Here is a 61,195-nt window from a genome sequence, read left to right as displayed (position 1 = left end):
TAATCCATCTCACTTCGTCCAAACTCCAACCCTCCATCGGTTTGACGTGCCAAAGACCCCAAGTTCACAATGTGATGCACCTAAAGGCTCAGCGCCCTAAAACACATCTGCTATCTTACTTTTTTTGTACTTAAATAGCTATAATGCACTATTCTATTAAAATAATCACAAAGCAAACAAAGTAAATAAAGTTAACTAGAATTTTTTTTTCAAACGATAAAATCCAAGTATTACTCATAAGTTGATAATTAATAAACTGTTACAGGCTAATCTATTACTAGCTAACTTACAGTTGCTAAGTCACCATGCGCGGGTGATTTCGGTTGGTTGCCAAGGTGATTTCGGTTGGTTGCTAAGTCGGTCTTGAAATCAGGTTTCAGGAGCTGGGATGTCCACGATGGAAACACCTTTTTTTTCACAAGGAGATAGAAAAAAGGAGTAACATGAAAAATAATCATGATATTATTGCATTACATTTTTTTAATTAATTAATTTATTAATTCTTTTGCTCAATCATCTTGTGACCCCCCCCCCCCAAAAATTATCTCATGACCTACTACTACCACTACTACTACTACTATTACTTCTACTACTACTACTACTACTTTAGTTTGTTTTAATAATATGATTTTAACTGTCTGCATTTGAATCTAAATGTTTTTAACTGACTATTTTTTTAATTGTGCATGCTTTTTCTATTCTGCTGCCAACTTTTTTTTTACATTGCCCTTTTATTTTTTGCTTTACAATGTGTTCCTTTACATTTCCCTCTTTTAACCTTTCACAACATGTTCTACATTTTAAGTTAAGTGTAATGTCGGCAGCATTGTAAATGAAGCTTCTCCAGAGAATTAAATAAAAGATTGATGATGATGATGATGATGATGATGATTGTTGAGAGAGTTACTCAGATCACTTTTATGTTTATTGGTCTTGGTAATAGCTGATTTATGAGAACAATGGATCACTTAGTGGTAGTTAAAATAAATAAATAACACATTTAGTCATTAGATAACCTCCTTTCTACTTTATTGTGCACACAGTTGTCATTTAATTATAATTTTGCCAGTGTGTTACTTTATGAAAAATGGAAAAATTGCAGATCATCAAAATTAAAATTCATTTTGTTGAAAGAGGGAAATTGGTAGCTTGTAGTTTAAATTCTAAAACTAGCAGGGTGATTTAATTGCCATGCCACCCAAAGCCCACAGTTATGGTTTAAAAGATTTAGGGGGGAAAACAAATATTTATTTTGTTTCGTTTAATTAATTAAAGTCTGGAACTGGTTCTTAAACTGATAACCCTTGATGATCAAAATGACATTTTTCAAGAATATCTGCTTTTCAGTAAACTGATGAAAAAGGAAAGTGCAGGACTTCACCACTGCACCTCAAAACCAACCTCTGGAGGACACAGGGAGCAGCAGCTTCACTGTGTCTCCTGCCAGTGTTTCTTGAGGTGTTACAACCACCCGTCCTCACCTACATGGCTGATGGGATGAGCCACGGATGGTTTCTATTGCCTTGTGGGTCGTGCAGTTTTACTGGTATTACAGAGGAGCTTGTTTCCTGCAACCCAGAGTATGTTCCGTGTGCTTCTCTGCTTCAGTGGATGAATGATAAATAAGAAATGTGGCAGTGTGTTCGACATGGAGGTCCTCTTGTGGTTTGCACGGAGGAAACTGGAAGCTGAGTGCTCTGGTCTGTCAGAGCACATTTTAGCTGTTTGATGCTTCATCAGCGGCTGCCAAATATTTGGAGCAGCTGTGAGATTTCTGAGGCAAATGCAGCGGCAGTCAGTCTACCCACTTCACCATGGTAGGGAAATGGGAGCGACTCATTGCTGCTGTGTTATCTCAATCTGTAAAACATGGTGCATTTGATAGCTTTAAATAGACTGCTAATAATTGCTACACCCACGCCTCTTTCAGAATAAAAGGCACAGCCTCACACTGCTCTGGAATTGTTTACAACAGTAAAATGTAATATTTGCAATTCCAAACACAGAAAATAGGCCAATTATGCCTGATCACTGAAATTCACTTTTTTTTTTTTTTTTTTTTTTTTTTAAATGGAACCGCTACATTCATGCTGTCAGACTGGTGGACTCTATGAAACTAAGCACTCAAGGACAAATACAGAGGATATAAAATCTATCACAAAATAAGGAAGCACCAACTTTAATAAAACCTTTTATTGTGTTTGCCAAAGTCTGGTTGCCAGACAAAACATACAAAAGTTACCGTCATTCAGTTTCTACTGCACATTTATGCATTTTTGTGCAATTCTGCGAATGTTAACATGGATAATCCTGTCACCTACTGTCCAGTAAAGTAAATGACATCCGGGTCAGAGTAACAGAAGTCAACAACATAAATATCTGACTTGGTAAGGGCTAAATATTTCAATTATATACAACAGCTTAACTCACAAAAAATATACAATACATCAGCAAGGCAAAAACCAACCGTTGCCATATGAATTCTCCAAGTCAGTCAGAAGTCCAGTTGTTATGCAGGGAAATATTTACAGGTGTTTTGAGGGTGTTCCAATCCACAATATATGAATTCCTAAGACAATTAAACAAGTCAAAGAATCATTAATTTCCTACAAAAAAAAAAAAAAAAAAAAAAAAAAAAGTTCCATTTTTTAATAGTTCAGCTAGAATTAGAGCTGATGACGTTTGTGCACTGAGGTTCACAGAAGGACCCAAATCGCCCATAGATGTCTTTGGCTCGGACAGCAAAGTGGTAAGTGGAGCCAGACTGGAACTGGGTGAGGGTACAGGCCATAGGCAGAGGCAGAGCCTTCACCTCGCCAATCTTTTTCCAGTGTTGCTGTGCCGCGTTGTTGTTTGAGTTGTCTTGGTGGAAGGCATAAAGGTGATAACTGTCCACGGCTGCACAGGTCCGATCAGTTTCTGCCACACACCAGGACAGTACAATACCAGTCTGGCTTGGCACCAGCTTCAGCTGGGGCTGTTGAGGGAGTGAGGTCTGGGCAGCCTCTGGAGGTAGGCGGCCAGGGGGTGGGGGTGCAGATGGGAGAGGAGGCAAAGCCATGGTGGAGGCCCGGGTTGATGTAGTAGTGGTTACAGAACGGGACTTCATTGGGGAGTCCTGTGAAGGAGAAAACAATTACTATAAATTGTTGCTCTAGCAAAAGGAGGTATGAAAAACCACTGTGTCCTGCTTGCACAGAAACTGCTACTGGAAAACAGCAGAACAGCATTTCATGTTCTTGAAAGTTGTGATTCTCCAATTCTAAAGTTCCAAACACCTGGCCTTTGTCTATACTTGTGTATGAAATAGATGTTTACATTGGACAAAAAGGAGCAATTGCAGTGTGTCTATTTTACATTTGGTTTGTGTAAAACATAAAATGCAGTTCTCCATCCTTACCAGTGGGGGGCGGTGGTGGACTGTAACTTGAGGATTGCCTGAAGAGTTCTGATTGCTTTGTGGGGATGACCTTGCTCCAGCGCCTTAAGACAGAGGACAAAAAGCAGAAATTTATATTTATATATATACATATGTGGTGAAACTACAGTATATGTGTCAGAGGTCCTCCTTTTATTTTTGTTTTACTTCTCTGAAGAAAGTAAATATCACAGGTCCTCATTTTATTTTTCTGTTTTACTTTTTTGAAGAAAGTAAGGATTGACATCTCATTCAGCTACAACAGCATGCACAAAGCATGATGATGGAAGGGGCCTTACTATTGGGAATGCTGACAACCGGGAGTGGACGCTGAGATGTTGGAGGAGCTGAAACAGTGGCATTCTTTACTCCGGTCACTGTGGACAATGCAGATGATCATCAAAATGCTATACTGCTTTTCAATATATTGTGCTTTCAGGAACAAAAATAACCAACATCTATTTTAGGATAGGATAACAAGTTGCACCTTATCCTTACCTTGCACATCATCATCATCCTCAGTGAGATCTATGACTGAGCCTTTAGGACGTGCCCCTGGAGCAGCTGTTTTGGTTGATGATGCAGAACTTGTTGCTTGGTTGTCTGAAGGAGAGAGAGGAATAACAGTATTTTACTATTGTTTAGCCAAAACAATCACAATGGAGAAAACCCAGTTTTTTTCTCAATATGATCGTGCCTCAAAGCAGTAAAACTAAAAATGTGTGGGGAAAAAAATACAAGCATATAATGTGAGATAAGGTGCAATCTATGTGGCTGTGTGAAACCAAATATGAAACCAAAATTGGCAAACTGCAGGATTACAACCTTGGACCTACACATGAAAGGCTGCTGCCCTATCGAGTCAGCAGAAGCACCAGTGTGGCTGCCTGAGGGCTGTAGCATAATAGAAATTAAATTGAAGTAGCACGGGAGTCAAACTGCTGTTGAATGCTGCGCTGCAAGCAAATGTCTGTATGGTGGTTGCAACATGAGGTCTGCTCATTAAAGGATATTCCACACCAGATGGAGGAACTTGCAAATCACAAGCTTTTCTATGAAATAAGAGGAAACAAAATGAATCCAGAAACTGGAACTAAGTCACTTAGCAGCAGTGGCTGCCAAAGTTATCACAAAGCCATGCTGTCTTGCACAAACTGGGATAGATGGCCCTCTGATTTCTCTCCAGGAGTTATTCACCTCTGTCTTTTCGGTCCCTGCTGGCACAGTGTCGCAAGTGCACATATGCTATCTCACAGCATCAGGCAGTCTTTACAATCAGCAAAAGAAAGATGGGCATGATGAAAACAAAGGGATAAAAACACAACCATGTGGCCCAAAGCACTTGTAAATAAATGCAACCACTATTGTGACAATGCTGACTAATTTCATGTGATGGTATATTTGGGGTCAGTGAACAAACTTGTGTCAATATTTTGACTATCTCGGCTGGCCAGCCTGTCAACACTATGGTAATCACCTAAATTTGATACTGTTTTGGTGCTAACACTGCAAACTGGTTTTGTTTTTACTATACTGCCACTTGGAGAAACATACTTTTTCTCTATTTTATTTTATTTAGCTAGTTTGCTTCCCTTATTTACCTGGGGTGGTTTGGCTGGACTATTCTTTTTCAGCAACACCCTGCCTCATAGCTTCACAAATTCACAATACAACCACAGACTGACTCTGCTGGAAATGGAGCTGCTTCCCTGGAGCAGCTGGGGTGAAGTGCCTTGCTCATGGAAGTTTAAGCCCTTGAGGTACAGAGGAGGGGAAGCTCACCATTTATTCATTCACCCCCCCACCCCCACCCTGACTTTTCCTACTCAAACCAAGAACCTTCCAGTCACAAGTCTGTTTCTCTAACCTTTAAGCCACAGCTGCCACATGGCAGCATGGTACACTAGACTTGTATTCTTTCCTTAGGAACGACAATTTAAGATATCTAGAAATCACCTACACTAAGTAAGAATGCTTTGGAGATTTTTTTTATTTTGTACTGTAGTCTTCTACAGTGTCTTATAAGCCTGTAAGGGTGTATCTAATGGGATAACACAGAAAATAAATTTCATTAACTCATTCATATAGGCAGTGGTACATGACTCACATTTTTGGGATCGACTATGACTCTGGTTTAAAATCTGGGAATTGATGGAATTGACCCTTCGACTGCATAAATTATGTCATGTAGGAAGTGCTTAGGCAATGATCACACAGGACTTGTTTTCTTCTGCTAAAAACATACCAGTGTATGGAGCATGACATAACGCCACATGTACCAAGCTGTGTGTACATACAGTAGTGAGCAAAACTTTCTTTGACCATGCTGACTTATTGGTGTCGTAGGTTTACTCTAAACATGGTGTGCTCTCACTTTACCCAAAGGAAAAACACTTTTTTACTCTTCATTACCAGATTGGTTTCTAAAGACCTCTAAAGGTCAAAGTTAAAGGCTGCCCACTGCCTAAGCCAGAGAGTATGCAGGTCAAGTCTACATGGGCAGGATTAGTGTGCAGTATTTATTTGCGGTATTATACAAGGATACAAGGAAGTTTATTTGTCATTATACAACAGGTTGTATAGTGAAATTAAAATGTGGTTCCCTCTTGATTGATTAATTGATTGATTGTGTAGAAAATAGAATTATTAAGCCTGGAGGAGTTCAGATGGTGCATTTAGTAGTCTCACAGCCTGAGGGAAGAAGCTGCTCTGTAGTCTGGTGGTACAGCAGCGAATACTTCTGTATCTTTTGCCTGATGGCAGCAGGGTGAACAGGCTGTGGCTGGGGTGGGTGTTGTCTTTTAGTATCCTCTTGGCTCTGCGCAAGCACCTCACCTCCCCGATATCACTGAGGCTTGGTAGATGGGTGCCAGTGATGTTTTGGGCAGTTTTAATCACTCATTGCAGAGTCTTATTATATATAATATTATTTTTATATATACTGTCATTTACTTAGACACCACATTGAAAGGTCATTGCGCTGGTAAATGTGGTTTAGTGTGTACAGAGTAGTCACAACTCCCTGAATTAAAACCTGACTTTCACATCTGACATTTGTCAAATTTTATGCTTTTTCACTTTATTCTGATCTTGAAATATTAGACTAATTTTTAAGTGTAATCTGCACTGTTCTTCTGCCTCTTATGCCATTTAGCCAATCAGCGTAGCCAAAAGAGTGCAATCAACAGACAGAAAGAGTCAATTCTATTGTGGTCCAGATACCCAGAGTCAACTCCAATTCTGCAGTTTGTTAGAGCTGAAGAATGAGCACTCCGCCACTACATATATTTTTCTTACATTTTTGAGAGAGATCAGCCAACAGATGGACTCTTTATAGCTTACACTTGTACCTGACAAAGTAAACAATTTCAGTGGCTCCAAAGACAACAGCCTTGTCAACTACAACACCCCTACCTGTCTTCGAGGTCATAGATGTCCCTTGTGGGGGTCCTGGAGCGGCAGAACCTGTTGCTGCTGGTCCAGAGGTCGCAGGTGAAGAGGCCGATGACATAGCTCCTGCTACTGAGACAGACTGAGCCGGGGTCCTGGCTGTAGTCACTGACACTCCAGCGTTGGGAGTACTTATCCCCCCAGCACCCCCCTGGTACACGGCTCGAGCTAGAGAGATCTGGGCGGGGGACATCTGACCGGTGGAGGCCTGCAGGGCTGGGACGGTGGCAGCAGCTGGGGCAGAGGCTGCTGCAGTGGTGGTGGCAGCAGCAGGCTTGAGTATAAAAGTGGCGGTGGATGCCGTGGTTTTGGCCTTGTTGAGAGAGTTGGCCGCAGACAAAGATGACACAGGGATGTTGACCAGTGTCCCAGTCTGGCCATTGGTCATGGACAAAGGCAGCTGGATAAGGAGTGGCTGGCCTGTAGCAACCATGCCGCTTCCAGGCGCTGTCTTCAGTAGCAGGGTGCCCGTGGGACTCTGGGTGGTGATGCCAGTGGCCAGGGTGGAGGCAGCATTCGAAGTGGATGTGATCAGCTGGAGGATGGGGGCCTGTGGCACCATGGCTGTGGAGGTGGACGTGGGGGCTGGGGTTGGCTGAGCTGACGGGGCTAGAATCGATGGGAAAAATAGTGGGATGGGAAAAGTAAAAGGCTGGGTTCAGATGTTGACAAGAAGTCACCGGGGCCTTCAAATGAAAAGCAGAGTATACCATACTATATGACTTTATCTGCAGTCAGTTGAGAGGTGTAGGCACTATACCACTGTCTGTCAGTATCCTACTTATTGTCAGATTACTAAAATGTTAAAAAAAAAAAAAAACATCTCATCCACAGGAAAAGATCACACTGCAGCCAGTGAATGGGCTTTCCTTTACTCACCAGTTGTACTTGTCGAAGCAAGGGTTGTTGGAGTCTGCTTTACCTCCAAATGCCGGACTGGCCTGTTTAGAAAGATTGCTTATGCTTAGAGTTGTTTACATCCACAACAGTATGGCACTCGAAGAAGACGACTATGAATGTGGCAAGATGTCGAATTCTAATTTATTCCATTCCATTCTCTGTTATCTTTGCACAACAAGTGGCATGTTGCCACCTCATGATTAAAGTTAGTATATGTCTCAGTATTCATTAAAGCGCTTAGCGGTAAGTAGTCGTTAACTTTTTGCATGTGTGATATCAGGAGCACTGCTGAGAGTCTAAGTGCAATGAAAATGATAATTAAACAACATCATATACTTTAATAATATCAATAACTCTGTCATGACAATTGTCCCGGTATGATTTTTTTCCTACAACAGAAGAACGTCAAGAAGATGACAGGACAGTTCTTTCATCAAAACCCCAAAAAAATTCCGGTCTCCTCTTCACTCGCAGTATTTCATTAATAGAATCACGGATCTCTCTCCAGCTTTCACAGGACAGTTCAGTGAATCGACGCTCAATGAACATCCTCATTGTCCTCCTCAAGTTTGTGGGCAATGCGTCCTTGCCCAGTAAGCCAACATAGTTGACCTTTGAGACCCAGTCACAGTACATTTCATAGGGGACTAGGTGACGAAACAGATAAGATGCGTAGCGGTCTGCTCTGGGCTTCCCTGAGCTTCTCTTGCAATTATGATACAGCACTCTCTCCAAGTGGGGATCGACTGAGCGGAGCTTTATGTCGGCTCTGCATTTCCCCTCACTGTATTCCGCCAGTCGTTTTGCCATGGCAATGTGCCGTGGAACATAGAGATCTTCTTCCTCTTCATCCTCCTCTTTATCTTCCTTCGTTTTCTTCTTGACCAACAGTGCAGGTGTCTTACCAACAGAGGGCACCATTCCCTCTCTGGGCGCCTCGGGCTGCGGCTCTACTGTCTGCCGACGGAGCACGCTGTTGGGGGGAGAGGTGCAGTTTTAACTACACTCTGCACTGCCCGAAGTAACGCTCAGGCTTCACATTGTAGAACGTCACAAGACTCAGGACCTGGACCCACGCGGGGTTACTTTGCAGGTGCAAAACACAGACTGGGAAGTGTATGTTTATTGATCCAAACCAGTCTTAATAAGAAATATTTTAAGTGAAGTAAGAGTTTAAAAAAAGTTGGTCCTGACAAACCGAACAAGGGGCATGAAATCTTGGCTTCCAAAAAGTATGGTTTTGGAGGATGCAAGGATTTCAGTCTTTATTCTGTCTCCATTAGATATCAATCCAGTCTCTAGTGATTACAGATAGCAATCCGGGACAATGTCAAATATTCACGCTGTGAACGGCTCCGTGTGTTGTACTGGCTTCAGTCCGGTATTGTCACGTTCATACAAAGGCCCAATTAAATTTACATACAATACCACAGATCATACAGTGCTGCATGTTTTAAGAACAACATGTTTAAACAAATCTATGCTGTGAATTTTGACCAGATAAACAAATCACTTCAAAAAAAATCCACAGGTCAAAACTGTTACTGTTAGGGTTCTAGGTGAGGAAATATTATAGGTATAGACACACACTTACCGCTGTGTTGAAGGGGTATTTGCAGCAGACGCTGTCTTGTTAACAGCAGCGGCAGCAGCAGCAGCAGCAAGTGCCTATAGAAACCATACAGTACACTGTCAGTAAAAATACTTCCACAATTTTTTATTTGAGTACCAGGAACAAAAAGAAATAACAACAACAACAACAATAATAATAATAATAATTTCTTACCTCTTGTTTTCTTTTGTTCTCTGACATCTGATTGGCCTCTCCAAACTTTTTTGCAAGTCGGGCTATCTTGGCCTAAAAACAAGGAGGCAGACGTGAGAATTTGGACCTTACTACCTGTAAGGTCTGAACTTTAACAGTCCTTGAATTACAAAGCACAATTCAGTAAACAAAAGGTTTACATATGTGAAGCTAAAAATAAACGGTTTTGCTTTGAAAGATGGGAAAATGTTTTTACATCAGGTAAATGGAGGATAATCTACTTACTTGGAGTGTGTTAAGGGTGGTCTGGTGTTTGGTGGCAGAGTCGATCTTTTCTACTCTCTCCTTCAACTCTTGTAAATTTTTGTCAAATTCTGTTAGCTGCAAGAGATTCAACCGTTCCTCAACTAACTGTTGCACAACCTAGGGAATAAGGTCAGACAGAAAGGCGAAAATGTGAATAAAGTTTACAGACTGCAACACTTAAACAATTAAATACTCAAGTGTATATTGACAATGAAGCAGACTAAAATGAGGACTAAATGGTTAAATGCATTAAAACAGATTTGTAACCTTTTCAAGTTTAAGGCGACTGCTAGCTTTCGCAGTAATTTTCAGTTCCAATTGTGCTTCCAACTCCACACCATCCACCTTGGGCCTCTTCACATCCCTTTCCATGTGTTCATCTTTTTCATAACCCTCCGACAAAGTTCGCTTCAGTCCCGAGGTGGAGCACTTCGCCTCTTGCGCTAGTATGGGAGAAATGGAAGTCAGTGTTGATATGCCCAACCCACATCAAAGTCCAAACAGTTGATGACTTGAGAACTAAACGTGTTTTGATCATTCACAATATTTTTCAGCATGACAAAGTATTTTTACAAGAATACCAAGATTAACGATGTGATACAACATGGATTTCAAAGTGTGACATGAAACGTAGCTTGAAGGTTTTAAGTCCATTTCGCAACACATTGTTGCTTAATCTTGCTGTTTTCCCCCTCCATTTGCAGATTACTGGATGTGTAATACTTTACCCTAAATCATACTATGCTCTATAAAATAACCACTTGTCCAGGGCCATTTTGTTTTACAATCTTCTGTCACTCTGTTTAAATTGGAGCTGAACAGGATGACATGGTAATGAGGGATTTTCACTGATTTAAAAAAAAAATGATTGAATAGGTTTGACATTTTTCTCCTGCATTTCCAGTATCCAGGTTTCAACAGACAGAGTGATAATGTGTGTTGTGGAAGTAGGCTTATGAGAGATCATAATCAAAGCAGAGCTACAGAGGGGGCAAGCATAAGCAATCTTAGATGCTGAAAATTTGTCAAAACATCGTACTTTACTGTATATGTTTAGAAGTTGTCGAAATCTTAATTACAATTTGCTTTATCACTTAAATCACAGAAAATCAGTTGATATGTGTGTGCCATCTCTGTAGTGATGCAAAGGAACGTCTGAAAACTCCCTAGGACATGTGAGCGTTAACAGGTCAGGTTTCACCTTTGGAACAGTTATAATTTAAGTCTGACCTTGTGAAGCAGTTAGCAGTTTAGTTAGCCAGTAATTTCACCGACACTGGTCATTTTTGTGATATGTTTTATGTATAGTATAAAACTTCCAAGGCACAGAAAAGTCATCACATTGTGAATTTAAAGATTCTCATGTATCACTTCTCAGCTAAAAGGCCAATTATGTTGGTAAAACATTATTACTATAAAATTCTTAATATAAAAGTTCTAAATTAAAATTTAATTACTTAATTAATAAATTCATATTTTCTTTTAAGAATCTTTTTTAAAAATTCTGCAATGAAATATGTTATTCAAGTGCCTTAGGACAATTTGGTCTGAATTACTAAAACTTTCCAGTTTAACTTGCCTCAAAGAGAAACACGACAAATCATCCTGGATCATTTTCTGGAGACCAGATACAGTGTTTTGGCAAAGTGGTAGCAGTTGCATTTTAAAGTGCGCATCTGGATCCAAAAGTTCAGTGACACATAGGCCAAACTAAATCTGCCTCATTTATTGTTACACGCTGTTTAATAATTTATATTTAATGGAACATGTGAAATTTAACTTTTTCCTTATTAGCTTCAGATGGATTTAAGAAACTTCAAGGTTTTATTTATAGAGGCAGCAAATTACATCTCATTACCAAATGGGGCAAACTGTAGAGTTAATCATTAGACTTCAAAAATTAAACTCAAAATGAGCTACTAGTGAACATAAGTTGTAATAAGTTCCATTGAGGATGTGCGTTAGAAATTACAATAAAGTTCAACTGAAGCTATAAGTTAAGAACAGTCTTTGGACATGAACCTTCATGCTTACAGTTCCCAAAAAGCATTATTTTTTTAGTTTCACTGGTTAAAATGGAACAATGGAACAAGGAACAATGTAAATCTCAGTATTTTAAAAATCCTGACTGATAATTAAAAAAGAACGAAAGGAATATAAATCTCAGTATTTTAAAGATCTTGAATGATTGAATTTTTTTTTTTTTTCTGGTTGACACATCTATAAGGACTCATTACCTATCTGACAATTTAGCCACACTCACACTCATACCTGTGTCACATGGTGGGGTGGACGAGGGGCGAGATGGCTTAGCAGATTCTCCAGCCTCCATTTTTACCTTCTTTGTCTCTACTTTCACTGAGTCCACCTCCATCTTTTCCACTTGCTTTTCTACTGATCCTTTCTTCACATCTTCTTTGTCATCCTCCACTTCTTCCTTTATGTCCTCTTCCGCTTTGATTTCCTGATCCAGCTTCTGATCCGAGGGAGCGGAAGGAGCTGGACCAGCAGAGGAGGAAGAAGGAGGAGAGTTGGCCCGAGGAGAGGAAGCAGGAGCAGTAGTTTTGGGGGAAGAAGGTTTCTCTACTTTTCTTTTGGCTGTGGAGGCCTCAGGGGCCTTAGCCTCTGTAGTGTCATTATCCGTTTGCATGGGATCTGGGCACTCAGGTTTTATCCTACTGTCCTTGTCTGATTTTTTGCCAGATACTGCAGGTGGTGGAGGCGAATGTGGAGCTGAACCTTTAACAGAGTCCTTAACAGACTCCACAGCCTGGCCTTCTGTTGTAGTGTGTGCCTCCTGAAGAAAAGAACAAGGGTTAATTAGAACAGGATATCAGAAGAACTTGTGGTTCTTGGACGTGCAAGCATTCCAAACTTCCAAGTCCAAAACAATTCAATATTAATGTATGTAATCAGTGCTATTTTTTCTTTAAAAGGTAGCACCAGTCCCAGTTGCACTTTGAAAACTGCAGGTCACTAGGTGGAGACAGCAGCGGTGAATAGGGAGCGGAACGGACGGCAGGAGCAGCTACCAAATCAATCTCATTACATCGAGGTGAACTGAAGTGCAACCCTACAAAACATCCAATGACTTTCACATACATTGGATTTTCCGCACTTAAATCACCAGCAATCCACATATGCACTTTTATGTGGAGGTATTACTGTCTGTCTCAAACAACACCTGTATATCTAGTTAATATCTCAAATGTTTTCATGCTGCTGATCCCACTAAATATTAGAACCCCAGACATATGTACTTAATCTTTTTTGTCACAAAAACAATTTCCAAAATGTTAGCATTTACCTCTTTGTTTTCCATCTCTGTGATCACCTCTGTGTCTTTTTTCTGGCCTTCCTTTGCCTCTGTTGACACTGATGCAGGGCACTCATTTGATGGAGATGGTGAAGACCCTTTCTTCCCTTCCTCTTCCATCTTTTTAAGTTCAAAGTTCAAGGAGTGGAATGGCGATATGGGAGAAGTCGGAGTTTCATCCTTGGGTTTTGGACTTTGTGAAGAGGAAGGAGACGGGGACAAATTTAGGGAGAGGGAGGGAATCGGGGAGCCCCTTGAGGCTGGAGAGACAGGTGATGCAGCACGTGGGGAGTTTGAGTCCAAGGTGTTGTTTTGCTCTTTGTCTGCCACTTTTTGTCCATCGTCTTTGTGTGTGCCATTCAAAAGAGGAGGTGGAGATGGATTGGACAATGATGGAGGTCCTGTCAACAAAGTGTTGTGCAGAGTTTCCAGCTGCTGCCGATCACTGATTTTCATGGTTTTCCTGGCACGGAAAATTTTCTTCTTCTCCTCTGCCACAACCACTTCCATTTTTACCTGTAGAGGGACAAGGAGAGATTAGAGGCTATGCAGTGGCACAGTGAGATTTGGAAGGATCTACAAAACCAAACAGATAGCTAGGGCAATAAACAGTACTGCCTCTCCCGCCTGTGAAACTGGTCTGGGCTGTACGCACTGCACAACAAAGATGTGACTGCAGAACTTCAGATGAAACACTAGAGGTCACTCTGGAGCCCTATGGTTTTCTTGTTTGTTCTGTTCTGGAAGGTTCTTTTTCCACTGAGATCTGCATACCAAACTACTCTGTTCCACAAGAGACAGTTTTTTCACTACAGAGTTGACTCTCACTCTTTTGAATCAATGCCATGTCTCCTCTCTAAGGATCTCTGGTATATTTACATATATCTTTTCCAAGTGACAAAGTCAGGATGAAGCTCAGTGTGCCAAAAATCCTTTTTTATGATGGAACAAAACTGTTCAAACTGCCCTGACCAATTCCCTGAATTTCCTCATTAGCCTAAGGATTTCAAGTGTACCTCCGTCTTAATCCAGAGCACGGAAATGACACTGTAGTTAACAGCAGCAGCAGCATTTCCCAACCCTGCCTACCATCCCCCCATGTTGCTATTGGCCACATGCTCAGCCAATCAGAGCTGCCAAATTGAGGCTGTACTGGCAACAGTAAAGAGGTTACACAAAAGGTGAAGGATTTTCCGTACACAGTTTTGACTGTCGCAGACACTGTAGTTTTGGAGCTAGTTGTCACAATCTGTGTGTGTTCATGTATCTGTTGGTTGAATATTTATGATACAACAGTACATGCTCAATTTGGTCTGATGTATGGAAACTGTGTGCTACAGTAAAATAAGACACGCTCTTACTTTGCACTCAGTGGTAAACCGTTTGTGTCGAATAACATGCATTGCATACAGTTTTATGAAATCAAAAAAAGAATAGCTCACCTTTAACTGGCAAGGTTCCTGATCATGGATTTAACACCAAATTCTTCAGCAATCTAGGGGGAAACAAAAAAAAAAGACTTTAATTGTTTTACTGCTTCATTCAATGGCTACATGTATACAATTGTCAGACCTTCCAAGTTAAAGCCTCACCCTTAAATGATCTAATCTGCTTTAGCAATCTGTGTACCTCTATCTATTATTTAGCACTGAAACAGCAAAACAGCTTAGAATGGTATTTTCACTGACAATAATAGGATAATATACACTGATACTGATGTGACATTTGAAGCCATGTTTCAGCAGTGTTACATGTTACCCTACACTTTTATTACCACATGTTACGACCATTTGTAACGTAATGGTAATAAAAAAAATAAGTATTTAATTACACCCAGAGGAAATCATGCATTTGGCCTGGTGTGTGGGTGTCTCTCCCTGTCTGTCTGTCCGCAGCTAATCTCACAAACTATTGGGCCTATCAGCCTTAAGCTTTTCTGCACAGTTATGATTGTATAATGAAGAACCTCGTGTGGTTGCGGTGACTCAGAACATCTGAAAAATGTTTGTTCTCACTACTTACGCTCTCTCTCTTCAGTGACTGTCTAGCTCACTTGACCACTGCTACTCCCTTTCCCTCTCTCTCTCTCTTTCTTCACATACCACTGGGCCTATCAGTCTAATATTCCTTTTATCCTATCGTTGCCATGTTCGCTCTGAATGTGGCTGAAAAAATCCAGGATGCGTGTTGTGTTTTTTTTTGGGTCAGCTTATAAAATGCACTGCTGACAAAGAAAATCAACAGAATATAGAGCAGACACATGGGAGAAAAACACTGTAAAAAATGTCAGAGGCTGATGTAATCTGTCAACAAGCGGGGGTTAAATAGGTTATTAGCCTGATGCTTATGCTGTATAGTGTGTGTGAGTGTGTATGTGTGAGAGAGAGAGAGAGAGAGAGAGAGAGCAAGAGAATAAAGTGAAACATAACAGAGAGAACAAGAGAAAGCTAAACCTGAGAGGTTGTGGGAGTTTTACAGTTAAACAGTGATGTATTATATTTGAATCATACAGTAATTCATTTGTGATTTGAAAAGTGTTTGACGATACAATTGGTTACTGAGTCTCTCCTGAGTTTTGCTCAGCACATAGGGTAGCCTATCGTCAGAAAAATGGTTGATACGCCTTGTGGAGGTCTATACTCTTCTGAGTGCACTTCTCCTGCTCTTAATAAAATGTGCATGGCCAATGCAAAATGTGATTACAAGAGGTTTTTCAGTTCATTTATACAAGTGCTGTAATAATAATTTCTGCTCAAGATATTTCTGACCACAATAGTTGCAACATGACAGTGTGATACTGGGTTGTGATTACTGAGTGAATGCTAATATTAAACAGTTGATTAAAGCAAACATGATATTTAAAAAAAAATATTGCTTGATCAGCTATTTTCAGGTAATATTTTCATGTAAACGTAGGGAGCAGGCTAGTTCTTTCCCTGGCCGGCACCTCACCAATCTGGGTGTGTTCCCTGATTTTGTATTTCTTTCATGCACAGAGATAATCCTGAGCATAAATTGAAAGAGAGAAACCAATAAGAGACCTAACACAGCTAACGACAATACACGACTTTCTATGAATACAACTCACTGCTGCTACTAACAGCTAAATATAAGGTCAAGAAAAATTGCTTTCAATAATAATTAACTATCTGAAGGTAAAAAAAAAAAAAGAAAGAAAGAAAGAAAAAAGCCACTACAAGAGTTTCCATTTTCAGCAGGAAAGGACAAATTACACTGGTTTTCAAGATGCCGACTGTCCAATAATACATCTCAACGACATGCATAACAAATAAAAAAGCACCATCGCAGTGAGGCACATGCAGTATGTTGCTGCATGGCAAGTAAATAAGTGTGTAATTAGTACGCTTACACGGGATAGCAAGGATATTTTTAAAAAAAGGTCAATGTATCAAGTGAAGAAACCTTTGAGATCTGTTATCATATGATAGCAGTGACCTGGGCTGAGGTACAGCTATACTGTTAATTACTGCCCAACAAGGCTGCAACTGAAAGGTATCTGATACCATCTAAAAAGGCCTAATTTTTCCACCAGTTCAGTTTGCATATTTTGCAACTTGGCATGTTGTGACATGCTGTGACTAGAACTTATTCACCAAGCAGACTCCTATGAACTGGATATATACAGTGCACGTGAAGCTGAAAAGCACACTAAGCACATTGTTAGCGATGCCAACTTGGATGTCAAACAATGTATGCTCATGCTTTCTGTTTAGCTTAAAAAATATCTAACTAGAATTTCCTTAAACACCTTGCTGTAAAAACAACCCAGAGGAGATTTTCAGCATCAACGCTTTAAAAAAATTAATCTGAAAACATGATCTAAGTTATCCACATAACAAATCAGTGGTGTAAATTCCCAGCATGCTCACTGGCTCACTTCACATTCCAATGTTATTGCACACTGCGCGCTGCGCAATCTCCCCCTCCCCCACGCTACAGTTTCATTAAATGCGCCTGGATTCACTGCAGAGGCTCAAAATGGCCGTCGGCTCTGCTGTTTGCAGGCAGGCTGAGCTCTCAGTAGCTAGCTGAATGGGATTCTGTGTCAGCAGCAACAGATATCACGTTGCAGCACCACCCTGTTCATCAATAATTTGCTCTTGATTTCAGCTTTGATATATGGTAAAGCTTAATTTAAATTGTCACAGCCAAACAAAATGCAGCATATACATTTCAGTATATTTAACAAACATGTTAATTAAGCTACAATTCTGCAGTTCTCTCTCACTAAAAATTATCAAAATGCTTATGCTGTAGTCCGTTTCCCAGCTGCCATAATCAAAGTCTGAGCAAATCCTTAACCAGACTGACGCAGGCTATAGCACATGGTTCTGACTGTAATAATGGTTATGGCTTACATAATGTATGTATTGTGTGACCAACTCTTAAGCGACTGTGGTAAACATAAGCATTCACTCTAAAGATTCCTTTTCTTTTTTAGAAGCCCAGACCATGACAGCTCAGTTCAGCTGCCCGTATTTGGCATTAGGGTTTTCTGCAGCTACATCAGTCAGTCCTCTGCTGACTCTGGCTCAGAGAAATCCAGAAAACAGTCATTACAGGCATCAAATGAACATGTAATGGCTGGGCGTGGCATTTCATAAGCATCTTAAATGATGTAATTAAAGGAGGGGTTAAAAAAAAAAAAACGACAACTCTAAATACGCAATGGCCTTATTAAAACATAAACCAAGCACAATATACACCAATAAATAAACATATTACTATGCGTGTATCAATTCCACTGCAGACCATGCTGTTTAATTCTGAAGTCACTTTTTGTATCACTCTCCACTGGCCGTTTTCGTTCTCAACAATGCACCCTCATTCTGTAACATTTTCAAACACACCGCATGCAACTTGAGTCAACATAATCCCCAAGTGCACTAGTTTCATGTATAGTTGTAATGGGCATGATACCATCCAAGACGTTAAGAATATTTGTCTTCAGCTTTAAATTGCTGCTCAACTTGTTTGTTTACTGCGGTGGTGCCAAGCGTCTCAGCCAAGCCTTGATGTGCTGGTATGTTGTGTGTGAGAAGCAATTTCCTTTGCATAGGTCTTCATGCTATACAGCACTTCGGTTTCAGAAACAGTAAAAATGGTAGACATATCCATCATCTTCGCAGCTCTGATCTTCACACATCGTTGTTTCAACATCAATCAACTGGTCATCACTGAGTTGCTGGCCAGTGCCTAAACACTGCAGTACCTGTGCCAAACTACCTGTGACCTTCTGACCTGAAGTATTTGGAGAGAGAGGTGGTGTGGTGGTAGTTCTTCAACATGAGGACTTCAAGTTGAAGCATCTATGACATCAAGCTTCTGCCGCGCTTAAGTGTTCATGGGCAAGAAACTGATTCCTAAGGGCCTTGAAGGGCACTATTCTGTTGCTGACCATGTACTCTAACCTCCCTGCGGAAAGGGGCAACGAGATGGAAATTTCACCTTCAGGGATCAACAAAATATCACATTATTTCAGCCGTGGGAAAATGCAACCAGACTTTGGCAGTATACTTAATATTATCCATAATTTGGTGTTGATAATTATCAACGATATTGGCCTAAGAGTCTAATCAAGGCTGTTCTGGAAGAAATACATTTATTTGTGAGAGTTAAATTGCGAATAGGCTGTTACGACCCTGGCTTGTGGGCCGCAGCATGACGTGGAGAGAGACATGAGATCAGACATAATTTTATTTCCACAGATGCAAAAATTAATTTAAAATCTAGGGGAGCAATGCAATGCAATGCAAAAAGCAAAGCACAAAAGAGAGCATGGTAAGAGCCTGCCTCAGGAAATGGGCTCCCCGCCTTTTATCTACACCTTCTCAGGTGTGGACAATTAAGCCAATTTAGCCCATGCACCACCCCAAGACTCTTGCCCTGCCACTGCACGGCCAGAGAGTGTGCAGAGGGGCGCAACACTCTGCTGAACCTAATTCAAACTCATCATCGTTTTCTGAGGCTGCTCCTACTCTACAGTCAGAAATTAGTACAACCTGTCCTTCCCTGGCAAATAACTGTACTGATGGGTTTCTTGTCTGTAAACATTCTGCACTCTACACACGCCTTTACCACAAGACAGCTGTGAATATATAAGATAAAATTGATGAACTGCACAAGTTAAGAGCAACATCTAAATTGTTACATATTCAAAAGCTATGGACTTTTGATGAAGCATTATTTATCCCTAATAATGGGCCTCCTTGTGCTGCTGATTTAAAAGTTGTAATGAAACACAACTTCAAAAAAAGGCCATAACGATATAGCATTTCCAGTGAAATTCAGCATGACTAAATGTAACACTGACAGTGAAATGTTAGTGTGGTTCATGGACTGATCTTTTAGATTGCTGGCATCACTCACAAACGCTAGACTGAAATTACAGCAGGCAAAATGTAATTACTCAGGCATCAGTCAGTCAACAGTTATGTTAACAAGCAAGCTAACCAAATTTCAGGTTTCATGCAGAAGTCATCTAAGACAACACTGCCTGTCAAAAAAATATGGACATATAGCGCACTATCTGTATCGCCTCTACAGGTAAGTAATGTCTTTCTACCTGCGTTACTGATATAATTTAATGTTCCATCATTTAAAAATCTGCCTATCACCTGTCTAATTAGTGAAAATTGACAGCTAATCAATCACCTTAGTTCCTTGACATATGCAGAATATCTTCAAGGTGAAATGTTTAACAAAAAAAAAAAAAAAAAAAAAAAAAAAAAAGGAAAAGGAAAGTTGACCTTTGACAGGAGGATGTGTGAGAATGAGGCCTTCCAAGTATTTGGTTGATTGAGGGAGTGAGCAGCGTCTGAGAAGCCAGGAGGAAGAAACAAGAAAAAGAATGGGGGAGGGGCTCAGCTAGGACTATTCCATCTTTCTCATTGCAGAGGTTTGCTCTATCAAGTCTGTGTTGCCTAAAACAGCTTAAGAAAGGTGACTGAAAAAAGGAAATTCAGTAGGTAGAGTCGGCATGCTGTTGACACAGCTGAGACAATCATGATGATAATATGAAACTCTAAAGACAAAAGATTTTTTTTTTCTTTCAGAGGACAATATTTTTCACTGTACAACTGTATTACAAATAAGCACCAATCATGCTTCTACGACATTTATAAGCAGCATCATGTGGTGATTACCAGCACCAACCCTAGCTAGCAGCGCACAGGCAGAAGGGAAGTGCACTGCACAGTCTGCTACTTAGCAACACCCACCCATCCCCCACTCCAGCACAGCCTCATCCACAGTATGGAAAAACACAGCCAGGCACGGACTGAACCATTCTGACAGATGGCAGGGGGGTTCTCCCTTCTACAGAACACCACAGGTACCACATTTCAAGAGTCATTTTTCCTCTCTCCAAAAGCAAGAATGAGGGTTTTCTGCTGGCTTCAGCTTACCCAAAAATTGTAGTGTCAAAAAAATAAGCAATACCTAAATTTCACCACAAAGGACCACAAGGCTAAGGAGGTCATTTCTGAACAAGAAATTGTTAATCTTACATGAGCCAGGGTAGGACTGTTCGTGAAACTAAAGACTTACTATAGAACATTTACAAACCAGGCTTCACTTTTTAGAGCTAAGTTATATGACCATTTTATCATTTTAAATTGTTGTCTGGTGATATAAGTGTGCAACTGTTTTCTCTATGATGAGACAGATATTAATCTTAAAAAAAAAACTGTCATAACTGTAAATCAGTCCTTTCAATGAAATAACATTGTATCCTGTGAATTCCCCACCCTCTCTCCTTCATAGATTTTTATCTGTGCTGCCAGCATACATACAAAATGGCCACCAGTGTTGCTGTGCACAGCTACACCGAGCATTCGCTAGCATCAAACTGAGTATCTAATTTCAAGCTCAGCTTACTACTTCTGTAAAATTCATTTTCACACGTGAGGTGGCCATATCACCACTGGTTTTGTCTCTTTTCAGCAATTTTCTCTTGATGAACTGGTGTGCACTCGAGGTGCAACAACATTAGGTCTCACACAGATCCCAATATGGGCTGATGTGACAGTGTTCTGCTGTCAGATGAAAATACAGTCTAAGATCAATTTACAGCCCCATGATGGTTTGGCTAGGCAAAAAATGTCTTCTCCAGAATAGCTGGCTATAGAACATTCGAAATACGGATGTGAATTCCAGTTCATGATGCGCCGTTTACCTCTCTGTTTTCTAAAACAAAAAGTAATGAGTAGATTGCAGACAGCAAGAAAGAGAGAGAACTAAAGTTTACTCTCCCTCGAGCCATTGATATTTTCAGTCTTTACAAGCTCTAATCTCAGGCCTGATGAGGTGGATTCCACAAGTAGCAGCACAAGTTTAATGGTGTGATTAAAAAAAAAAAAAAACAGTAGGGAGCACAAGACAATAGGTATTTCTATTTTGAAACTAATCATATCTATCTAGCTATCATGCAAGGACTATACAGTGTGTCCCATTTTCTTCTTTATGCTCCAGAGGTCTCCCCTCTACACATCATTATTTTGCCATGGTAGATGGCTCTTGCAGTATCTTTAATGTGCTCTCACTTTCAAAGAACAGATCTGCACAAACTTCAGCAAATTTCGATGTTTGAGCTTGAAAATTGTGAAGGGAAACTAGAATCGAAAACCAAAACATGCTAGTGTCCTCTGAAGCAGTTCAACCTCCCCATACCTAACAGGTATGGCTTTGCTACTTTCATGGGAGCAAACAGGAACTGACCAGAACACAAATCTACAACAGGTTCAACCAAACTATGATGGGAAATGTTTTAAAAAGGGGGAAAACAGTCACCTGGGTCAGAGAGACTAAGGCCTTTCATAAAACATTTGCTTTGCTGATCAATAGAGCACATGGTTGCGAGGCTGGAGGGGGGAGGGGAGAGGACAAAAGAAAATGGAAAGGCAAAAAGGGGAGGAGCTGAGTTCAGACCGCACCATCTGAGTAACGGCAGGGACTGTTGCCAGCCACAAGTCTATTTTTGTGGTGAAAATTACAACCTAAAAAGTAGAAAACAGACACTCTCATGATGTGTGATCAGAAGCACTGACTGATCAAATCAAATCAAAATTAAAGGTTCTGCTGCTCCAATGTTTTAAGGAAGCACAATGTGCACTTTAGTCACTGAGCATAGCTAGCAGCGCACAGGCAGTGCTCGAGTGCACACCCCCAACACACTCAACCAAGCGGCGCCCCATCCCCCACCACACACGCACACACACACACTCTGTAACAGCCTCTCCGACAGACAAATATGGGCTAGACCATTTTGATGGTGGGGGGGTGCTTCCACAGCAAAAAAAAAAGAGGCAAATTTTGAAGTATTCAAGTCATAAAACTTACAAAAATCCAGTCTTGGATTTCTATTGCTAAATGAGGAAAAGGGCTTTTTTTTCTCCCTGAGCTTGATAAAAAGTAAACTGCAAACAGCAGACTTATACTTTAAGAAAAAGAGAGAGATACAAATGGATACAGGGCACAAGTTTTCTTTTTTCCCCCAGGGACATGTAAAATATACATAGCACACTAAATCTGTAAAGAGTATCCTAATGAGTAACAATGTTAGGTGAAAGATCATTACAATCATTTCATCATCAATTGTTACATGTGTCATTTTTTTTTTTTTTTTTGGTCTCATCTTAATGTTTTTAAGCAACAAGCATCATTCTTTAGCTACACAGAGCCTTGCTAGCTGTGCACAGCAAGAAATGAAGAGCACAGCTTGACACAGTAAGCAGCCCCCGTCCGCCCTACCTCTCCCACAGCCGGGAGGGAAAGTGCCAAACACGGACTGAACCATCCTGACAGAGGGGGGTTCTCCTTCTCCACACTACAGGGGAACAAAAGAACCACCCCCAAAATGTCAGCACAACTAACATAAATTCAGTCAAGTGTGTCTTCCTTTACTGAGTGTTTTATGAATGGAAATAATATACAATAAAACAGCACAGTTACAGCAGCTTACTAATTTGCCTAGAAAAACACACACACACACACACACACACACACACACACACACACACACAGACAAACCAAAGAAATGTAATTATAGTTCAGAGACTGAAAATGGGGTTCATATTTACAATGTTAATTGTAAGCTTCATCTCTATACCTTGAGAGTAAATCAAACCTTGCTGTGCGTTCTTTGCCCCTCCCCCCCTTCTGCTGCTGCAGAAGCACAAAATGGCCACCAGTGCTGCTGTGAGCAGCATGCTAAGCACTAATCTCAAGCAAGGGAAGATCCACTTACAAACTCCGCCCACTTTTTCCCTTGAAAAACACATATTTATGTAGAAACCTCTTGATTTACTGATTAATGACTACTATCCTGAATCTTTACAACTGCCGTGATTTATTTACAAGCTCAAAATTTGATTTTCATTTCGATTAAATTCTGTAAAGCATAAAATACATTTCTAAAAAAAAAAAAAAAAAAATCATGTTTTTCAGTCCCTCCATTGTTCTAATAGCCTACATGACATTTACCAGCTGTTAAGCATAGTAATACAGTACTAAGTTATAACTACTCAGTTAATAAAACCAGTAAGTTCCAGTTCCCCTTCATCTAACCAGGATTTTGTGGCTACATTGCTAGAGCAAAGTCCAGATAACTGGGGTATCATAATGCAGGAAGTGGTGCAATGGTTACATCTAGCTGCTTCTCCTGAGAGCTGCTCTGACCACCTAAAGCAATGTGGCAAGCTGAGAACCTGATAGGCAGCACTCTTTGCTGCCAACAGCTTTACACCATAGGGGATGCTGTTTGAAAACACTGTCGTCTGACTTTCAGCACATGTTATAAACAAGCAATAAACAGGTGACTGCTCTGTTACTATTATCTAATCTTTGATTTTCTCAGTGGAGGTTAGAGGAAAAACAGTCTCAGGCGGTGAGAGCAGAGCCTGCATTCCAACATTACTGCGCACAATGCGCAGTCCTCCCTTCCCCCACTCCTACGGTCTGCATCTGGATTCACTGCAGCAACTCAAAATGGCCACCTGCTCTGCTGTGCGCAGCCAGGCTGAGCAGTCATACGCTAACTGATACATCCAGAACACCCTATCAAGTTACAGCACCACCACATCACTGGAAGTATTTACCTATGCACATAAATGCCTAGATATTTTTCTCACCTGCACATTTTATTTCTGATAAATTGCATTAAAACAATATTTTGCCAAATAAAACAATGGCTCGCACTGTTGTTCTGCAGCATACAGCATTTTTACTTGCTGTTAAATTTCTCAGCGCTACATATAGGTTTCTCAGTGGCAGCAAAAGGATGGGGTGCAACAGACATAAAACTCAGCAAATTCCCACCAAAGCATACCCCATGACACCAGTATATTTTGTGTGCTGTAAAAAGTTGTTTCCCATCTCCTATTTTTTACACGTGTTGTCTAGGTTCTCGTCTTGCTGTGTAGTGGCCTAACCATTACTCATATCAAGCAGTGAAGTGTTTGCTTTGACTTGACTGTATATGCTACTGTTTTCAAAAGCATGGTTACAACACATCTTTATGGTGAGTCTTGTCTCCATGCATACTCTATCATTGCTGGCTGAGTTCACAGACCAAGACCTACTTGTCATAATAGTTTAAACTTCGTCCCTGCAAGCTCATGTTATACCGGACCACAGTTTAACAAAATGCCAGACTTGTCACAAAAGTGAAATCTCAGAGAACTCATCTGTGGTTAATTTATGTTTGATGAATAAATAAACAGGAGCACTGAAGTTATACTCTCTATTTTGATCATCTCACTGCTATACAAAACTTATAATAAAAATACTACCAGCCACAATCCTTAGAATTCTGCATATAACATACTTAAGGGATGACAAATTTACAAGTTTTTATTTTGTTTGAAAGGGAAAGCCACTGATACATGGGTTGGGGGGATACATGGGGATTAATAGATTATTAAATAGAGTAAACTGAGTTTATACATTTGAAAGCAAACATAGTCAGGGAATGAAGCTGCTTATTTGTGTCCCATGTTTTGTGCTTATTTGTGTCCCAATTCCCCCCTCACAAACTAGCTTAGAACCGCTATTAGTACAGTTTTCTTCACATTATTCATAAGTTCACTTCCTCTAAAAGTCTAATCAATCTTCATTGATGGAAAATACACTATGCCAACTATGTAAAACACCTAAATCTGTGAAGTGGTTGCCTGCCTTTAAACAGCATTGACCACTGTCAGAAACTGTGTAGAAACTTCAGTGTTTTAATACCTTAGTGAAAGGAAAAAAAAAAAAAAAAAATTGATGATGAAAAATTAAAAACATAATGTGGCAAAACAACAGTAAAATAAAGTTATTGTAAAAACAGAATTTAACTAAACCTTAAAAAGGAGCCTAAAAGCAGACCTTCCTGGCTTTCCACTGCTCAGGAGGTTGTACGCGTGATTTTTTTCCCCCTTGTTCTTTTTTCTGTAGTTGAAAACTAGCAGGGGTTGGGTGGAGGGAGAAAAAAGGAAGGAAAATAGGAGGGAGTGGGGTGGGCTGAACCAGGAGCTTCCATGTGAAGCAGGCACATGGTGATTATTCTTTACCCATGCGCGGCTCAGGGAAACTGGTCTTAAGGCTACAATAAAAGTATTTACTGTCACACTTCATAACAAAGCAACAACAACACAAAAACATCAGTATGCAAACTAAGAGTAACAAATGTAACCTGGGGTCCATGGAGAAATGTTTTTTTTTTTTTTTTGTTAAATGTACTTGAGACGATCTAGAATGATTTTTCTGATTGCACTGTTAATTTACTTAACATCTTTTGAAGACATGAAGTCAGTACAGTGTGACACAGTGCGCATAAGCTCTAGCTAGCAGCACAGAGTCAGAACTGAAGTCCACAGGCTGACACACAGCGCCAACACCCCTCCCCCACACCAGCACAGTGTGCTGCACAGTCTGGAGTTTTACAGCCGAGCACGGACGAAACCATTGCAGCAGAAGGGTGCGCACTCACCAACAAGGGAGGGAGCCAAAGAGGTAAACGACAAATCCCAAGCTATCTAGACTATCGCAGCCCTAAAGTAAAGCTAAAAAAATAAAAAACACATTATCTTATGCAGATAAGTAAAGAAACTCTAATGGATTACAGTTCTCCCTTGATAGACAGAATCCCCCTCCTTCCTCCCAGCCCTGTAAGAATACCCCATTTTATGTTTAGTGAGAAATGCTACACACTATAAAGCCTCTTCATAAATGCAGCAGTCACTTTCTCTGATCAAAGACAGTTTTTTCCTTGTAATATAGTAATAACACTAATAATATACTTATAACTCACCTATGTTTTAGTCTACACATGTCAGATTTCACAGAACTTTGTTTTATGAATATAAATTGTACTTATAATGGTTATGTTCTAATGTTAAGAGTAAATGCAGTGCTGTAAGCTTTATTCTCTCATCCCTGAAGACACTGTGATCTATGACAAAAACAAATTAATTAATTAAATAAAAAGATAATAAATTAAGACATCAGAAACAGATGACTGTTTTTTTGAGACATTTCATAAACCGCTGCCATTTCCAGGAGGTTAATGATCTGGTTTAGTCAACAAGCTAGCCTACATGACATTTTCCCCATCCCCCACTCCTTTCTCTTTGATGAATTGCTTGCGCTGCATGCTACGACTCAAAATGGCCACTGCTACTGCTGTGCGCAGTAAAACTCCTGTCAGCAGAAACAACCCATTGTATCAAAAGATTCTGCCTGCTTATGACTAACTCTTTCTTGCTACTTTACACACTTAACAATCTGGGCACATTTGTTGCTTTTTCCCCTCTGTCCTTATGCTCTCTTAAGGCTTTTGATTTTTTTTTTTTTTTTTTTTTTTTTTTTGAGGAGCAGGGGGGACTGGTCTCAGTTTAACACATTTCTTTCACCGTGAGGAAGACCTGTAAGCTGCAACACTGTGTTACAATTTTAACCTTAGCTTAACAGCCAGTAAAACAAAAGGTAATTAATCTTTGCTTCCAGTGTTTTTAATAGCATTCTGTCCTACCCCTCTCCCCATAATTAATTTGTCTTTTGTAATGTTCTTCTGCATTTTAAAGCAGATACAACATAAAAACAACAATTAAAACAGCAACAATTACTACCACAAATAATAATAATAATAATATTAATAACAATTATTATTACATTATTATTATCATTATTATTATTCAAGCGATGCATGTATTAATTTGAATTTTTTACAGCACCGGTGTCATTCATTCATTGTTCACTATTTCTTGTCTATGCTCATTTCTTTTTTAATGCAACACAATATAAGGTGTCTACTAATACTAACAGAAAAGGCTGGATACTTGTTTTAAGTGTCCACTAAAGTAGGATCCGGTGTCACATCAGATGACAACTATTGTCCATTATGTTTAAGTACGAGTAAAATTCGAAATGACTACATGTTGTATCTCTTCACGATTTAATCCGTGTCAGTTAAACATAACACAATGTATTCTGCCACTGATAAGCTAGTCTTGCTTGTGTCCAATTACCAAATCAGGTGCCTTCATTTGGCTTTGTTCCAACAAAAGCATTTCTGTTGAACCTTGTTCATGAGGGTAGAGTCCAGAGTCTACTAACATTCAGACAGAGAGCAGGTCATGATAACACAGTGAAAGCTACAAATTCATAAGGTTTTTAATCACTTTTCAGTTACTAATGAATTTGAAGGTACAGCTGATTACATTTAAAATTCCTCCAATTTCCCCTCAAATTATTTATTTTGCAAGCTAACATTCAATGCCAATCACAGTGAATGTTGTCCTGCCAAATGACTGCGAAGATAGCTTTGCAGGTTAGTTGTTTTATCTGTACCAATTTTCAACGATGTCCATACCCTTTAAGACAGTGACTCTAGATCTTTCCATGTCCTAGGGACCCAGGGTGCTGCTGTTTTTTGTTTTTTATTTTAGCCACCTAATCAAGGCCTGATTTACACCTGAGACATAGAGCAGTGTTTCCCAGTTTTCATTATGTGTGCCGCTGCTAAAATTTCACACCATCATTAATATCAGTGGGCTACTAAGGATTTTCACTCGCACACTGTGCAAGCAAAGTAACACCCCACTTGAGTGTGGAATTGTTTTGAGTCTTTGACTAGTAATCATATCCCAGAATCATCCCTGTCCTCATTATTCAAAAGACATCTCCGTGAAAAGTACCATTACAAGAGAAGCATAGCTCCTTTAAGGAACAAGGCAGTGCATAATGTATGTGTGTGGTTGAGCGAGTGTGAGAGCATGAGCAGCAGAAAAGTGATGGTGAATGTGAGCGGAGGAAAAGGTTAGCAGTAAGTTGTTAAACTGGTAGTAAATATCCAGTATAGGCTACAGTGTGTGAGATACTAAATGCTGCAACTTCCCAAGACCAATGCAAGTCTTGTCTGTTGTTTCCCCAACTGCTGGAAAAGTGAAGAGCATTAGCTCTAGCAAACAAATCCCCAACTCTAATTAATTAATTGGGTTTTTCTTGCATTGTCATTTGACCTATTAGGTTCACCCTTACACATGCTAAGTTTAGTATACTGTAGATTTGCCTTGTATCCTTTACATTGAGGTTCCCCATGGCTCACTCCTGGGCCCACCTTTTTTCTCCATTATTTCTTCTGACTGCACCTGTCTTTTCTTTCTTCTAGTACAGAGGTGGAGCAACACATCAATACCATAGATATCTGTCACTGAACACTCGCACTGGACCACACACAAGGAATGCATTCCACAAACATACCAACTAGGGCTGGGCAAAAAAATTATACCTTGGTATATGTCAGTCATTTCACAGGTGCCCAACAGAAATATAAACTCCCCAATGTTCTGTTCCCTGCAAATAAATTACTGCAGCTCCTGAAACACTTAAGTAAAGCTCAAGTGTCCAGACAGTATCACTATGGGCCTTAACAGAGGCATTGTTGAGTCAATCTACAACAAGCAGCAGTCAGATATGCCTCTTGGTGTGCCGTCAATAACCCCAAGCTTCTTGACACTCACACGACACCGAAGATCAGGGTTGACTTCCCAAATAACCCATATGCCGATCTCCCCTGGTTATTACTGATGCTACTGTGAGCACGGTGACAATGTAAAGATTTCTGGGGACCAACAGCTGTAACACCCTCAAATTAGATAAGGACATTTCCAATCTAATCAAGTTGCAATTAAGAAAGTTCTTCTTGCCTGAACTCTGGCAGCTGATCATGTCACAAAGTATTCTTGTTCCAAATCCACAGAACCTTCAATGTAAGCTTCCCTCAAGCCGCCATCACAACATAGTTTGGCTCTGCCTCCTCCTGGTTTAAGGCAACACTGGCTAATGTAATTTATTACATTAGCCAGTAGAGATGTCTTTACCCAAAGCGTCAATTGGCACCTAGTGTCTACCTCTGCACCAGAGGTCGCGTTAACCGAATATTTTCCGTCATTGACGGGTTTTTTTAAACGGTGACGGAAAAATCTGAAGGCCATCTGTCATTTTGACAGATTGCAATTCACACCCCTGACCACTTGGTGGCAATGACAGGGCTGATAGCAGTCCGGCGCCGTGCCAGATCTCCGGCGTACCGGTGTGAGTGCGAAAAAAAAAAAGAGGGTTCGGCCAGCTTTATCTAACAGACATTTCTCTGGATCCAATAGAAGCACAGCTTTCGTTCTCAGCCACACTAACAATAGGCCTACTAGCCAATCAGAAGTAGGGCTGGGGCGGGACTTGGGTGTTGACAATCAGGCGCTCCATGTGGCGTCGAAAGTGAGCCTCGTTAGCCTTCAGTGACGCACATAGACATATACCGGTATGTCTATGTGACGCACTGCAACCCACAGGATGGACCGCAGGTTCATGAAGCCCGGGGAAGACAGCAAAGACGTCTCTTACACCGATGATGTCGGCGCCGACAGGATTCAGCATGCGTACTTTACATATCGATATCTCCTAGACCGTTTATGACATACAGAAACTTAAAAAAAAAAAAAAATGTCGGGAACTGGAGAAACGGAGCTTTGCGCCTATGTACAGTGCCATTACGGTAACTCCGTAGGACTACTGACACTTTGACCGTCCAGTCACAGAAGAGTCCCCGGTGTGTCACTTGTTTGTAATAAGAGCTTCTCATACCGTAACTCCTGAACCAATGGTGCGATCAAAGAAAAGTCCGACAGTTTCTGAGAGCAGAGAACCGGAGCTTTCCGATGGTGTGCAAAAGCACTCAGTCATTGCACAATTCTGACAATTCTACAACCATAAAAAGCAAAATAAATCAAGGCGGTTTTAGTTTAATTGCAGGCTTAATAAGAATAAATGGCGATGAGCTTGGATAGAGCAGAATGGGCAATGTAGCAATAGATAGTTACAAGATAGTTAATATTTCAAATAATGTATATATGTTATATGATGAAATTTGCCGCATACAAAATGTCACGGCAGTTGAGTGTCAGAAGTTTCTTTAAATGGATACGGTTTGGATTTTCTGTTCAGCTAACTTTGGACTGAATATTAATTAAAAATGAATGAAAAAGAAATGCTATTGAATATGTCCTTATCATTTAAAAAATTAAAGTGACTGGTAAAATAGATTATGACAGGATTTTTATGACCCTGTCAGTCAAAATGACAGACAACAAAAAAGTCTGGCGCAACCTCTGCTCTGCACTCTAAACTATAACCTCATATGTACACTCTGAGATGACACATGGACTTAAGGCTTGCACTGTAGACAGCATCAGCTGTGCTGACTCACTACTAGCTTGCAGTCTGGACTAGAGATCAGGCCACATATTTTTGTCCAAACCTAACCCGAGACAGGAACATAGTAACCGAGCCTGACTCGAACCTGACAGGCATTCTTTTTATGTGTCCAAATCCAACCCAAGCCCGATATTTTGCTTGTCCTCCATCGCTAGGTTACGTTTACCGCCTGCAATAGCCTACATGTTACTTTCAGCGTTGTCACTTTAAACTCCAGCACTGTACAGGAAAGTGCCCCGAACAGAGAGTAGTTTCATCAGGTCCATTTATTTTACACTTGAGTTTCACTAAAATAGCACTGACACGACTGATGCAAGAGAGAAGGCGACTGTCCTACGAAGACTTGCATGATGCTCAAGAAAATTTCAAAGACCCTGCCCAAAACCAGTTTGATATACTATCCTCTGAAAGTGCCACTGGGTGACTTCAGTAAACACCAACAAATAGTTTCTTCTACATGGCAATCCACCTGTCCACCTGTCCTAACTGCTTGTCCTAGCACAGCGAGCAAGCATCACCAAAAAACAGATCACTGCCATTATGATCAATGAGACCATCTAGGCAAGTCACAAATGTAGAGATGTCTTTACCCAAAGCGTCAATGGGCACCTAGTGTCTACCTTTGCACTCTAAACTATAACCTCATATGTACGCTCTGAGATGACACATGGACTTAAGGCTTGCACTGTAGACAGCATCAGCTGTGCTGACTCACTACTAGCTTGCAGTCTGGACTAGAGATCAGGCCACATATTTTTGTCCAAACCTAACCCGAGACAGGGACATAGTAACCGAGCCTGACTCGAACCTGACAGGCATTCTTTTTGTGTGTCCAAACCCGACCCAAGCCTGATATTTTGCTTGTCCTCCATCGCTAGGTTACGTTTACCGCCTGCAATAGCCTACATGTTACTTTCAGCGTTGTCACTTTAAACTCCAGCACTGTACAGGAAAGTGCCCCGAACAGAGAGTAGTTTCATCAGGTCCATTTATTTTACACTAGAGTTTCACTAAAATAACACTGACACGACTGATGCAAGAGAGAAGGCGACTGTCCTTCGAAGACTTGCATGATGCTCAAGAAAATTTCAAAGACCCTGCCCACAACCAGTTTGATATACTATCCTCTGAAAGTGCCACTGGGTGACTTCAGTAAACACCAACAAATAGTTTCTTCTACATGGCAATCCACCTGTCCACCTGTCCTAACAGCTTGTCCTAGCGCAGCGAGCAAGCATCACCAAAAAACAGATCACCGCCATTATGATCAATGAGACCATCTAGACAAGTCACAAATGTAGAGATGTCTTTACCCAAAGTGTCAATGGGCACCTAGTGTCCACCTCTGCACTCTAAACTATAACCTCATATGTACGCTCTGAGATGACACATGGACTTAAGGCTTGCACTGTAGACAGCATCAGCTGTGCTGACTCACTACTAGCTTGCAGTCTGGACTAGAGATCAGGCCACATATTTTTGTCCAAACCTAACCCGAGACAGGAACATAGTAACCGAGCCTGACTCGAACCTGACAGGCATTCTTTTTGTGTGTCCAAACCCGACCCAAGCCTGATATTTTGCTTGTCCTCCATCGCTAGGTTACGTTTACCGCCTGCAATAGCCTACATGTTACTTTCAGCGTTGTCACTTTAAACTCCAGCACTGTACAGGAAAGTGCCCCGAACAGAGAGTAGTTTCATCAGGTCCATTTATTTTACACTAGAGTTTCACTAAAATAACACTGACACGACTGATGCAAGAGAGAAGGCGACTGTCCTTCGAAGACTTGCATGATGCTCAAGAAAATTTCAAAGACCCTGCCCACAACCAGTTTGATATACTATCCTCTGAAAGTGCCACTGGGTGACTTCAGTAAACACCAACAAATAGTTTCTTCTACATGGCAATCCACCTGTCCACCTGTCCTAACAGCTTGTCCTAGCGCAGCGAGCAAGCATCACCAAAAAACAGATCACCGCCATTATGATCAATGAGACCATCTAGACAAGTCACAAATGTAGAGATGTCTTTACCCAAAGCATCAATGGGCACCTAGTGTCCACCTCTGCACTCTAAACTATAACCTCATATGTACACTCTGAGATGACACATGGACTTAAGGCTTGCACTGTAGACAGCATCAGCTGTGCTGACTCACTACTAGCTTGAAGTCTGGACTAGAGATCAGGCCACATATTTTTGTCCAAACCTAACCCGAGACAGGAACATAGTAACCGAGCCTGATTCGAACCTGACAGGCATTCTTTTTGTGTGTCCAAACCCGACCCAAGCCTGATATTTTGCTTGTCCTCCATCGCTAGGTTACGTTTACCGCCTGAAATAGCCTACATGTTACTTTCAGCGCTGTCACTTTAAACTCCAGCACTGTACAGGAAAGTGCCCCGAACAGAGAGTAGTTTCATCAGGTCCATTTATTTTACACTAGAGTTTCACTAAAATAGCACTGACGCGACTGAACCTGACCCGAACCTGAATTTTGTAAATTTTTGTCCAAACCTGGCCTGAGCTGTCAGGTCCTAACGGGCTCAGGTAGAGTATCCACACCCTAGTCTGGACAAGGTGTAAGGCCCAATGCATGCTATCAGATGCACGTACAGTATACAGACAAATATGCACCATCACTGACTGACGGAGTCATGCTAATCTGCACATAGACATTTATACAAGCTACTCACGCCAACATCCTCGTTGTATATTGCACGTCGATATATATTTTCCCATTTCTCAACCTGGATATACTTTGAACTTCTGTACTTCATTGCAGCAACACATCTTTGTCACTTTTTTCACCCCGCCTCCCAGATGTTTGAGCTGCTACCTTCTGGGAGGCGATACAGATGCATCAGGGCACGGACAAACAGACTAAAAAACAGTTTTTTCCCCAGAGCCATCATCTCCCTCAATAACACTCTGTAACCAGTACAGTCTATATCCAGTCTATCCTGTGTGCAATACATTACACTGTACCTCACTACTACGCACTTTATTTTTATACTGTTATGATTATGTGAATCTGGTACCTGTATATTTTTATATATTTTATATATTGTATTGTTGTGTATATTTTCCTGCACTGAAATTGGAGTTGCTGCAATTTCATTCTACTATTGTAAAATGACAATAAAAGGCATTCTGATTCTGATTCTGATTCTGACTTCATTGTCTTTACCACTGTCTCATGGCATTTTCAAGTTGATCCAAGTCTAGCTGATCCAAGTTTGGAAAAAAAAAAATTAGATTTCCTCCCACACTTGGGAGTATTTTTGGAATGAAATTTTCTGCATGTCATATGGGAGTGGATGAACTACTTCCTTATTTTCTCCCTAAACTCAAATTTCAAGATGGAAATATAATTAAAAAGTCTTTTTGTTTAATACAATTGTGTAGTCTAGGAACAAAGTGTTGAGGGAAAATTTGACTTCCTGCTTAAATAATGCAATGGCAGTAATATCAAACCTATTTAGTCTCTACCTCCATACATTTCAGTCACAACTAATCATACCGGTTGATTTGAAAAGAGAAATGGTAAAAACAACTCTTTTATTCCAGTGTTATGATGTGGCTTTAGATGTTGAGATTTTAATGTTCACTTAATGAGATGGTATAAACATTACATTCAAATAATAATGCAAATTAATTTTCATTCTCATCAATTTGCAATTTAATAGTAGAGTGTAGAGACAGACCAATTAATCAGGCCGATATACAACATTTTGAGATAATCTACATTAGCCAATATCTGCAATCATAAGGCCAAATAAACAAAAAATGTCTGCAGACACATTTGCAGGCAATGTTGTTAGTGCGGCTGCTCTGGAATGAAGTCAGTGCTCCCCCTTATATGCTTAAGTGCAGTAAATTTTTATTAGTCATTCTCAAAATTTTGTTGTTTTTTTTTTACAGAGTTTCATTTTTTCATTACCTGTGGGAATTTATTAAGTTGATCTTTTTTTTTTTAAATTTAAAATAAGTGCACTGCAGACACAATGCAGATCTAAGCAAACAGAGACAAAGCAAACAGTAACATTGGTGTTAAATAAACATTAATTTAAGTTCAGCTATTTTGTACCTCATTTGTCATTATTATTATCAATTTGTTGTACTATGTCAGATACAAAAAAACAACATCATATCTGCATTATATGTTGACCATCGGCCACCCTGCTCTCTAAAGATGAGCATCAGGAACTGAAAAACCCATACTGGTCAACTGCCTGTGGAGTGTAAGAACAACGAAGGCCTAAAATTTAATACTTGAAGTCACATAAAATCAGCCAAAAATTCAAAGTGCTAGCACACTACCTGTACCAGCCAGTTACTTACTACCACATTTTAACTATGACTATCAATACACTGATGTTTGAATGCCGTGAAAGCTGACCATCTTTAAATAATGACAGTGTGTAAAAATGTTCAATCAATGTGGACAACAATATCATGGGATCAGTTTCTTTTTGCTAATAAACTCAATATTTTCATCACATTCAAATGCAATAATACATGTCTTTTCAGTTGTAACCTACTAAACTATATAATAAATCACATTATTTTAGATTAAAAGATTTAAAATATCTTAAGACAGCTTTATTGTACATCATATATTGTCTAAGTTTAATATTAAATATGATAGCTCTTTCACCATGAGAATAATTATAGCCCTTGTTACAGGACTATATACAGAAATATAATAAAACAATGTGAGCATGTTAGGTTAGCAAGGCTGTATGTCTGCTTAGGGTGTGTGCTGTGCCAACATACAAGTCTGAACACATATGTCACCTGCTTTCAACAAAAGCGTCTCTCTAAAAACCTGAATAGTGCTACTAATCATCATTTTTTTTCTCTGAACTCTCATCTAGCTTCATTTCAAAGTGGCATGTAATGTCTTGTGTGGTTTGTTTGAACAGTGACAAGATTAAAAGCACAACTCATAAGAAAAGTGTTCATATCTATGTTTAGTTCTATGTTTTTATTAAATAACTGATAACATGACTGGGGTTTTATTGCAGATGTAGATAACATGAAAATATTTTAACAGCTATATCAGTCCATAACAAATCCCCAAATAGGACAAGGTAAATGTCATCGGAACTGCATGTAAATGCACATAAGCAACTAATTTATCATTTGGTATAACTGATGTGTGAAATCCAAAAGTCATTTATAGCACTTTAGTCAATCAAAATGACCTGATAACAATGCTGACTAACAAACACATGCTACTTCGAAGCTGAACCAGATCATATTTCTTTTCCCTCTCATTTTCAGCCTGAGAGCCAAAGAAACCGGCTCCATCTGGCTGAAACTGGTTCTTGTGGGTCTATGAAATCAGTAAAAAAAAAAAAAAAAAAAAAAAAAAACATGCAAAAAAAGGAGAATTTTTGAGAATGTTGCACAATATTCTGAAGTTTCAGAAAGATACAATTAACTTCTTACTCTGGGCATTAGCTAATGTCCCCTCCGGGCTTGAGCTGATAGTGCACACGTCAGTATTTACTTATCAGTCAGGTATACATCTCCCTCAGTGGGCCTATGGCTATGAACCAATGTGTATCTTGACTGAATGAACAAATGCACTCATTAATTAAATACATTAAATATACATTGTACCTTAAGAATCAGGCTGTTTCTATTTATCTGGGACTGTCCTGTATTTTAGCAACAAGGAACCAGCCCCACATCCCACAGGGTCAACCAGATGGGACCTTAACATTCTCCCAACCAGTGTCTACTTCACCAAGTGGGGTTCATTTCAGTTTCTAATATTTACACTGGGGAATTCGTTATACTTATTCCACTACGTTGTCTGACACATTTCACCTTTTTAACATTACTGTAACATCACAACTAAGAAAAAATTTTCCTGGATAATGCCACGATTAATAAATGGTTTGGATTAGCAGCTTTGGAACTATAAGCGGTCTCATGGCATTCTTAGATTATGTTGTGGCCTTAAAAAAAAATATCAGTAAAATAAAATAAAGACATACGTAGCCACTAGGAGGAAGCCAGAGGGAGTGTGTGAGTACTTGCAACTCATATTGGAAAACCTCTCGGTACATATCAAAAAATACTAATTATAATACATTGATAAAACTCATAGGCATAGTAGAAAAAAGGTGTGATAATTTGTATAAGCCAAGTCAGACATGTACCCATGTGCAGGCTTCAATTAATTTTATGCAAACGATATTTTAGGTATCAGAAAGGCTAAAATCTGTGCAAGATACCATTCTGCAGCACATATTGTGTGTGTCAGACTACTATGAGTGGCACTGAAGATAATATGCAATGCTCCCATATTGCTGAGCGTTTTTGGGGGAGGTAGTGTAATTTTACTCATTTTTTAAAATAACACGATTACTCGAATCATTATTTTGAATGAGCCGGAACTATAAAATTTTGGTTTGATAACAGTAAGCCATTTTAGTTGTGCACCGACACGCATACATTTGAGCATTCATAAATCAAACACATGCAGCCTAAATTTGTCAACTCTCTAAGCGGCTCTAAATGACCTTCACCACACAATGTACAGGATTTATAAACTCCACAAGGTCCAGTTAATATGTAATTGTATGTATTTGTGACGCATGTGGTGAAATGGTGCAAAGCGTGTAACGTGACACGATCAAAGATTCCCCTGTGTGACAACATGGCCCTTTTACAGGCGTAGTTGTCCTCGACGGCCTCTGATGCATCTCATGTTCAGAATGTTTTGTTACCAAAGAGATGGGAGGAACATGTGATTTAAACAACAGACGTAACCTGGCTCAGCACCAAGAGATCCACTTATCACTGTCTTACTTCTGCTCTGTTCAAACAAAAAGGTATGAAATTTACCTTTCAGCTGAAGCTTAATACATACATTTAAGGTTCATGAGAGTCCAGCGTGTTTCTAGGCATACAAACTGTCTGTCTCCATATGTAGGACATTTGGAGGTCATATTTTTAAACTACGACAGGGTAGACCATCGCTCTTACCTACCTTCACACTCAGCACACATTTAAATTAAGCTAGCTTGTCAAATTGTTTTCAGATGTTTGGTCAAAAATAAATTCATCAGTCTGGCTGCATGTGACTGAACACACACACACAAACACAAAAAAAAAAATCAACCTCTGTAACAAATAGCTGACACCTAACATTTACCTATAGACAGAAAAGCATTTCAAGAGTAGGCGGGGCCTTTCTAGACTCTTTTTTTTTTTTCAGCACACAAAACAGAATGTGTATTGAAATGTGAGTGCACCATGTGAGCAGAGCCATTACATGAAGTGGGGGAGGGGAAACTAAAAAAAAGGGACTATACCATTTTTCCATTTTCCCATTCTGTGAGCTCAAATTGGACACTGCTCCACTCTGAGTGGACTAAATCCAATCCAAAATACAGAAATGTCATAAACATGGTGGGACTCTGCACACTGCCAAAAATCTCAAAAGTGAGACTGCTTTCCACAGCAGACACTCAGTAGGTCACTAAACTCATATACACCAAATGGAGGAAAAAAAAGGTGTAGGAATTCTCTAGGTCTAGAAAACAACCAGAATGAACAAACAAAATAAACTGCACAACTCTTGTATTAACATTGACATTAGGCCACACCCACATCCTTGGTCTGTGTGGTGCATGGAAAATTACTGGACTATACCACTTTGGGCCAGGAGGGGGGTGACAGCACAGTGAACAATGTGATAAGCACTGCAATTTATTCCACTTCAAGTGAATCTACCTATGCATGAGGTATGGTTTAATACCAAGGTGAATGCTGTGCACCTTTCACTTCAGGGTTATGTTGATGTAATCTGCATTAAAATTCAACAACTAATTAAAAGTAATTAAAGTCCAAATCAAATCTCATATATTAAATAGAAGGGTGATCACATAAACAATCTTAATTCATTCTTCCCCATAGCCCAGGGCTGATAAACCTAAAGCAAAGTCAGTCTTGTCTTCTGCCTCTTGTCCAGACAATCACCTCTGCAGCACACTGGAGGTGCTGCTTGTTTTAGCCCCAACACATCCGCCTCACTGACCCAGTAGGATTGTTCAGCCTCTGCTGAAAATAGGTCTACATCAAAGATGCAAAATGTTCAAGACAGCTTTTTCGATTTGAACATATGAGTGCTAAACATACCGCTCTTCCTTTTCTTTTTTTTTTTGTTCACGACTTGTGTGTGTGTGTGGCCTGCCTTCACAATGTGTTTGACAAGCTTTGTACCAAAAATACAACATGACCAAACGCACAGAAAAGAAACTGTGAAAAGCTTTAAGAGGCTGTAAGTGAAAAACATCTAAACGTTTGGTTCTGTATTTTGTATAAACCAAAAGGATGAAATACTGAAGCCTCCTTGACATGTCACAGAATAACTAAACAAATTTGATATGAAAATAACCAACTCAAGTATAATAAAAACACAGTTTAGCGAATAGCAAAACTCATGATAGCGCTTTCATAGAACCGCTAACTCTAGCCTACTGTTAGCCACAGTGCTCATCTTTTCACAAAAGCGTTGATCCAAGCTGTTTTTTTAAAAGGGTGAAATTGTGTAATGCTAGCTTTAAAAAAAAAAAAATAAATAAAAGACAGTTGTGTATTCTTTCTCGGCTAACTGCTAAGTTACTGCTAGCTAGCTAAAGTCCACGTCCCCTGTATACGAGGCTTACCAGCAGGGGTCACTGTGATGTGCAAGCGAGCTATCAAAGAAGAAATCCTGTCTGTATCTCATAACTAATCATGCACACATTCACACTACACATATTTAAGAAGCCGTGTCTTACTTTGCTGTGAGTTAAAAGTGAAATGACAGCTGTTTTGGCTGCCATGCACGGCTTAGATTTACTCACCGACTGTTTGAGTTGCCAGGCGACGTTCCCGCGATTTTCCTGTCAACGGGCTGCAGCGGCAGACTGAGTCCTCCGGCCGCCGTGGCACCCCTCCGGACCCCCGGGCTACAGCCGCTTCCAGCCGAGAGAAATCAGGCGACAGTCAGGCAGTGAGAGCCCACAGGTCTATTACACACCGGTAAAACCAGTGAGCTGCGCCAAAACACAACCACGGTCGGCGTGCATTCAGTCTGTTCCGACTGTTCTTTCAGCGAAGAGTAGACTCCTCCTCCTTTCGTGGCAACGAAAAAAAAAAAAACAAAAAACAACCAGACGTCAGTTGGTGGTGGTGGTTGCGGGAAAGGGTGGGGGGCTGGTCGCAAAGGCGAGAGACAGGCGCGTAACAATCGCGTACACCAACTATTCCACAAAAATACAACTCTGAAGCCTAGTTTTTTTTTTCTTTTTTGGTTTTACATGTAGTCTCTAGAGCGGTGCTGCTGCTGAGGTCGTTAGCTAAAGCCGACAAGGTAGGTATGAACAGCTCCCGGACCGTGATGGATCGGTTTCTATGGATTGATTGACCACAAGTTGGATGTGGGGTCTCTACACGGCGGTGTGCCTGAAACACCCTGGCGAACCTGGCGGGGAAACAAGGGACAACTGGGAGAGGAACATTAGCACTAAAATGGGAGGGGGTGTACTTTGTCTTGGACGGAGATGCGGGCCGAGGGGAGGGGATTATTCGGTGGGAGGAGTTACAGGAACAGTCTGAAACATTGTCCTGAAGCTGTGTGTGTGTGTGTGTGTGTGAAAACTACAGCCAAACAGTGCTGATAAAGAGTCATACATGTAAGAAAGAAATGCAGGCGAAAGAGCAACTCAAACATGTTATTGTCAGCCAGGGCTGGGTTTTTTTGGTGCATCAACAGCAGCACTATCTTTAACAGTGTATATCAAAAAACAAAAAAAAAAATGCATACATTTACATAACTTTACAATCAGGGAACAATACTTAGTGCAAATATCAAGGAGCCTCAGCATTCATTTGATCAGGTATTGCACCCGTCATTTAACTTTACGCTTGACTGATACACAAAAGAGGATCTTCAACCTGTATCTCCAGTTTAGTGTTAGCTGTACATGTTCACTGTTCAGAGCATGGTTAGAGTTGTTGGCCTGTTATGGTAGGCCGATTCACAGAGTTTCTGAAGAGGTTGTCCTGCAATCTTTGAACACATTTTCATGATGTGAATTTAGTCCCCCCACATTGTTTTATGATTGTTTTGATTAGATAAGGAGCCTGACTTGTGTCACCCCAAGGTTTAAAAGGTGAATGCTCATCGATAATGTTGAAAACTGGACCAAAAAAAAAAAAAAATCATTCTCTTGCCAGGACGACAAGTAGTGTTTCATTCACTATAATTATGTGGATCCAAAGATGGCATCGAGGCATGCACAAGTGTTCTTTATTTATAGCTGATTATTATTACAGCATGCCCAGTTTATTATAGTTATAATCATCAAGGCAAAGGCTGTGTTGTTTTTGAACATATTCTTAGAACATATTGCATTATGTAAGGCAGCCATTTTGTTGACTCAACTTGTCTGTTTCAATCTTGCAGTTCTGCAAGTGACCAGTAGAGGGCGAGTCTAATCTGGTAATGGTCTAATCTAAACAAAAAGCTACTGGATACACCTTCACATCTGCTATGGCCACTGGCACTGCAGGGAAGTCTCCTTGCAGCTTCCATGTGTTCAGCAGAAGGAGGTGGCAGCTATCACTCTGTTTCACTCTCTCTGTCTCACACACACACACACACACACACACACACACACACACAAATCAGAGAAAATCTGCTATGCTAACCTAATGCTAACAAGGCTCTCAGGTTAGGCAGCTTTTTTTTTATGTACTTGCACTCATAAATCCAGCTTGGCTCCACTCCAACATTATCCCATGCAACACATGCATTAACACTGCATGCAACACATGCAGTGTTAATGCATGTGTTGCATGCATACATGGCCATTTCTTCCTCCATTTATAAATGTAAAAATGTACACATTTTTAACATGACAAACCAGATCTGTAATGAATTACGTTTAGGAAACATACAGATCACAGGCTCTGTGAGGGCACAAATCAACAGTGAGTGAGATTATCACAATAATATTGTGTAGGAAACTGCAAGAATTACAGGAAATTTGGTGGTTTGCTGTTCAGAATCAGGTGTATTCTGATTAACACAGGCAAGTAGACAGATTTTGCACTGGTTAGAGATGTAATCCAAGGAGGCAGATTGCCAACAAAAATGCAATTAATCCCCATGGACATTTTTATTGTTAATTCGAAGGTGTTCAGTTGGTTGATTGGAATATTTAATGTTTGTCATATATAGGTATATTGTAGTGTATAAGTTATTAAACAGTTGTGGACCAGAGCAGCTAAGTTTCTTTGCAGCGGTAAATCTTGAAACTAACCCTCAATGCCAAATAGTGGATTATATGGATTTCATCAGTAATGAAGTCCTAATATATTGAGTAAGACGTGTTTTTTTTTTTTTTTTACGATGGCTGCGGATGCTCGGGCTGTAACTTGGTATGAATTCAGCAACCGGGAAAACAGGTCAAGAAAACACAGAGGATCAAGCGCTATTATTGTTGTAATGGTCACATGCGGACTTAGGTTACATTCATAGACATTTGACTTTATCCACTCAAGAATGTCCTACAAGGTAAAAACTTTGTGTGTGAATGTTTGTATTTATTTGGTGAATTTCAAAATCAAGCTCCCAAAATTGAGCTTACCAAAACGGTCCAAAAGAAGAACTGAGCTCACCACCTTTCTACCACACTAGTTGCCCCTAGTTCTCTGAGTCTCCTTAGGTCTCTTGTGGAATTTTCCTCTGAAAAAAGAGAAGTTACAGTGTCATGCAAGCAATAAATAAATAAATAAATAAATAAATAAACCATCCAGAATGCCCTTCCCCCCATGGAGGGTTGTCTGGTATGTTGACTACAGTCCACAAAACCCAAGATTGTATTTCTGCAGCACAGACAGCATGGTCTGACAAAGATCTGCATGCAGTAAGTCGGGTCAGGTTGAATGTGTTTATGTCGCCCTTCATCACAAAGCTCGTCTCAAAGGACTTGACAGACAATGAGCCTACCCAAATCTTAACTAATTCATAGTCCGTCCCAAAACAGTGTGACACGATACAGAACGGAAGAAAAAAAAAATAATGAAAGAAAACAAAGCACAAGACACAGAACAGCACAGTGAAGAGACTCAACAGACCTACCTAACCTGCCCAGCTAAAACTAGCCCAACTGGCACCGCATTTAGGCCCTTCAGGAAAGACGAGGAAAAACTCAGAGGAGAGCCATTTTAGGCGGAAATGGACGACAACTTGGGTGGGCCAAGTCAAAGCAGGATCCCTCATCAGGCCAGCTGAGCATCAAAAAGTACTGGGACAAAACATAAACTTGCGCAATAATATGACAGTGATACATGATGAAAGAAATTAAGACAAATCATGAGATGTAAAGATGAGACTTCGACCAGCTAGGGTCAACACACTCATCCACTGCTCTGTAAGACCACACAGAACATATATATACATATATATATTGAATTTTAGTCAGCTAGGGTCAGTAGCCATATGCAAGTGCACAGCACTAAAATGGCAGCTGAAGAGCCATGTTTGTTACTGCAAACAAAATTACCAGCGATGTCTCTGGTCCTTCACTGACTCACTGACTGTAGGAAGGGTGGTGTTTTGAGTCTCCTGTTTGACAAATACAGCACAAAAACCCAATAAAACTTATGTGTGTATTGGTGCGTGTTTTTGTGTCTTTGAATGAGCTGTTTGAATTATCATCACTGACTTTCTACATAGAAAATAATTGAGACTATTGAAAATGTAGATTGGTTTAAAGAGCGAATGCTGTTCTCCTGGGTAGAAAAGGTTCTGAATTCCCACATGAATAAAATCCTGAATGTTTGTATGTACAATCAAATATGCACATTTATCCGATGTGTGCATGCACACCTGTAAATAATCAACCTTGATGAATAGCACGCTTTCTAAATCGCTGTTGCACTCATTAACATAAATATACGCCCCATAGTTGAACCTTCCCTTTAATGCTGCAGGAAATGACGCCGATGCCACCCCTATGCTGCAGACGGCTAGGGTGAAGAAGTGAACAAACAAGGGAAAATAAACAGCTTTGGAGGCAGGTGTGAGCTTTGTCAAACTTTGTTTCGTCTACATTTCAAGAGATGAAAAGGAAAAAGAAAAGGAAAAGCTTGAAGACATTTGCCACAAAAATGAGGGACATAGCTGCAACAAGAAAACAGCAGAATAGCACCAGCCTGCCAAATGTGGACTAGCCACTCTGGACCAACCACTAGCCTCCTGTAATAATGAATATCATTTGAAATTTTCTAAGTTTAGTACATCAGAATATTAAAAAAAAAAAAAAAAGGCTTCTCTGCAGCTCCTACCCAGGGAGAAATCAGGGAACAAAGGTCTAGTGAAACAGACCTTGAAGAATAAAATGTGCCGTGAGCAGCAAATCGAAATTCTCAGTACTGAAGTTGCTTACACTGAATTTCATTTGTCAGTCTTTTTGAGTCGTCATGCTTAAATGTTATACAATTGGTCATCATGCACTGTCCAAATTGTTAATAAATGATGTAGCATGTGCTTTAAGCCTCAACCTCTATAGCCTGAGCATGTTTCATGAAAACGTTTATTTATTTGATTGTCTGTGTCCGTCTCTCTTGGTGATTTTTCCTCTTCAGTCACTTGGTACTATATGTAACCACGGTCAGACCTGTGCTTAAACTGATGCATATTGTCCAGCACAGATTCAAATTATTAAATCCCACTTGTTGCTAAGAAATGGTTGCACATGTGGTTTACGTACATATTTGTACACACGCAGTGTTGATAAATGGGGACCCAGGGGTGTCAGTGAGCTTTCAGACAACTTAAAGCACAGACCCTGGACAACTGGCAAAAATATTCATTAGAATAACAGTGATATTTTCTAAATCAATAAGCAGTTCTCTAAACGAGCAGGCTAAGTGCCGAGAAAATAGATTTTTTACTTCAGCTCTGAAAGTAGCCTTGAAAAACCCTTCAGGTTTGGTGCCCCCCAGAGTTTGAATTGGGCCACTGCTATCTGGTCAGCTGATCCATCTGCACCTCTTATCCTGATCAGCTGCACAGCACGCACTGGCATTTCCTGGCTTATCTGGACATGTTGTCTCAAATCTTACCCTGCTGTCATTATATGGTTGACACACTATTTAAAGAGGCAATAATCCAAAATATTACCACAGTGTAGAAAATAACCATAATACTGCTGATCAGTGCCGGTGATTCAATAACTACATTATGGATAGAAAAAAAAATACACTATCCAGCCAGTACTCTGTTTATTACAACAGCAGCATGCCCATCAGATTTTCAAGACACTCCCCAACACCTTCTCCTCATGCATTTTCAACCGCTCCTTGAAGGAGGGTGGTGCTACCAGCGAGTAACTGACACCAACACATTTCATCAAGGCTAAAAAAGCCTTGCTCTCAAGCCAAAAATATAAATGTCAATGCAGTATTATTATTCTTATAGAGATTTATAATGTGATTTGTCTCTGCACAAGACATTTCCGTTGGATCTTGGCTCAGATAACTATGATTACTCACATCTGTTATGAAAATATGACTGACCGCTGCCATCACCATGAGCAGGGAGGGGGGAGGGGAGAGCATGCTGGCGATACAAGCTGCCAGAGACTTCCACCACAGGAGGTGATAAATCCAGTCAGTGTTGTTGCAGTTCCTACTAGTCACCAATAGAGGTCGATGAAGGTCACACAATGCCCTTTTAATAGTTCTGCATGGTTGACAACTCTGGAAAGTTCTTCAAATAACCTTGGCGGCTCTTATTCGTGTCCTCTGTCACCAGGCACAAAGCTGGTAAGTGTGAAGTGTCATACAACACACAGCTGATTATGTAAATACGGAACGAAAGAACATTTGTGAAAAGTCTGATCGCTAAAGTTTGGAATAGGGCTCAGGAGGCCTATTCGAAAGGCGAAAATGTTTGTGTGATGTGATTTAAAAGTTGGTACACTGTATTGGTTTCATCAAATATTGGCAAAGACAAAAAGGGCAAACAAATACATGTAAAGTATGCTGAACTTTTGAAAGCACTTGATATTTTATGTCCACTGCACTTAATTAAATTAAAGAAAGTTGTCTCATATTTCTCATCTCATCTGTGTCATCTTATGTGTGTTTTCAATGAGAGTAACAAAGTGTAAGATTGGTTAAATGAAACATGCAAAGGGGGCACTCCAGTGGCTCGTCTGATGGACACACACACCCTGCCTTCCCGCCTCTCTCCGCTGTCATTATCAGAAATGCAAATAATCAAAACAAAATAAATAAAGATGCAAAGAATGAAAAATGTCTTTGAAAGGTATTGATTTAGTGCTTCAATCTCCATATATGCAGATTTCACTGACAGCTGATATTTTCCAGTGTTTGTGACTTTAGCATCAGTGTTTTTTTGACCCAAACTAAGCAACACTTGTTGGATAAACTCCATGCTGTTTTCACAAGTTGAGGCAGCCAGAGAAAAGATTAAGTTTCATGGCAATTTCAACCAATAGTTCCAGTGTTGTAAAATGAGGTTGATCTGTCTGTAAACATGTATGGGAAAAATGTAATCGCCTTGTGCAGTTATTCAAGAATGAAATAGTTCTTGTTAATTACATCCTGCAGGCACAGCAATAGCTGAAATGAAAGAATGCCCTCCGACAGGTTATGTAAGATATCAGGAGGGTAACTACATACAACATACAAATATACAATTCATAAATTACAAGTGTGTCAACTCGGCAGTCAGTTGGCATACTCTTTTTATTGCATATTGCCTGCTTGAGGGTACGTTCCAACTTCCTGCACCTGTCCACTGGGAGCTTCTTTTGTACTTTGAGGAAAGAAACCTGAGCGCACCGCTTTCATGCTGCAGAATCAAAATGAGTGCTCCACTGTAATCCTGCAAGAGACTGTGCACCCAAATTACCAGCAGCCACATACCAAACACCACGTTGCCTCAATGAAACAAGGTGGAGCAAAATTTTAGAGCAGTCATACTCTTTGACTGTCAAGACTTAACGTGAGATAGCCAAATGAATTGAATGTAGAGGGAGTCTTTGTTTAGCTGGCAGCTTGGCAAAAACCAGGCCACAGAATGCACACAGAAGACTTTTTGTACAAAATGTCTGGTTGTCCTGAGCGCTCAGCGTTCTGCAGCTTAAGAAAACAAATGCAAATAGACAATACACAAGCAAATTAAGAAACATCTTCATCAATTTGACAACATGCACTGCAAATGCAGATAACACAATATAAAAACGTGCAGAATTTAGCTGCAATTCCACCAAATGACAATGGAAGTGAACACTTAAAAGTGATAAACACGTCTGCTTGATGTAAACAGTGACACCAAAAAAATTAGTTTATCGACACTGGAAGTGCATTTTCGATTGAAGAAGACTAGTGTTAATGGGCCAATATAATTAATTGAGTTTCATGTACAAAACAAGATGTGGACTTCCTCATCGTGCCAGTGTAGCTGTTGTCTTCTCCCAAGTTTGTGTAATGAAAATTCTGGGGATTTTAGCTTCCTTATATCCGATGCCTTATTGTCTGATGCTTCATCCCTCTCATTGCATGATGAGAGGGATGAAGCAGCACACCTCTGTGAGCCTACATTATAAACTGCTATATAAAACTGCTGCTAAAACATAAAACTGCTGATGTGGCTGCACATCAAGTTCAAGTTCAAGTTTATTTAAAGCCCAATATCACTGGTTACAGTCTCAAAGGGCTTTTTGAACTGATGAGCTCTTCTTGTTAGTGCACTGCATCTGCGTGTGTGTGTCTGTGTGCGTGTATGTGAGTGGAAGACGGGCTGAGCCCCGCTCTCAGTGCAGCCAGAGACACAGACAGCAGTGCAGAGGTTGCAGCAGTGTTAATGACATCAAAACCTTTTGGAGGCTCTCAGCATATGTTTTTTTATTCTGTTCATTTGGCTTAGGTGCTGTTGTGCCCAGCTTGTTCAAAGAGCATAATAAAAAAGGGAGGGCCACACAGTAACATCTCAAAGAAACAAATAATTTATTAGAGATAGGTTACCGTAAGTCAAACAGGCAGTAATGATGAATGGGGAATGGTGAAGCTATAGATGGCAGCCGCTCTGAACAGTAGCCAAGGTTAAACCAACACAAAAATAAACCCCAGACAAAACCAAGGTGGGTGCCTGAAAGGCACAAGCCTTCCAGGAGGGAGAGAGAGGGAGCTATCTTGGAACCATCTGGCATATAAAGGGTCCAAACAGTTGATACCAATCCCTCAATGAGAGAGGAGGGGCCAGACCGTCAGAAGGGAACCTGTACAAAAAGGAAACAGAGACAGGCCAACAAATTTACCAGCTGAAGGCCTGAGCCTGTCACAGCACCACATTTTACACTTGAATCTGTTTTCAGAATCAAATTCCATCAATTCCGTTCGTGCTTTCTGCATTGCAGAAATCATAGGGCCCTGCACCCTGTGTGATACAATTAGTGTGGAAAGCAGCTTACAAAAACAAAAAGCCATGTTTCTATTTTGTTTGGGGAAAAGAGGTAGAAAATTATTTAGAGTTAAGCTGGCAAACCCCACCAATTTGTGGCTTGTCCTGCCTAGTACTTGTGACAAATTAGCATGTTGTACCCTGTCATGCTCTGACATTTTGACGTGACGTGCTCACACTGTATGAGCAAAGACATGCTGTTTTTACTCCAGTCTTGACAATTTTCATGTTTGCCTGTTTCTATTTGCTGACACTCCATAGGGACTTTAAGTGACCCTATCAAGAACTAGATGTTCCTGACAAAACAGCTCCCACGGACACACAAACCCCTCCGCCTTTTGGTGGCAATTCTAGGAGTTGTCCTATCAACATGACAAGCTGAACATTTACCCAACCATCCATTTTTTTTTTTTACCACTTATCTGGGTCCAGGTCCTTTCCCTAGCAATGTCTGCTAGCTCATCCTGATGGATCCCAATATGTTATGCAATCCTACCAGCATGTTCTGGACCTGCCCTGGGGTCTCCTTCCAGTCAGCTACGCCAGGAACATCTCCACAGGGAAGCACATGGGCAGCTTCCTAGTGTGATACCTGAACCACCTCAACTAACCCCTGCCAGTGTGGAGGAGCAGCAGTTCTACTCTGTGCTCCTTCCAGATATCTGAGCTTCTTGCCTTATCCCTAAGGATGAGCCCAGTCATCCTGTGAAGAAAGCTAATTTCAGTCACTTGCATCTGTAGTCTTTCTTCCACCAACAACCACAGGTGAGGGTTGGACCATAGATCAACCAATAAATCAGGCTCAGCTCTCTCTGCATCTCAACAGACCAGTACAGGTTTCTGCATCAATCTGTCTGGCGAGCTCATTTTACGCTCACTTATGAACCAGACCCTGAGATACTTTAATTTCACAACTTGGAGCAGTAACTCCCACTCATCATAAATGGGGCAATCCACCTTTTTCCTGCAGAATACCATGGCTTTGGACAGGGAAGTGACCCTTAACCTGCCTGCTCCCAAAGCATGCTGGAGGTCACAGCTTGATTAGACCTACAGAATCATCGACAAATGGCTGAGATGTCATCCTGAGTTCACCATACTGGGCACTCTGCAATACCTTTGGCACTGTGGAACAATGCATACAGTGAGAGGCAGTGAGTGAGTGTGGCATTACTTTTGTAGCAAATATGAATTTGAGTATTGTTATCACCAAACACACATTTACCACATTCTCACTCTTGAAGATCCAGGGACCATAGTATTAAATCTAATATACACAAACAACAAACAATTTCTCTCATGTAATGTATCTTTAGGCTACTACACATTCAAAAATGCACATTGTGTGACTGTAACCTTACCTTTTATATTCAGTTAGACCAACAGATGAACTATTAATTGACTAAAGACTGCTGTACTCTACAGTCACACAGACGGAACTTTTGGTGAGTAGTGGTGGTTGCCTGAAGTCAAACAGGAGGTCAGCAGACACACTGCCATTAACTGGCCACTGTTGCAGCAGGTTGAGAGCAATCTTGGACAGCAGTCAGTCTGTGCTGACTTGGACAGCATAGCATGCTTCTGCATGTTGCATCAGTCTGGTACTCAGTTGTTGTGGACATAAGAAGCAGTTTTTATGGATCTAGGATAAAGCCACACCATGCAATAATTTGGTGGAAACTTCTTGATGTTTCTCCATTTCACATGTGGCCTCTGGCAGCGGAGAGTTGATTAGTTGGTTGTCAGGCAAAAGGATACATGCTCTTGCAGAAAATGGATGTCTTAAGGCAGGGGTGTCAAACTCGTGCCATGGAGGGCCAAGAGGCTGCAGGTTTTCATTCCAGCCAACAACTCCACCAGGTGATTTCGCTGATCACCCTACCTCGAAACAGAGAGGCGGGACTAATCAGTGAAATCACCTGGTGGAGTTGTTGGTTGGAATGAAAACCTGCAGCCTCTTGGCCCTCCATGGCACGAGTTTGACACCCCTGTCTTAAGGGGAAAGAGAAAGCCCCCTTGCTTTTCTCTGTCAGTATCTTGGTAGCAAAGGCAGCAAATGTAGCAAATTAATTTAAGCTGATTTAAACACTGGCCACATGATTCTTTGAAATTGCCACAAGGCACAACTTTGAGTAGTGCCTCATAGTAGGGTCAAGGCATGATCTTTAGCATGTTGAGTGCTTGATTCTCCTCTTCTCTATCTCTTTGGACAAAGGGGCTGCAGACTAGATCCAAGAGGCCATCCATTTTGTCTAGGTACAAATTAGTGAGAGACACCTCCTTTATCAGATTCACGATTTATGCTACCATGGTATCATCCCATCTTTTTTTAATCTTTGGGGAGAAATGAACAGAGAATCTCCTGATGTAACATCCCTGAGGAATGTAACTTTCAGCTGGGCAAGATGGGGATTTGTCCACAAATATGTCAGTTGGGGTGCTGGATAACGTTACCAATTGTGGTATGAAGGGAGAAAATGAGTAGGATATCTGCAGGCCTCCATAGATGCTACACTTGTTTGGCCCTAGATGAGTGCTGACATGTTGGAGTGTGCTCCGCTGAATGAGATGCTGCATGCATGCCACACAGCATTTTAGAGTACCCGGTGTTCTTGGCGAGTCTGGAGAAGGCATATCTATGGTAATACTGAGAGATTTCAGCACTCATGTTAGCAATGAGAAGAGGGGTGACAGGGAGGGACAGTCTACCCAATCTAAACCGGAATGGTGTTTTGATACTGGATTTCTGTGCTATTCAAGACCTGTCCACAATGAACACGATATGAACATAGCAGGTAGGAAATAGGTAGCACAAAAGTGTACATGAAACTAGGGCTTCTTTGGCCAATGGTCAGTGATCAGCTTTGTAAATGTTTCATCTGACCTGCAGCTGTGTGTTCTGAACATTTAGGTGAAGAGAGAGACAGAACTGTCAAATGATCACCACCTGATAGTGAGTTGTATCAGATGGCGTTGGAGATGGCAAAGACCCACTATAACTAAACATTTAGTGACAGGCAACGGGGACTGTCTGGTGGAGGACCCTGTCCAGGAGGTTTCCACTCGCTAGAGAACATTTTCCTGCATCCCAGGGGAGGCTGTGGATTTGGGGTCTTAACAGATTCTGCTCAAAGCCTCCTCTGTTGGAGCAGAGGCTCAGAATTGGGCAGTTAAGGTTGTTGGTACCCGTTTTTGCAGCAACCCAAGAACATGTTTGTGGACACCATTGGTGAGGAAAGCCATCAGGCTGAAGAAGGAGATCTTTTAGAGGCGGTTTACTTAAGCACATTGCTTAGTACTGAAAAATCAAAATAAACCTGTTATGTCCAGGAACCACGGACAATGGCTGTATGTTAACTTAGCATTTATTCACAGCAGCACACACACACAGGCGCGGGAATCATAACAACAACAACAACTTCCTGTGTAGCCGCACTTCTCGGCTGTCACGTCACACACTGTCGTAAATCACATGGACAGCCTAGAATGGTATGCTACATTCACCCCCCCTTTTTTAAAACATCAAACCCAGTGCAAACATCCGAACCAAGTGCAATAAGGCTTAACACTTACTAGAGCACAGAATAATATTATGGTCTAAACAGAACCAACCTGACTGAGTAAACCGGGTAGACTGCCGATTTACCCGCATAGCCTTGTGGGTTATTCTGCCACATGACAGGCCATGCACTGAGCTAAAACTCTCTAAAAGTCTGTAACATAATCTCTGAGGTAATAAGGCCTCTGACGGGCCCGGACAGGATGGGGATCAAGCTGCGGAGGCTCGACCAGCTGTGGAGCCTCGATCGGTGCATCTGGTTCAGGGTGGTTCCCAGCCAGGATCCCAGGCTGTGCATCCGGAAAGTCCCAGTCCCCAACTGTGTGGTGATCAGCTACAGTTGCCGAGTGTGAGGCAGGTGGCAGCCTCACCCACCTAAGGCGACAGGCATGCCAACGTGAACCATCAGCCAGGCAGAAGGTGGCTGGTCCCAGCTGCGCTGTAATCTGCTGTGGCGTGGACCAGAATGAAAGTAGCTTGTGGGGTCGACTGGGCCGACGGATGCGGACCCAATCAGACACTGCGAGTGCAGGGCGTTTCACTTTGTGCCTACTGTCAAACCGCTGCTTCATGCTGCGTTGCCGTTCCGCCACTCTGTCACCTGGGGAAGACACCTCTGCTTGAGTGTCTCCCACTGGAGGGCGCAGACGGTCCAGGGGAAGCTGGAGCTCACGCCCCAGCATCAGGAGAGCTGGAGAACAGCCAGTTGTGGCATGCGTCGTCGCTCTGTAATGGAGTAGGGTGCTCTGCAGTGCCGATGAGAACGACAGGCCCTCCGCCATGTGTGCTCTGAGCCCGTTCTTAAGTGTCTGGTTATACCTCTCTACTCCGCCGTTGGCCTGTGGGTGATACAAGGCCGTCCTGATGTGTTTTATCCCCCTCCCTTCTGTGAAAGCGGCGAAGTCGGCCGAGACAAACTGGGGCCCGTTGTCGGTGGTGATAGCGTTGGGCACCCCCCAGCGGGCGAACAGGGAGGAGAGGAAGTCGATAACCACCCTGGTGGTGACGGACCCAGTGGGCAGCACCTCGGGCCATTTGGAGTGGAGGTCATAGGCCACAAGGAGGAAGCGCTGGTGCTGCGGGGTGCCGTGGAGTTCGCCACAGATGTCCACCTGAATGTGGGTCCAGGGCACCTGAGGCCATGGTACAGGTTGCAAGGGCGGAGGAGGGGGGGGACCAGTCTTACCGCTGGTGAGGCAGGCTGCACAGTCCTTCACCATCGTCTCTACGTCTCTGTCAATACCTGGCCACCAGACCAGGCCCCTGCAGCGTTGCTTGACCTTCACAATGCCCAGATGGCCTTCATGAACCATGGTCAGGACGCGTTCTCTCAGGGTGCTTGGGATCACCGTGCACAGCCCCCTCGCCACGCAGACATCATCCCAGCAGGAGAGGTCGCTCCTGACCCGGTAGAAGGGCACTAGCTCCGCTGGCACTTTGGCCGGCCAGCCATCGCGGATGAAAGTGCGGACCTGGGCGAGCACAGGGTCCTGCTCGGATGCTGCATGAAGTTCTGGCAGAGAAACAGCTTTCTGGAGGGGTGTGTGCAGCATGAGAACCAATTCCGGCTCTGAGGAGTCCAGGGTAGCATCTGGTGCAGGGCTGGGTGTGGCTCTGGAGAGTAGGTCTGCCACAACGTTGTCTCTGCCAGGCGTGAACTGGGTGGTGAAATTATATGCCTGCAACCTCTCTGACCACCGGTAAAGGCGCAGTGGCCGATGTCCTGATCCAGTTGTGGCCAGTAGAGCTGTGAGGGCCTGGTGGTCTGTCCGTAGTGTGAAGTGCCGTCCATACAGGTACATGTGCCACCTTTCACATGCCCAGACGCAGGCCAGCGCCTCCCTCTCTCCCACCGAGTACTTCTGCTCAGCCAGGGTAAGTGACCTCGAAGCGAACGCCACCGGGCGTTCGGCCCCGTGCTGGAGTTGAGACAGGACCGCGCCCACTGCCGTGTTAGAGGCGTCACAGGTCACAAAAGTGGGACTCAGTAGGTCAAAATGGGTGAGTACAGGAGGGGAGGTGAGCTGTGACTTGAGTTGTTGGACTGCGGCGGAGCACGCAGAGGTCCAGGCCCAGGGTGCGTCCTGTTTGAGGAGGGCGCGCAGCGGCGCAGTGGTCTCAGAATAGTGGGGAAGGAAGCGCAGATAATACGCCGTCATTCCGAGGAACGATGACAGCTGTGCTGGGCAAGAGGGTTCAGGCAGGCGCAGGATGGCGTCGACGTTCGAGTGGAGCGGGCTCAGGCCATCAGCAGTCAGGCGGAATCCCACAAATTCGATGACGGGCGCCGCGAAGATGCACTTTTCCCCGTTCAGTGTGAGGTTGTGGCGGGCGAGCACGTCCAGCACCCTAGTGAGACGGTCATCGTGCAAAGAAGATGTCGCACCATGCACCACAATGTCATCCAAATATGTGACCACCCCGGGGATGCCAGCGAAAATGGTGGTCATAATCTTCTGGAAGCAACTCGGGGCGGAGCTGAGGCCAAAGGGCATGCGGGTGTAGCGGAAGACCCCCATGTGGGATACAAAGGCGGTGAGGTTGCGGCTGTCCAGATGTAGGGGAACCTGCAAATACCCCTGCCGTAGGTCAAGCTTGGAGAAAACTGTGGAGCCATGGAACTTGGCAGATAGCTCTTCCACAGTGGGCAGTGGATATTTGTCTGGGACCACTGCTTTGTTCACCTGCCTGAGGTCAACACAGGGACGCAGGCCGCCCGTTTTCTTCTTTGCCACCACGAGATTAGAGATCCAAGGTGAGGCGTCGACTCGTTCGATGATTCCGGCGTCCAGCAGTTTCTGTAGCTCGTCCGTGACACCATCACGCAGGGCGAGGGGCAGACGGCGGAGGGGCTGGATGACAGCAGACACGGCAGGGTCGATGAGTGGTTGATGGTGGAAAGCGGTGAGGCAGCCCAGCCCAGTGAAGAGTGATGGCCAGTGCTGCTGCCAGGATGTAGTCACTGTCAGGATAGTGGCTCCCATGTTATCTGTGATGGAGAAGCCTAGGGCGCAGAACAGGTCAAACCCCAGGAGATTGGCACCGTGGCGGGACACTTGGAAGGTGAAAGCTGGAAGCGCTCTCGAGCCATAGCGCACGGAGAAAGTGGCAGTGCCCACCATGCCGATTTTAGTGTGTCCGTAACCATACAGCTCCTCCGCGTCCGCCTTGATTGTCTGTTTGGGGAAGAGCCGCCGGACAGTGGATTCACTAAGAAGAGACCGGGAGGCAGCCGTGTCCAGTAGCAGAGGTAAGCACACGCCATCCAGCTCCACTGTGCACCATGTAAATGGCTTGGTACTTGAGCCCACGGAATGAATGGTGGTCGGGCTCTGTGGGCGGGGCGAGCGGTGTTGGGATCTTGTGGAGGCGGGTGTTGAGCGGCACACCTTTGAAAAGTGATTAAGCTTACCGCATCGCCGGCATCGCTGCCCCGTAGCTGGGCAGACGGGTGCGCGTGTGAGATGAGAAGAAGAGCCACAGTTCCCACAGAGCCTGCGTGCTGTTGCGTCTTGGCGTCCCGCTACATTAACCTCCAGCCCGTCGTGAGGGGAAGCGGGGTCAGGAAGCTGGGCAGCCGGTGCTACCGTCTGTGCCAGTGGAGTGGAGTGCGAGGGAGGCGGGTCCAAGGCTGCTAGCTGTGAAGTTAACTGAGCCGCCGACTCCAGCTGAAAAGCCATCTCGATAGCCGCGGTGAGTGTCGTGTCGTCTGGTGACATAAGCAGTTTCTCGCGCAGTTTGGGATTAGTTGTGTGCTCGGCTAGCTGGTCCCGAATCATCTCCTGTTCCAAGGTGTCAAACTTGCAGAGACTCGCCAGACACCGGAGATCGGTGACATAATGGTGGACGGACTCACCCTGCCTCTGTCGACGTTGGCGGAAGGCAATCCGTCTGGCTATGACACTTTGTGGAGGGGCGAAATGTTTGGCTAATAAAGCAACACAGTCTGCATATTTTGCTGCGGGTCCGAGAGTACGGAAGATGCGTTGTCCCTCGCTGCCCAGGCTGTGGATCAGCGCAGCCCGCAGCCGGGCGTCGCTAGTCTCTGCGCTGTCAAGTCCACAAGCGGTCACAAACGTCTGAAAAGATTCATACCAACGGGGCCACGGGACCGGGGGCTCACCAGGCAGAGCGAGGAACGAAGGTAGAGGTGAAAAGGGAAAACCCTCCATCGTCGCCAATGTTATGTCCAGGAACCACGGACAATGGCTGTATGTTAACTTAGCATTTATTCACAGCAGCACACACACACAGGCGCGGGAATCATAACAACAACAACAACTTCCTGTGTAGCCGCACTTCTCGGCTGTCACGTCACACACTGTCGTAAATCACATGGACAGCCTAGAATGGTATGCTACAAAACCACTCTTGGAAACACAAACAGTGGTCGGTGGGTATTCTTCCTTTTTCAGGAGTTTGGCAACGCCATGAAGAAGGACTTTTGATTGGCCTCGAAGAAGTTCATTCTGACCATAAGGGTGAGGTAGTTGCTGACCTCAATTGAGGATTTAGATGGACATTGCAAGGTATACTTGAAAGACTTAAACTGGACAGACATGACCTCTGTGGAGGGGGCAGAGCTGGGGCCGGATTCTCCAAAGGTTCTTAAGATTAAATTTCTTCTTAAATTCCACTTTTTTTCTTAAGTTTGGGTTTAAGAAGAATCTTAAGATATTTTCGAATTCACAAACAAAATATCTTAAGAATCCAAACAAAAGATCTTAAGAATCCAAACAAAAGATCTTAAGAATGTTCTCAACTTTACTCTTAAGATTTTTCTTAAGAATAAATGGGATTCTTGAAAGAAATTATCTTACTATTTTTCTTAAATAGTATCGTAACTTTAAGACAGGTAAAGGTTGTCTTAAGTAACCACATGCTGTGTGAAGGTAAGCTATTTTTCAAACATCTTTGATTAATTTAGAGCCAAATTTGATTATATAACATAGATTAATGTAGTAGGCTAATACTTTAATAATTTTACATTGTATATGTTAACATAGTGATAATCGTTATCTAAACTGTAATTCAGCCTAATATCTAAACCAGTATTTAGACACATATAGGCACATATATTATTTCTGAGTCTACATGAGGACATTTTGTTTAGTCACCAGTCACCATTCATGTGTCAATTATATTTAGATTCCATTAACTAATAGGTTAGTAATATCGTCGCTGTCCAATACAAAGTATGTATCTCAATTTTTGAGAAAACACTTTTATAACATCAAATCAAAGTTGAGACTATAATGGATATTGTTTTGTTGTATTTTAGATGGAGCTGCTGTTGGTTGCAGCTAGAGGCTGTTTGTTTACATAAAGGTAGAGAGTTGAGAAGTTCGTAAGTGGAAAAAATTAAGAAGTTCTTAAGATAATGTGCAGTTCTTAAGAAAATAATGGGGAATAGCACTTGAGAACATTCTTATGAACTTCTCATTTTTCCTCTTACGAAACGTCTTAAGATTATTAGTAAGAACTTTTTGGAGAATCCGGCCCCTGGAGGCTGCACTGGAGTTGTCACCCATTTCCCTCACAGAAGTCACTGAATTAGTCAGAAAGCTCCAGAGTGGAATTGTGCCAGGAGTGAATGAGAGCCACACTAACCTGTTGACTGCAAATCCTTATAAAAGTCTTCCCATGTGGCATGGAAAGTGTTTAGAGGATTTTTAAAACACATTTTGAAAGTGGGTTACCACAAATGCACAGTCATGCAAGATGCCTGCCTGCTACTAAAAATATGTCTTTACCGCAGCGCAGAGCCTGACTCTATCAAAACTGCAGGTATAATTAATATAAGCCTGAACCAACCTTAACCCACAGGATTGGGCAGGCCTGACAGGGCTTTGGGTTAGAATTATAAACTCTAAATGGGTTCTTCCTTTTGTCACATCACCTGACCAAACAGGTTTTTATTAAGAACTGATATTTTTTCTTCAACTTCCTTCCTTCAGCATTCAACATCCTTTATGGTCCATCTCCATATATCAGAGGTAGTACTCTTAATGCTGAAAAGGCCTTTGATCAAGTTGAGTGGGGGTATTTTTAGCACTATAGAGAGGTTTGGATTCAATCCAAAATTCTTAATATCAAGAAAAAATTATATATACAGTACAGGCCAAAAGTTTGGACACACCTTCTCATTCAATGCGTTTTCTTTATTTTCATGACTATTTACATTGTAGATTCTCAGTGAAGGAATCAAAACTATGAATGAACACATGTGGAGTTATGTACTTAACAAAAAAAGGTGAAATAACTGAAAACATGTTTTATATTCTAGTTTCTTCAAAATAGCCACCCTTTGCTCTGATTACTGCTTTGCACACTCTTGGCATTCTCTTGATGAGCTTCAAGAGGTAGTCACCTGAAATGGTTTTCACTTCACAGGTGTGCCTTATCAGGGTTAATTAGTGGAATTTCTTGCTTTATCAATGGGGTTGGGACCATCAGTTGTGTTGTGCAGAATTCAGGTTACTACACAGCCGACAGCCCTATTGGACAACTGTTAAAATTCATATTATGGCAAGAACCAATCAGCTAACTAAAGAAAAACGAGTGGCCATCATTACTTTAAGAAATGAAGGTCAGTCAGTCCGGAAAATTGCAAAAACTTTAAATGTGTCCCCAAGTGGAGTCGCAAAAACCATCAAGCGCTACAACGAAACTGGCACACATGAGGACCGACCCAGGAAAGGAAGACCAAGAGTCACCTCTGGTTCTGAGGACAAGTTCATCTGAGTCACCAGCCTCAGAAATCACAAGTTAACAGCAGCTCAGATCAGAGACCAGATAAATGCCACACAGAGTTCTAGCAGCAGACCCATCTCTAGAACAACTGTTAAGAGGAGACTGCGCCAATCAGGACTTCATGGTCAAATAGCTGCTAGGAAACCACTGCTAAGGAGAGGCAACAAGCAGAAGAGATTTGTTTGGGCCAAGAAACACAAGGAATGGACATTAGAACAGTGGAAATCTGTGCTTTGGTCTGATGAGTCCAAATTTGAGATCTTTGGTTCCAACCGCCGTGTCTTTGTGAGACGCAGAAAAGGTGAACGGATGGATTCCACATGCCTGGTTCCCACTGTGAAGCATGGAGGAGGAGGTGTGATGGTGTGGGGGTGTTTTGCTGGTGACACTGTTGGGGATTTATTCAAAATTGAAGGCACACTGAACCAGCATGGCTACCACAGCATCCTGCAGCGACATGCCATCCCATCCGGTTTGCGTTTAGTTGGACCATCATTTATTTTTCAACAGGACAATGACCCCAAACACACCTCCAGGCTGTGTAAGGGCTATTTGACCAAGAAGGAGAGTGATGGAGTGCTGCGGCAGATGACCTGGACTCCACAGTCACCAGACCTGAACCCAATCGAGATGGTTTGGGGTGAGCTGGACCGCAGAGTGAAGGCAAAGGGGCCAACAAGTGCTAAACACCTCTGGGAACTCCTTCAAGACTGTTGGAAAACCATTTCAGGTGACTACCTCTTGAAGCTCATCGAGAGAATGCCAAGAGTGTGCAAAGCAGTAATCAGAGCAAAGGGTGGCTATTTTGAAGAAACTAGAATATAAAACATGTTTTCAGTTATTTCACCTTTTTTTGTTAAGTACATAACTCCACGTGTTCATTCATAGTTTTGATACCTTCAATGAGAATCTACAATGTAAATAGTCATGAAAATAAAGAAAACGCATTGAATGAGAAGGTGTGTCCAAACTTTTGGCCTGTACTGTACTTCTCTGATGGCAGTTGTGTGCACTAACAACAATCTGCCCTCTTCTACCCCTTTTCCACCAGGGCTGGTTCGGAGCCGGTGCCTGACTTAGCACCAGTTTTTTGGTTTTCCACCGCCCAAGCAGGGGCCAAACTGGTGCCAAACTGGCTCCAAACTGGTGCTAGGCAAGCACCGACTCCGAGCAGGGGCTGAGCCAGAGAAAGAACCGATGACGCGGGCCACCACGTGATCACGTTTTACGATGACGTAATGACGTGGCTCTAACTTGGCTCCGCTTGGCTGTTGGCCGGTAGAAAAGCAAACCGGTTCTTTGTTGGCACCAGTTAAGCACCGGCTCTAGCACCAGCTCTGAACTAGCACCAGGTGTTTTTTGGTGGAAAGGGGGCATTCTTTTCAGCTTCAGCATAGCACGAGACAGGGATACCCTCTGTCCCTGCTCTTACTTTCTGCTGCAATAGAACCACTCACATTGAGAGAACGTGCTACTATCTCAGGAATTTGTGGGGCAGGTCTGGATCATAAAGTCTGACTCTATGTAGATGATATGCTACTGCACAAATTGGATCTTGTTGCAAGCTTTCCTTTGTTGGTAACCATACTTTCAGAATTTGGTACAATATCTGGCCACAAGGTCAAACATCAGAAAACAAATGAGCTAATGCCAGTTTTAATGCTATGGACTTACATTGGTTTTCATTTTGAAATTAGCCCAATGAAAAACTGTTGATGTCACAGTCCCATTCTTTCTGGCATATTTTCTCCCTCTGTCAGGTTTTGTCCTTGTTGTGGTTGCCTTTTGTCTATTGGTCCTATGTGTCCTCACACACACAAACACACACACACACACACACACACACACACACACACACACACACACACACAACATCCCCCTACTATAAAGACAAAGTAGAAAGAGAGCTGCAACATCACAACATCAAAGTGGTGTGGAGGGGAAGGATCATCACTGGCTGTAAACAGAACTGCCAGGCTGTGGAGGGAAATGTGGACAAAACCAACGACTTCAACCAGTTTTACAGCAGGTTTGACAGAGTAGCCGGAGTCTGCCCTGCCTCAACTGGGTCAGTCTTACCCACTCCCCTCCCCACCACATCAGACACAGTTTCACCCACTCTCTTCCCCACCACTTCAGACACGACCCCGGCTGCTGCTGTTACCCCACTGTCTCTTCTAGGCAACTACATCCCCAAAGCTACAGCTGTAGCTCACACCACACTTGGGGCCGCAACTCCATCTTCTCCTCTTCCATGCAGCAGTAACATGTCACCTGCAGCTGCACATTCCACTACACCTGGACAGCCTCCACTGTCTTTTACAATACATGAGGTGAGGGAGGAGCTCAGGAGATTGCATCCAGGGAAAGCAGCAGGTCCAGACGGTGTGTGCCCGAGAGTACTGAAGGACTGTGCATCTGAGCTAGCTGAACCTCTTCAGAAG

At 42.0% G+C, this 61,195-nt stretch overlaps 1 protein-coding gene across 3 annotated transcripts; it reads right to left on the bottom strand.

Annotated features, from left to right (window-relative positions):
• Positions 1 to 2,178: 2,178 nt before the first annotated feature.
• On the bottom strand, positions 2,179 to 40,454 carry atf7ip (activating transcription factor 7 interacting protein). 3 transcript variants are annotated; one of them, XM_030053212.1, is made up of 14 exons: positions 39,801 to 40,454; positions 14,598 to 14,650; positions 13,147 to 13,671; positions 12,111 to 12,636; positions 10,107 to 10,282; positions 9,819 to 9,956; positions 9,555 to 9,626; positions 9,363 to 9,436; positions 7,748 to 7,809; positions 6,833 to 7,477; positions 3,917 to 4,021; positions 3,718 to 3,795; positions 3,401 to 3,483; positions 2,179 to 3,118 (listed from the first exon to the last, which is right to left on the bottom strand). In XM_030053212.1, the coding sequence occupies exons 3-14, from the start codon at positions 13,663 to 13,665 to the stop codon at positions 2,657 to 2,659; spliced, it is 2,940 nt and encodes a 979-aa protein (XP_029909072.1). In that variant the 5' UTR covers positions 13,666 to 13,671; positions 14,598 to 14,650; positions 39,801 to 40,454; the 3' UTR covers positions 2,179 to 2,656. The 3 variants fall into 3 exon arrangements, with proteins under 3 accessions (XP_029909072.1, XP_029909079.1, XP_029909088.1); XM_030053219.1 differs by lacking the exon at positions 39,801 to 40,454 and adding an exon at positions 19,926 to 19,985; XM_030053228.1 differs by lacking the exon at positions 39,801 to 40,454 and adding an exon at positions 19,831 to 19,850.
• Between the last annotated feature and the right edge of the window lie 20,741 nt (positions 40,455 to 61,195).

This window comes from Myripristis murdjan, chromosome 1, assembly GCF_902150065.1.
Source record: "Myripristis murdjan chromosome 1, fMyrMur1.1, whole genome shotgun sequence".
NCBI lineage: Eukaryota > Metazoa > Chordata > Actinopteri > Holocentriformes > Holocentridae > Myripristis > Myripristis murdjan.
The sequence above is the reverse complement of the archived record's forward strand: the minus strand, read 5'-3'. Positions and strand labels throughout refer to the sequence as shown.

Excerpts from the sequence above, each read along its gene's own strand:
- atf7ip (XM_030053212.1), bottom strand. The coding sequence starts at position 13,665 with ATGGAAGTGGTTGTGGCAGAGGAGAAGAAGAAAATTTTCCGTGCCAGG. Across the intron at positions 9,957-10,106 it reads GTCGCCTTAAACTTGAAAAG|GTTGTGCAACAGTTAGTTGA; the intron begins GTTACAAATCTG and ends CTTATTCCCTAG. Across the intron at positions 3,796-3,916 it reads GGATGATGATGATGTGCAAG|TGACCGGAGTAAAGAATGCC; the intron begins GTAAGGATAAGG and ends CATTGTCCACAG.